The 72089-nt window shown below is 40.3% G+C and overlaps 2 protein-coding genes and 3 non-coding genes across 5 annotated transcripts; 3 read left to right on the top strand and 2 right to left on the bottom strand.

Annotated features, from left to right (window-relative positions):
* Positions 1–13731: 13731 nt before the first annotated feature.
* Positions 13732–16539, top strand: LOC110915051. The gene is made up of 5 exons (XM_022159678.2): positions 13732–14364; positions 14786–14852; positions 14949–15272; positions 15332–15517; positions 15894–16539. Exons 1-5 carry the CDS (start codon positions 13967–13969, stop codon positions 16431–16433), a joined length of 1515 nt encoding a protein of 504 aa, XP_022015370.1. The 5' UTR covers positions 13732–13966; the 3' UTR covers positions 16434–16539.
* An 11941-nt stretch (positions 16540–28480) lies between these two features.
* On the top strand, positions 28481–28587 carry LOC118488499. The gene has a single exon (XR_004885038.1). It is a non-coding gene; the product is annotated as a small nucleolar RNA R71 (small nucleolar RNA).
* A 9749-nt stretch (positions 28588–38336) lies between these two features.
* LOC110917021 (plasma membrane ATPase 1) lies at positions 38337–44037 on the top strand. Its single transcript, XM_022161640.2, has 17 exons — positions 38337–38464; positions 38566–38647; positions 39336–39455; positions 39553–39651; positions 39784–39921; positions 40237–40371; positions 40455–40961; positions 41040–41159; positions 41291–41828; positions 41903–42141; positions 42228–42260; positions 42330–42411; positions 42482–42642; positions 42759–42956; positions 43037–43219; positions 43301–43479; positions 43779–44037. The coding sequence occupies exons 2-17, from the start codon at positions 38582–38584 to the stop codon at positions 43870–43872; spliced, it is 2892 nt and encodes a 963-aa protein (XP_022017332.1). The 5' UTR covers positions 38337–38464; positions 38566–38581; the 3' UTR covers positions 43873–44037.
* Positions 44038–44137: 100 nt separating this feature from the next.
* TRNAE-CUC lies at positions 44138–44210 on the bottom strand. Its single transcript has one exon. It is a non-coding gene; the product is annotated as a tRNA-Glu (tRNA).
* Positions 44211–54961: 10751 nt separating this feature from the next.
* Positions 54962–55068, bottom strand: LOC118488596. The gene has a single exon (XR_004885140.1). It is a non-coding gene; the product is annotated as a small nucleolar RNA R71 (small nucleolar RNA).
* Between the last annotated feature and the right edge of the window lie 17021 nt (positions 55069–72089).

Genomic DNA, 72089 nt, shown 5'->3' with positions numbered 1-72089 from the left:
CGCCTTAGAAAAGACAAAACTCCATAAGACAGCCCTCCGACACGGGGCCGTGTCCGGTCACCACGACCCCGTGTTCGCTCAGAAGATTTTCTGCTGATTCTGTCAGAATACGGACAAAATGTGTCAGGATTTTTTTTTTTTTTGCACACGGGGCCGTGTCCGGCGGACACGGGGCCGTGTTCAGTGTGTTGTCGTTTTCTTTAAATGCAGCCTGAATCCTGCTCATTTTTGACCACTCCACAAAGCAGAGATCCCTGGAATCTTCACATATACCATCCTAGGTAAGTACCAAAAGAAGGTTCCTAAGGACCATCTTGTCTTTTCCACTTTTGTTCATTTCCTCTTCTTCCAAAAATTTTTCAAACCCTACCTCCATGGAAGCTTGGAAACCCATGATTCCAACCTTCTATGCAAGGTTTGTAGGAATTTTCGCTATGGATTCTTGTCTAAAGTTAGTTCTATAACTTTGTTTTTAAATTATCTAAGCTCATAACACGACGAAAGTATATAGAGATAATTTAAAAACCTAGAACCATTAGACAAAAATTCCTGCAGACAGTTGAACACGGGGCCGTGCTCACTGAGCACGGGGCCGTGTTCGAGGTACTGTTTTGCAAAAATTTAGTTATCCTCGGCTTATTTCGCAGAAAATGGCCAGCCGAAACAGCGGAGCATCTTCAAGGAATAACCGAAATGGAAGGAGATCGTCCACCGCAGAGGATTCCCTAGTAAACTACGTTTACGCTTTAAGGGAAGCCGTGGACGAATTGACAAGTGTAGAAGAAGCTTTAGTGGACCGCGTTAATCATCTGACGATAGGTTTGGAGGGCTGCCTGCAAGAAGTGAACCTTCTGCACCAAAGGTTAAACCTTCTTGCTTCCCCGCCTTTGGTTCCGGTGATTACACACAGGGCGTGGAATGTGGTACCCGAGGTTATCATCCCAGCAGAATGGCACGCCCTGCACCAAGTACCGCAACCAAGGGTAGTGCAAGGAATCCCGGTAAGCGCTCCTCCTCAAGATACCGACGAGAATGAGGCTACCTTCTACCTCCCAAGGGAGATAGAAGAATGGCTTTGAGTGAGAACCTAGGAGCCATGGGCTGAAGAATGTTTCTACATCGGGAAGCTATTCCCGAAATTTTCATAAATAAGTAGAACCTTTATGATAACCTTATGTACCCCTTAGTTAATTAACTATATTTATGTAATCTCTATGATTAGCAATGTTATGATGGTTTTTATGATTTATGGACTCATGGTGGTAATGGATGAAAAAGGGAATGAGAAAAAAATGGAACCATGCAGAAGAACAGAACAAACCGACAAAAATCTCCATAACAGAAGGCTCCACACGGGCCGTGCCCAACCAACACGGCCCCGTGCTGAGCCCCCTGCAGGAAATCACCCAGTTTAGGTAACTGGACACGGGCCGTGTTCAGCGAACACGCCCCCGTGTCCAGGCTTCTGTTTCACTTCTATAATTTTTTGTTACTGGCACTTGACCACGGGGCCGTGCCCGGTCAACACGGGGCCGTGTCCAGAGTGCCAGTAACACAAATCTTTGTTTTTAAACACACTTTTACATATTCTAATCAACCAAAAACTCTATTTTTGGACACATTGAGGACAATGTGTAATTTAAGTGTGGGGGGATGCTAAAACCTTGGAATTTTGCAAAATCCTAAAACAAGCCTTACACAAAACTCTATTGGAACCGCTAAACACCCCAAATTTTTTCAAAAACTTTTTCATTTTTTTTATTTACTTGTCTTAGTTTAAGTTGGGAATAACAAGTTATAAAAGGGTTATATTTTTACAAACTTACAACCGATAGCGTCGTGATAAAAAGAACTAACATAAGAAAATTATGAAACGGTATAACAAGTCTAGCTAAAATTCGATTATATATGCTTGGTCACATTAAAAACCCATTCCCACAAAAAAGTGAGTTTTGAGCCTTTATTGAGCATAAAAATACACATATTTAGATTAAATGCTCATTTTTCGTTTCTTGTGTGAATAGCCGCTCGGTCTTTACAAATCTAGAACTTGCCATGACGATACATTCCCGGTCCTTACCAACTTAAACCCAAGTAAGTAAATGATGGAGGCATTAGGACTAACTATTTTTCTTTCAAAACCATTATTTTTCATTTTTTTTACCTACCCAAACTCCCCCTAGAAAACCCCTTTGAGCCTAAACCTTTCATTTCATTACCCCCAAAACAATTTTTTTTTTTTACCCACCAAAAACCTTTTTCATTTTTTTCACCTTTATTTTAGTAACAAACTCGGTTTTTCATATACATACCCTTTACGTGACAAAAAAAAAAAAAATGATGAAGTCAAAAACAAACATAAGCTACAAAAAGCTTGTTTGGAGAAATACTTCAAAAATAAATGTCACCAAAAATAAGGTATTTCACGAAAACCGACACTTGTTACGATTTTCGCCCTTTTTACTAACCACTAACCAACCACCCACCTTTAAACCCAAGCCTTCACCCCAAAAGACCTCTTGATATTTACAAAGGTAAAAAGTTAAAAAGGAGGAGGATTGATCGCTTGGCAAGCATATGGAGAATGTAAATCCGTGCCGCTCTCGAGCGATTCACTTAAATATACACCTTCGGCCGAGTGATTGAGTGATCTCCCGTGAGGTATGTGAACTTGTATATAAATGGAATTTTAATAAGGCATGCTATGCCCAAATAAGTGGTTTATCTTATGAAAAGTTCAAAATAAACCATGACGAATAAGATTGTAAATAAAATAAAAATAGAACCTATACAAACCTTGGATTCCCGACACTCTAGGACAAGTTAAAAAAACTTCTCTTCTACCTATTCCATTTGGGAGTGTAAGCCACATTAAAAGAGTTTTGCTTGAGGACAAGCAAAAGTTCAAGTGTGGGGGTATTTGATGTGTGTAAAATGCAACATATAAAACACATCAATTAAGGCATAAAACTAACCCTTTTTAAGTACTAATGTTGGAAAAAGAGTGTTTTTGTCTTCCTTTTGTATTTTCAGGATGAAATGAGCTCAAAATCACAAAAGAAGCAAAAAGACCACTAATTCTACCATAAATACAAGAAAAGGAACAAAAGTAAACGGCCCGGACCCTCAACGGCATCTCCCAAGACAAAGAGAAGAGAACAGAAGTCTGAACACGCCCCGTGTCCAGCGAACACGGGGGCGTGCCCAGGAAGCAGCAGAAAAGACAAACCAGTAGAAGCTTCCATTGCTCACCACGGGGCCGTGCCCAGCGGACACGGGGGCGTGTTGAAAGTACAGCAGGCGCATTAATTGTAATTCGCAATTACAATTAATGAAGAGAGAGAATGTCAGACGGGCACGGGGCCGTGTCCAGCGGACACGGGGCCGTGTCCAGCGGACACGGGGCCGTGTCCAGCGTTCTGTTCAGCCTATAAATAGAGGAGCTTGGTTTCATTCTCTCTCATCCCTTGGCACACCACCTCTCTCACACTTCATCCACCACCCATCACCACCATAACACCATCATCCACCACCATCATCCATTGTCCATCATAGAGTGTGTGAGTCGTCTCGGGATCCAAGATTGATCGTAAGAGTTCTTGACAATCAAGGCCATGTTTGCCTAAGTCTCTTACATCACTTGGTGAAGACAAGTGTTTAGTATAATACTTTTTATTTTTAATCTTTTGCACTTTTTATTTGGTTTTGTATTAATGACTTTAATAACTAGTTACTTATGTTGAAGGTGATCTTTCCTTATCGTTTGTCCGTGGTGTCTTGGCATTATTTTACTGTCTATATAAAATAAAAGATTTTCACCATTCATATCTCCACGGTCTATATGGAGGTATGTTGGCTACCTGGTCGGGGGTTAAGGGAACGGTTTGGTAAAGGTCTTGCCCTTGTTCAGCGTTTAGAGGTCCTGCTTGGGACCTGGGTCAAATTTAGTAGGATCTCCTTCAATGCCCATAGGTATTGGATGGCGGGGATCCAAACTCTTTGACCCCCTCATAAGCTAACTACTATTAATACTATAACCCGGCTATTTAGGACTGTATCCCTGCTGACTCAGACTACTTAGCCGAGGGTAACGTCACCGCCAAAAGCGGGGCCTACCATAATTTGCATTAATAACTTAATTCATTATCTTTCAATAATCCGACCCTTTAGGATTGTATCCTTGCTGACTCAAACTACTGGGTTGAGGGTAACGTCGCCTTCAAAAGAGGGGCCTACTACAATAACTAAGATAATCTCTTAAACAAGTGCAAAAGTGCGAAAATAATCAAAGGTTATACTAATACACGAGTCGGATCCAAGTGATTCATCTTGTCTATCTGTTTTTATTTTATTTTCTTTTTCAGCATTTAGTTAGTTTTTATTTTTCTTAGTTTAAAACATTTTTCTAACTTTTTGATTTGATTAGACGTTGAGGATAAACCGGTATTAAAAGCTCTTGTGTCCTTGGACGACCTCGGTATCTTACCAACACTATACTACGTCCACGATGGGTGCACTTGCCCATATGTGTGCTTAGTGTTAGTAAATATCGTGTTTTATAAATTTAAAACTTGGCTAAAAGTGTAAAAAGGGCTTAAATAAACATCTAAAAACATATATACACTAACACGCATCAATTCCCTTAAATTATTTAACCACTTCTTTGAAAGTGAAGTGCCGGTGGGCAATAATTAAATGTCCTCCGTGACTAAAGACAGTGGCAGCTTATGACTCCCTGTTAATTAATGGTAGAGAACTATGATTCGACCTAAAACACCTAGATACTGTAAAATCTTGGTTGTTAAATATCCTAATTGTCCTTGTGACTAGGCCTTATGTGCTAATAATAAGAGTATTATAGGATGATAACAACATCCTAATGTTTTAATAAATTAACCTAAAATGGCAATTTAAAACCTTGGTTAATAAAACATAAAATACTATAAAGAGCCTTTAAGTGAAAATCTTGTCTATTAATTATATGTAGCGTTGAAGCTACATGACCAGATCAGAGGAAGCCAATAGCCATTCGGTTGAGAACCGTGATGATGCAAAGTTCCTAGTGACTAGTGCCGAGTTGAAAGCAATTGTGAATGAAGCGGTTGAGAAAGCCTTAGCGCGACAGTACAGTGAGTACAGTGAAACCCACAGTAGAACTCTGTCTGCACCACATGCGAAACCAAAGAATCATTCTGAGATTCGCAACAAGCCGCCACCTACTCCTCCCAAACCTAAGAAAGATGAGGATCGTCATTCCTCAAATGAAAACAGTGTTCACCCCAAGAAGCTTGTGGTTGATGAAGCCCCACGTGCTAAGGGTTGCACGTATAAGTATTTTGTGTCATGTAAACCTCGAGAGTTTACAGGGGAGAAAGGGGCAGTTGACTGTATGACATGGCTTGATGAGATTGAGACAGTGGTAGACATCAGTGGATGTGCTGAGAGGGATATGGTTAAGTTTGCATCCCAGTCTTTCAAAGGTGAGGCTCTAGCCTGGTGGGGAGCATTGATCCAGGCTTCTGGAAAAGCTACCCTGTACAGTATGTCTTGGGAGCAGTTTGTTGCTCTTATCAAGGAAAACTACTGCCCTCAGCATGAGGTTGAGCGTATTGAATCCGATTTCCTATCCTTGGTTATGAAGAACCTTGATTGCCAAGCATACCTCACCAGTTTCAACACCCTATCCAGATTGGTTCCTTATCTGGTAACCCCTGAACCAAAAAGGATCACGCGTTTTATTGGGGTTGGCCCCAGAGATCAAGGCCAGTGTGAAGGCCTCGCGACCTGTTACATTCCGATCTATCACCGACTTATCTCTGTCTCTCACTCTCACTCAGGATGCAGCGAGACAGAGAGCTCTAAGAAGTTCAGAATCTGACAAGAGAAAACGTGAAGATGATAATTCACGTCGATCAAACAAGAAGCATAGGGGAAACCATGACGGTAAGAAAGGCTCTGAGACCAGAAGGAACGAGCATCGGTCGGGCGATAAGCCCAAGTGCAAGACCTGTCAAAAGCACCATTTTGGGAGGTGCAGGTTTGAACAGAAATCCCAGTCTAAGATGTGTGGGATATGCAAGTCTTCTGAACACCGGACTCTTGAATGCAAGAAGTTAAAAGATGCAACTTGTTTCAGTTGCAATGAGAAAGGGCACATCAAGACCAACTGCCCAAAGAATGCCAAGAAGGCGGAAGAAGGAAAGAAGACCAATGCCAGGGTCTTTCAAATGAATGTTCAAGAGGCCATCCAGAACGATAACGTCATAACTGGTACGTTTCTCATTAATGACGTTTTCGCAAGAGTATTGTTTGATTCTGGGGCAGATAAGTCTTTTGTGGATAGTAAATTCTGTGAGCTGTTAGGATTGCCTGTTAAAGCCCTTAGTGCTAAGTATGAGGTAGAGTTAGCAGATGGTACCTTAGAAACAGTCTCGACTATGTTAGATGGATGTGCTATATCCATTAGGAACCACTCTTTTCCTCTATCCCTATTACCCTTCAAATTAGCCGGTTTCGATGTAGTATTGGGTATGGATTGGTTATCGCATAACCAAGCCCAGATCGTATGCAGTAGAAGGCAAGTAATAATCAAGACTCCATCTGGTGAGTCTCTCACCATTCAAGGAGATACGCGTCATGGATTGCCTAAGCAGATGTCTATGCTCAAGGCGTCCCAATGTTTGAAGAATGGTTGTGTTATCTATATGGCACAGGTAACCATTGATGAGCAAAAGCCCAAGATTGAAGATATCCCCGTTATATCCGAATACCCTGAAGTCTTTCCAGAAGAACTGCCTGGTTTGCCACCAGACAGGCAAGTGGAATTCAAAATTGATATCGTTCCTGGAGCTGCACCTATTGCTAGAGCGCCTTATAGGCTAGCACCAACGGAGATGAAGGAATTGAGAACGCAGCTAGATGATTTGCTAGCCAAAGGTTTCATTAGACCTAGCTCGTCTCCTTGGGGAGCACCGATTTTCTTCGTCAAGAAGAAAGATGGTTCGATGCGTCTATGTATCGATTACCGAGAGCTCAACAAAGTTACCATTAAGAATAGGTATCCTCTACCCAGGATCGACGATCTATTCGATCAACTTCAAGGGGCAAGCTACTTCTCCAAGATCGACCTGAGATCGGGATATCATCAGTTGAAGGTTAAGGAAGAAGACGTGCACAAGACTGCGTTTAGGACTCGTTATGGCCACTACGAGTTCCTAGTAATGCCGTTCGGACTCACAAACGCACCTGCCGCATTCATGGATCTCATGAATCGCGTTTGCAAGCCTCATTTGGATAAATTTGTTATCGTCTTCATCGATGACATTCTCATTTATTCCAAGAGTAAAGCTGATCACGAGAAACACCTCCGCAGTATTCTGAAGCTGCTTCATCAAGAAAGGCTATATGCAAAGTTTTCCAAATGTGAGTTTTGGTTGAGAGAAGTCCAATTTCTTGGACATGTGGTCAGTGAGCGTGGTATTCAAGTGGATCCCGCTAAAGTTGAAGCTGTCATGAATTGGCAGGAGCCAAAGACGCCTACGGAAATCCGCAGTTTCCTAGGTTTAGCTGGATACTACAGGAGATTCATCGAAAATTTCTCAAGAATTGCAGCACCTCTAACTTTGCTGACTCGCAAGAATAGCAAGTTCAATTCGGGACCTAAGCAGCAAGAGTCATTCGATACTTTGAAGCAGAAATTAAGTAACGCTCCCGTGTTGACGTTACCTGATGGGATTGATGAATTTGTAGTATATTGTGATGCATCACACACCGGGATGGGTTGTGTGTTGATGCAGAAAGGCAAGGTCATTGCCTACGCTTCGTGACAATTGAAAGTGCACGAGAAGAATTACACCACTCATGATTTGGAATTGGGTGCCATTGTATTTGCACTAAAATTGTGGAGGCACTATTTGTATGGCACTAAATGTGTGATCTATTCTGATCACAAAAGCCTTCAGCACCTGTTCAACCAGAAAGAATTAAACATGAGGCAGCGACGTTGGATGGAAACTCTAAATGACTATGATTGTGAAATAAGATACCATCCTGGCAAGGCCAATGTAGTCGCAGATGCCCTAAGCAGGAAGGAAAGGATAAAGCCAATCAGAATCAATGCCAAAAGCATTGAGGTCAGGAATAGTCTGCATGAAAGGTTGTTAGCTGCACAGAAGGAAGCAGTGCTAGAAGCTAACTACCCTAATGAGAAGCTAGGAGTGACTGAAGAACAGTTATCCTATGGCAAAGACGGAATCCTGAGGTTGAATGGAAGAATATGGGTTCCTATTTTTGGAGGTCTTCGTGACGTCATCCTAAAGGAAGCCCACAGTTCCAAATATTCCGTCCATCCTGGAGCGGACAAGATGTATCAGGATGTAAAGGCAAATTACTGGTGGATAGGCTTGAAAAAGTCTATAGCCACCCATGTGGCTAAATGTCTGACGTGCGCTCAAGTTAAAGCTGAGCATCAGAAACCGTCAGGTTTGCTGCAACAGCCTGAGATTCCCACCTGGAAATGGGAAATGGTAACAATGGATTTCATTACCAAGTTGCCTAAAACACCGAAGGGAAATGACACTATTTGGGTGATAGTTGATCGACTGACTAAGTCAGCTCATTCCTACCCATTAGAGAAACTTTCAGTTCTGACATGCTAGCCCAACTGTATATGGATAAGATAGTATCCCTGCATGGCGTACCAGTATCCATCATCTCTGATAGGGATACCAGATATACATCACACTTCTGGAAAAGTTTCCAAAGGTCTCTAGGTACGCAACTGAATTTTAGTACAGCCTATCATCCTCAGACGGATGGACAAAGTGAGCGTACTATTCAAACCCTGGAGGACATGCTTCGAGCATGCGTGATTGACTTAGGCGGAAGTTGGGATAGACACCTGCCTCTGATCGAGTTCTCATACAATAATAGCTACCACACCAGCATTAAGGCTGCGCCTTTTGAGGCACTATATGGTAGGAAGTGCAGAACACCCATTTGTTGGGCAGAGGTAGGAGACGTTCAAGTATCAGGACCTGAATTAGTCCTGGAGACGACTGACAAAGTTACTCAAATTACTGAGCACCTAAAAGCTGCCCGTGATAGGCAAAGAAGCTATGCCGATGGTAAGCGAAAGTCCCTCAAGTTTGAGGTTGGCGATAAGGTTTTGCTCAAGGTATCACCTTGGAAAGGGGTAATGAGATTTGGCAAGAAAGGTAAGTTAAGCCCAAGATACATTGGACCATTCGAGATCATCGAATGTGTAGGATCAGTGGCTTATAAGTTGAACTTACCAGAAGAGCTTAATGGTATTCACAATGTGTTCCACATCCGCAATTTGAAGAAGTGTCTGGCTGATGAATCGCTAGTCATACCGCATACAGATGTGCATATTGATGAAAGCATGAAGTTTATAGAAAAACCTGTGTCGATTGAGGACCGACAGGTAAAGAAGCTTCGAAGGAAGCACGTACCCATTGTCAAGGTTAGATGGGAGGGCCGCAGAGGTCCTGATTATACGTGGGAGTTAGAATCCACGATGAAGGAGAAATACCCTCAATTGTTTCAGTAAATCTCGAGGTCGAGATTTCTTTTAAGGGGGTGAGGATGTAACACCTCGAAAATTCCTGTCCAATTGAATAAAGACACGTGTCCTCCGTGACAGACATGTCAGAAAAACCGGATTTAATAAAGAGATATGTGGTAGGATTTCTAATAAAAAGGGGCGTCATGTTATTTAAAATACCTCTGAACAACCCAAGGGCGACACGTTATTAAATCACCTCTGAGCGACCCAAATTTTATAAATCCCAAGATCCTTAAATCAATTGATGGTCATCTCATTCGATAACCGGTTGCTCTTGAATAAATAAAGTTTTATCTTTATTAAGGGCCATGGAATTATAGGTTGTTACTACTCCTAAATTTAATAAAATTCTTATGAATAAGAATTGTTATAAGCTTGGCCAATTTCTATAAAATTCCAAAACTCATTTCTTTGAACCTCCGTCAAAATACAAGTCCTTTATTGAGTTGATATGAATGGGAACATGTAAGAAGAAGTAAGACATGCAATGGCTGGCCTTGAAGGTCCTACATCTGAAAAGAGGCAGCATGTTTCGGGTTTTTGTGGTTGCATGGTCAAGACTTAAAAGTTTGCAAACTTTTGTCTTCTGGCCATCGCTTACGGACCGCAAGGCCCTTGGCTTACGGTCCGTAAGCAGGGTACCTGGGAATGTTCCGCATGGATCGGTTACGGACCGCAAAGCCTTAAGCTTACGGTCCGTAAGGTGGGCACCTGAACCATGTTTCAGTAAAGTCTGTTACGGACCGCAAATCTTGTAGCATACGGTCCGCAAGAGGTCCTTACGGACCGTAAGGCCTCAAGCTTACGGTCCGTAAGACCATCGCTGGCAGTATGTTTTGGACAGCTGCCTGTCCAGCCCTTTAACCGACTTAAAACGTAAATTTCCGATTCTATGGGCTTCCTAGGCAGTATTTAGACCCTTAGGGACATCTGGGATGATCTTGTAACTACCCTAGACTTGCTTGTCAAGATCTTGGAGCTTCTAGTTCATCCCCATCCGTCGCCCACTTAACCCTCGATCTTTGTTTCATATCCATAAGCTTCATTTTTCCGGCTTCCAAAATAAAATTCCGACATTCCGCTCTTTCCTCTAGCTCGTGAGGTAAGAGATTTCTTACCTCCGCCTCCAACTCCAAAAAATCTAGCCGATCCATTTTTGCCCCATACATGCCGTCTTGCTCTGCTTTATGACTAGAAACCCATTCTTTAACCCGGAATTTAACCCATTTTAGTTTTGTCGCCAAAGCCAGATCTGCCGGGCCGCTAAAGCGGAACCAAGCACACAATTGACCCACATAATCTAAACAACCCGGAATTTCCAACCAAGAATTAAAAATTCTAGTTGGTTTTGGTCCAAAATCCATAGGTACAGTAGAAAGAAAAATAGGACAATGATCCGACACTACATTTGATAGTGCGATCACCGAAGCCGATGGCCAGACATTCATAAAACCCCGACACACCAAAAACCTGTCCAACTTACTAAGTTTGGTCCCATTATCTGAGTGATACGTAAACTAACGCCCTCCCATATTATATTCCACCAAATCAGCTCTGTCGATATACTGATTAAAATGGTTTGCATTCAAGGCAACAAACTCCGAGTTCATCCTTTCCGACGGAAATCGCACATCGTTGAAATCCCCCATGAATACCCAAAAACCCAACAAAGCACTTTTTACCGCCAACAATTCAGCCCATAAACTCCTCCTATCGATTGGGTCATTTTGCGCGTATACGTTTACGGCATTTATTTTTTCCCCCGTCATACCCAAATTACCAGTTACAACTAAAAAATGTCTGTGTTTGATTACCCCAGTTTTATTGAAAACCCCAGGGTCCCAAATCGACAATAAACCCCCTGAACGACCCACCGCCTCCACAAATTCAAACTCCAACCGAGATCTGCCCCAGAACTGCTTAACAAAAAAACTGACATTACCTGACAACTTGGTTTCTTGAATGGCCAGAAAGTGAGCCCCTTGTGCCGTCTTTAGACCCCGAATCCATTCCGTTTTTCTGGAGTCCTTGACCCCCCTTAGGTTAACTACGAGACAATTCATGGATTCACCTTTGGGCCGCGTTCACCATTGATTAAATTGCTAACCTGCTCCTTGAAACTATTGACTTGGAAACCCACACTCTCCCCTGCCCTGACAGTTGCTTCAGCTTCCTTATCCAAATTCGACACAACCTGCACCACATTAGGGCCTACAGCTCCATCATCACAACCCTTCGGATCCCCGTAAGCGTTTGACTCCGACCGGTGCCTATCCGCAGGCGTATCTTCGACCATAGTGTCCCTCGATTGTTGCAACACCAGATCGTCTGCTCCCGGGGACCCGTCATCTTCTATTCTCATAGACCCCATCTCCCCTGAACAAGTCGCCGGATTATTCAGATTGAAATGAGGATGAGATGTGTTTGCCATATTAAAGTTTGAAAAACCAGCCCAATCCTTCTCATGGCCTTCCTGATTGGGGCTTCTAACTTGTCTAGGCCTTTTACGTGACCTGGTTGTAGTCTCAAAGCCCACTTCAGGATTTAGCCCAATTTTGAAGCCCAAATCCCCACCCAACTCTGTTGTACCCTAGCCGCAAAAGGCTCGCCATTTGCATCATTTACTTTTCTTGGAGTCTGCTCCGCATGAGCATTAGACCTCGGATCCGGAGACACCTGTTTCTCTTCCCCAAGCTCCCCATGCACATGCATGGACTCTTCAGTTTCCGCCAAGTTACGAACCGTCACCGGATTTTTTTGACCTCCGGCCACCGTCTCCACCAACTCCTCGTCCCGAATCTCCCTGTCTTCCCTCTCATCCACCATATTGAACACCGATTCCTCCGATCTCGCCTTAGATTCTGTGTTTAAGCCTGTGAGATCCTGCCAATTGAAACCATAACCATCCTGATCCACTTCCATGGCCCAAGCTAGATACGACTCCCCTTCCCACCGAATTTCCACATCTTCATTTATCCTAGATTTTGATTCCGTTACCACTCCACAGATGGCACCGGAATTATCCGGACATTCCCACGAAAAATTTGCGCCCATCACTACCCTCCCATACTGTTCAGCAATCTTGTTGAAAAGGTCATTATCCCTAAGCTGGATCGGCACCCCGAGAATTTTGATCCAAGCCAACCGCTCGGAAACAACCTGTTCACCTTCCCACAGGGCAGCGGACGATAACACATCACTCCACAACTCTTCCCGTCGTCTGATAAATTCCAATGCAATTCTCTTTTCTTTAAACACAATTAGGACTTTCACACCTCCAAGATAGCTAAACGGGCTTTCTTTATATCCACCTTCATCTAGCATGTTTCGTATTTTCCCGACCGCCCTCACATCCACCGCATCCCCTACCACTGCACGCATGATACAGTGGTTGGGATATAGAGCCGCTTTTCCGGAAAAATCCACAATCTTTCTAGTCTTGGCCGTATCTCCTTTCGTCCCTGTGAGGGCATCAATGTACGATATCCCATTTTTTACTGGTACATATCGTAGCACCGGCTTCTTTTGTGGTTGCACCTGGGCATCCACATTTCTTGTTTGGCCGTTTCTAAACTCACCCACATTCTGCTCGAATTTTTGGTGAAATTTATCATATTTTGCCAAACATACATTAACCTTAGCTTCATAAATTTTCACTGAGTTCATGCCCCAAAGCGTTGCTTCCACGTCCGTTACACCTTCGTATCTAACAAACCCGAAAAAGTTTCCCCTCGAATCTTTTTTCTTGGCCACGTATGCATCTTTCACCACTCCATGGGGCTGAAAAGCCTTCCGTAACAACGAGTTCGAGATTCCTCCTGGCAAGTTCGTCACGTAGAAAGTCGTCTGTGGCTTCCGATTGTTAAAGTTGAAACCCTTATTCCGGTAGGGGACATCTGTCCACTCTCTGCCTCCGCCTCTATAACCCATCTTAGTGAGCATACACCTTGGTGGGGTGACTTGTAAGTTGTATTTATTAATGACCAACCTAGGTGTTTTAAAAGTTTCGTCTTTAACAATAGACCACCACCTCATTCATAAAAAAAAAAAAAAAAAAAAAAAAAAAAAAAAAAAAAATTGACGTTAATAAGTGACAGATGAATGCCTATAAACATGGAATAACAAACATTAAAAGGAAGTTGAGACTAATTTGGCCATATGTATTTTTTTATTTTCCTCTAAATCAATACGCCTTTACTATCTTGGTCAATCTTGGAGGCTCCGCGAATAAAAAAAGCTAATCTGACAAAAGAAAGTAGGCAATTGTCCAAAAAAAGCACCAAGTAACAACAAATTTGCCACTTGAAATATTTTTTCACACCCCTTTTCTGCTTCCTAGTTTGCACGGCATCAATTTCTGGATCAGATCTGCCGGTATCGATGGACAGTACACCTGGAGAAGCAAATTCAGAGGCCGATTTGAACAAAACAGAGTTGGAGGAGGAGGAGAAGGTGAAATACAAAGGAGTACGGAAGCGCAAGTCAGGAAAGTTCGCGGCGGAGATCGGAGATCCGAAAAAACGCGGTAACGTTTGGCTGGGGACCTTTCTTTCTCCAATTGAAGCTGCAAAAGCTTATGATAAAGCTGCTTTTAAAATGCGTGGGCCCAAAGCCAACCTTAATTTTCCACTTGACTTTGGGATTTCACCGGAGGACTCAACTAAAACTGAGACTGCCACCGTCGGCCGGAAAAGAACCAAAGATGTTAGCCAGGCGGAGCCGGAGGCAAAAGATAACGGAGACGATAATTGTCCCGTCAAGTTACATGACGGTTCAGGGTATGTTGTTTAACAGTCAACGTTTCGTGTGTTTTTTTTATATTCTTTTCTTTTTTTAGAAAGACTGCACTGCACTAACAAAATTAAAATAAAAAAAAAAAAGTATTAAAACTGGCACCGGCCAATTATAATCCACGCTAAAAGTTTGAACGATATCAATCTTGACTTTACAGTTAAATGTAACTCGCAGAACATTATAGATTTACACTTAATTTAAACTTATGATTACGCTTAATTACTTGTAATTGTGCATAAATAAATTAATGTTGGTTATGCTTAGCGGTATTATCAGCAAATTATTCGTTTTTGTTAGATTTCAGCTAGTTGGTCTTTAGTAAAAGCAACAATTACATTCTTGCCCTGCAATAATTAACTTCCGTTTAAATTGTCCTTATATGTACTCTGGTCGTTGCCAATGTAGACCATCATCCCCCGGTGGTGGCTCGATGTCTCCGCAGTCGCCCTCTCCTATCCGCCAGTCAGCGCCGGTAACTACTCTCCTGAACAATTTGTGTGCTTTGAATCAACCTATTTGCCTACCTTTTGACGATTGTGTTCATAAATATTAAATATCTTGCTGCCAGATCGTGTTAAGTACTGACGATGGTAAGAGAGATTATTTCAAGTGGACGGATGAGTATCTGGTGGCCATGTGTGATATCTTAAACAAGCACCTTACCATCAACGGCAGAAATTCTCCGTTTAAATGGGCTGATCTTCAGCTGGAGTTTGAAAAAGTTAGTCACCATAAGTTTAAGAGTTTTACAGCTTTAAGAAGCAAGTATGATGCAATGCGAGCAAGGTATAATCTTTGGAAGTCGTTGAAGAATGGTGAAACCGGTCTGCGTTGGAATGAAAGTACAGGGAAGCTGGATTGCTCGGATGATTGGTGGGAAAAGAAAATTAAGGTAATATTGTTTCACTCAGTTTTTAAATTAGTTTGAAATGTAACCGACTCGATGTGCAGGAAAATCCGGAATTTAAATTAGTTCGGAAAAAACAACCGTCTAGAGAGTTGCAGGAGGCATGGGATCAGTTATTTGAGGAGGCAGCTGCCGATGGAGTAGATTATGTGGCACCAATTGTAGACCTGAACCAGGCACATCATGTCGATAGTGTGGCACCCTCTGTAGACCCAAATAAGTTGAATCAGGTACTAGGGATGTGCATGACTCATTTTGGTCGATTTGGGCTCAAACCCAAGTTTCAGTTTTTTCGGTTATAGCAAACCGCTTGGTTTCTCTTTTTCGGTTTTTCAACTGGGTTCGGTTCGTTTTTGGTTTTACATTTGGGCTTGAAATGTTTGTGCCCCAAAATAATTAATTTGGGCCTTAAATTTTTGTGCTGATCCAACATAATCCAATAACAATTTAGGTGCGGTTCAGTTTTAGAGTTAGGTTTGGCTTTGGAGAGAGGCATAACCAAAACCGAATCGTAATTTTCGGATTTTAAAGAAACAAAACCAAAATGTTGGTTATTAGTTTGGGTCGGTTATGTTTGGTTAATCGGTTTATTCTCACCCCTATCAGGTACATCATATGACTCTTGAGGATGATGACGAGGAGGATCGCGTAGTTGATTCTTCAGAACACGCCCTAAAGTCTTCTCAATTTGGAAACATGGAAACTGAAGAGGCCACCTCCTTTTCAAATTTTGCAAACGCGGTGAGACGAGAAGAGGGTGTAGCACCAAACCAAGGTGACGGATGTACACCGTCTCAAAAGATTGTCAAGACGAGTACTAAACCTAAACCTACTCCAATAAAGTGTAAAACGACAGAGTCAGAGAGAGCTACAATGTTTAAGGAGTATATGACCCGACAAAATGCTACTCAACAGCGTGCTTTGAAAATACTGAAGACTTGTGAAGTTAGTGATTTTAGTATTAGCTCGTCGATAGGAGTGATTAACCGTATGGTTGAAGACGGATTAATGACATCATGTAGTGAGTTGTGGTGCTTTGCAGTGAATTTGTTTGAAGATGATGTGAAAAGAGAATTGTTTATGAGTCTGCCGAATGATGTTGGTAGGCTGGCTTGGCTGCAGTATAAGCATAATCTAGCCAACTAAACTAAAGTTTCTTCTTTCTATGTAGCTGATATAACGTTATGTCTTTAGTATGGATACTTAACTTTTTTTTTTCTTCTGAATTTAATCTCCTGCTACTTTAACCTTCTTTTCAAGTACTATCTATACATACATTAAGGGTAAGTCTAGCAAAATAAGCCCATCCATTCTATTTTGTGTTGATATTGGCATTTTAAATTTTAAGATGGGCCAAACAAAATTAGTCACTAGGTTAGAATAGGTTGTGAAGTGCTAGATTAAAAAAAAAAAAAAAAAAGTGAGTAGATCAGAATGGGTATGAGATAAAACCCAAATGGGTCAGGATGGATTAAAATCACTTAATTAAATAGTAGGATGAGTTTTAAGATAGGCCTATGATAAGGATTGACTCATTATCCGATCCATATCCAAATAATTTCCAGATCGATCCATATTAAAAAAATATAATAAAAACCACAAAAAATAAAAAAACCAAAAAATTCTGAAAAATAAACAAAATTCTAAAAAATAAAAAAATCAACAAATTCTAAAAAATCAAAAAAATTGTAAAAAATAAAAAAAAATCTAATATTCTAAAAATTCAAAAAATCAAAAAATTCAAACAAATTCTAAAATATAAAAAAATCAAAGAAATCTAAAAAAAAGTCAAAAAAATTCTAACAAATAAAAAAAATTCTAAAAATTCAAAATAATTCAAAACAATTCTAAAATTAAAAAAAAACACATGTGTTAGCTTTTGAGTTTAGTTTAGCTTTTACGGTTAGGTTTTTTGAAGGTTTAGGATTAGGATTAGGTTTTTGGGTGTGGGGGAGGGGGATTTAGGTTTGGGGGGGGGGGGGGGGGGGGAGTTTAGGCTTTGGGAGGGGGGGGGGGGGGTTAGGTTTTTGGCGGGTGTCGGTAGGGGGTGAGTTAGGTGGTTTAAGTTTTTCCGTATCATTGCATATGTGTAGTACAATTTTTTTGGAATTTTTTTATATATAAAAAGTAGCGAAAATTTAAAAAAAATGTAAAAAAAAATAAAAATTTTGGTAAGTTTTTAGGCTTTTTTAGTTAGTTTTTTGGTTTTCACATTTAAAGTAGTTTTTCATGATCCATCCCCTAATATATACATACATATATATATATATATAGGGTAGGGTTCATGCGAGAGAACCACCTTTATTGCGAGAACCAATGTGAACACAAAAAAATACCTAAAAAAATCTAAAAAACACAATTTTTTTAATATTTTTTTTTTAAAATGCTATATTTCGTTACAAAAAAAAAAACTTTTTTTTTCCGAGTAACAGTTATGGATGCACATGTGCATATGTATCATTTCTTGGATAAATTCCGTAATATATTACCAGTAGTAGACAAATGCACTTTCATTTACATTACCATACGCAATACACTACTTTTTTATATTACCAATATTAAAAACGCAAATGTGTATCATTATGTATAACCATAATATAACGTGTTTTGGTACAAAAAGTTTGTGATTTTAAATGATGCAGTAGGCCCCTATATATGTTTTCTAGTTAGTTATATCTAGTGATTGATAGTTTGATTATATTTATCACTTTATGATGTAATATGTTGTTTGGATTGTATAAAAGGGTGTCGATGTACATGTAATAAAGTGAAATATTGGTAATGGTATTGTATTATGGATGGTAGGAGGTAATGATATTGTATTACGCATGGTAGGAGGTAATGGTAGTGTATTATGGATGGTATGATAAACGAAATGGAAAGTGTATTCAAAGTGGTGTACCAAAATACGTTATAACATGTTCATACATATAGATGCACATATGCATTTATAGTTAATGTTATAACAAGTTCATACATATAGATGTACATGTGCATTTCTAATATTGTTAATGTAAAAAGTAGTGTGTTATGAATGGTAGTGTAAATGAAAGTGAAATTGCCTAATAGTAGTAATGTATTACGGAATTTGTCAAAGAAATGACACATATGCACATGTGCATGGATAATTGTTACTTGAAAAGATTTTTTTGGTTTTTTTTAGTGACGGAATATAGCGATTTAAAAAAAATATTAATTTTTTAAGTGGTTTTTTATTTGTAGGGTATTTTTTGGTTGTGTTCACACTGGTTCTCGTGGTTCTCGCAATAAAAGGTGGTTCCTAACGGATTCTTCTCCTATATATATATATATATATATATATAATGATTGGGTTTGGTTTCCTTTACTTTGGTTACATCACGTGGTTGGTAATTGATGATAAAACATTCGGAAACTGATAATCATAATGGTTTACATAATATGTTTTTGTGATCGTAATGGTTAACCTAATACGACATTTGAATTTGGAGGGAAAAATATGTAAAGCACATGGATAGATTATGAGAAGAGTTAATTACTGTTTTCGTCCCTGTGGTTTGTCAAAAATCACTATTTCAGTCCATTAGTTTAAAAATTGTGATTTTAGTCCCTGTGGTTTCACTTTCATAACCATTTCAGTCCACCTTCGTTGACCCCATCCATTTATTCTGTTAAGTACACGTGAATTGACCATAATGCCCTTATTAATAAAAAACAAAAAGATGTCTAAATGAGTTAATTACTGTTTTCGTCCCTGTGGTTTGTCAAAAATCACTATTTCAGTCCATTAGTTTAAAAATCACCATTTCAGTCCCCGTGTTTCACTTTCGTAACCATTTCAGTCCAGTCTCATAACACCGTCTATTTTACCTTTACGTTTTTAACGAAATACCTAAATTACCCTTGTGTTAATTATATATGGACTTATATGATTTTATTATTGGATTTATATGATTTTATTAGTGTATGACATATGGACTTAAATTGGATTGTAGGGTTCGACCCACCATGGCTTTAGTAGAAGTAGAAGTCTGGCACTATTTTTACATATATGGTTCCAAAATTTTAATTTTGAATTTTAGAATGAGAAAATGTCCAGGTAAGCATTATTTTTCAAAGTTATTATGTTAATTGATGTTGCTAGGAAGATATTAATTGGGGTAGGGTAATGGGTCACCGGAAATTAAGAGTGTGGGGTTGTGATGCCGGAGAAGATAACCAGAAACTTTTGTCGGAAATGAGAGCAGGGAGGGAGTGGGGTGGGGTAGGGTAGCGTGGGGTTGTGTTTTAACAAGTGGGTCCTAGAATACAATCTTTTAAATTTCCATGGTTTTTTTATTTAATTAACACAAGGGTAATTTAGGTATTTCATGAAAAACTTAACGGTAAAATCGACAGTGTTAGGAGACTGGACTGAAATGGTTACGAAAGTGAAACCATAGGGACTGAAATAGTGATTTTTGACAAACCACAAGGACGAAAACAATAATTAACTCATTTAGATATCTTTTTGTTTTTTATTAATAAGGGCATTATGGTCAATTCATGTGTACTTAATAGAATAAATGGATGGGGTTAACGGAGGTGGACAGAAATTGTTACGAAGGTGAAACCACAGGGACTGAAATCGCAATTTTAAAACTAATGGATTGAAATAGTGATTTTGACAAACCACAGGGACGAAAATAGTAATTAGCTCTTATGAAAATAAGTATAAACTATAGGGATGCCTATCGAAATAACAAAAGGGCAAATAGTATTTTTGCTGCATATCGGAAACTTCGTTAGTTTGAGGGACTCAAAATGTAGCGAAATGCAAACCACAAGGATTCAAGCGTCCAAAGTTGTGACACTCTGGGTTTTCCCGAGTCAATATCTTGTAATAACATTGTGTGTATATACGTTATTAAATGAAAGTTGCGTGTTATCTTGATGTTCTATGTGATCCTTGCACTAGGTATGTATATGTAGTATATATATAGGTATGTATGTATGTAGTGGGCCGAGACCGCGAAACCCGACTCGAGACCACCCGGTCTCGAGTGAACAGTGAACGGTTGGGCCGTTTGGGCCGCACCTCCTTGAGCCCGTGAATTGGGTTATAAAACCCTCACATAAGCCACACCTTCCTATTCTTTGGACACTCAAACCCCCAAACATTCCCTCACTCTCACACACACTCTCCTTCTCCCTTTCCTCTCATCTTTCTCTCACTAAAACCCTAAGATACCATCACCGTCCTCCTTCTCACCTATTGGACTCAACCGGCAGCAATAGGACTCTCGGAAATCAGCTCATCATCACCATTCGGAAGCTAGTTCATTGATCCTCCATACCCTCAATATCCAGCCGGTATGTGTTTTGTAGTTGTTTAGTCTTTAAGGTGATTTTAGGGTACAACATGATACTACTTGAATGAATGTGTAGCATAATAGGTGTTGTTGTTGTGGATGTTTAAATGATGCAGGATGAGTAAACTGTGAATATGCAACTTGTTGATGAACAATGTGTTTCTTACTAGAAAGTATACGGAAATATTTCTTTGATGATGTTTTGCAAGATTGCTTTAATATCTACTTTAGGTGTTATGATTCTTGTCCATAAAATGCAAGGTTATGAAGGATGAACATATGATGGATATGTGTTGAATGTGTTTGAATGATGATATGAACATTTGAATATGCTGTGTTTGATCCGTTTGAATTGAGAATTGGACAAGAAAACATGTTTGTGCATTTCGGTTGGATAGTACACAATTTCATGAACATGCAATTTCATTGGATAGTACATCAGAGGTTCTAGAAGGATTTCATGTGCACGCAACCGTGTTTGCGAGTCGAGACCTTCGGTTGCGACTCGAGACCAAAACGTGACAACTCGAGACAGACTTCAAGGACTCGAGACCGGCAAGGTCTCGAGTTGAGACTTCATGATCCCGACTCGAGACTGGACTCGAGACCCCTGAGGTTGCGACTCATGCCAACACCACTCGAGACTAGACGATCATAACTCGAGATCTCCTGGTTGCGACTCGAGACCGCGTGTTCTCGAGTCGAGACCACCTTGTCTCGACTGGGCTGCCTACCTTGGTTATTGGGCCACAATGTGTTATGTTTGGACTATGTGTTAACTATTACTGTTTAACCGTGTAATTATTAGAGCAGGCCCAATAACTTAAATGATAACTGCATGCATTCTATGTGTTAGATACATGTAGGATATTCGTGATTACTTGTACCCCCAAACCTGACCTATACTGGTAACCATGTTAGGACGTGGTGACCAGCAAGCTTGACCAAGTAAGCTAATCTGCCGAGCAACCCAAGGTGAGTTCACAACTTAAAGCATGCATTCCCGGTGGATTGGGAAACGGAACTAAAAACAACACTATCCCATTGTGAGGGATACAAACTTGCTTTTCTTCCCTTGTTACTGGGAACAAACTTACTTTTCTCCCCTTGTGTGGGACTCTTAGTTAATTACTGTTTATACGGAATGCAACGGGCAACACTAAATGAAACTCTATCACTTAAGTCCCTACTACTTAATACCGATTAGTCGCCAGGGCCAGGCGAACGGGTTATTAGTTGATAGCGCTATTTAGGTCTTACCAGCCTCACACCGTGCCCGTGTATAGGATCGGGAGTGAACTAATAGACTCTGGCAAATCCGTCAATATGATAGAACATTGACAAACGGGGCACTTTACGGAAACGTACGGTCACATGAAGTATTCGGTATTGGAAAAACAGTTTAGTCACTTACTTATGGGGTAGCTCCCCATGGCATGTATAAACGGATAAATTAACTAGTGAAACAAGTTTTTTTGGTAATTAAAAACTGGACAACTCGTGAACTCGCCAACATTTTTGTTGATACCCTACTGCATGCTTTGCAGGTACCCAGTGACTCAGGAGCTTGCTACTTGGGGATGTGTAGTGGTCGTCTAACCCATGTGTTGGGTTCTAAATAACTTGAACCATGAACTTTGCTTTAAACTGTTTTGCCTATGCTACCGCTACTATGTTACTATTTGAACTTAAAACTTTTGAACTTGATTATGATATTTTCTAACCCTGTGGTTGGTGAATACTACTTTTGCTATTAATTAAATTGCTCATTATAATTGGTGGCTGGATCCTGGTCAGTCACGCCCTCAAGCGGATGATACTCCGCATGTGGGTTTTGGGGGTGTGACAGATTGGTATCAGAGTCATTGGTTATAGTGAACTTGGTTTTAAAAAGGGAATCTTTTTGAGAAAAACCAAACTATAACCCGTGACTCGTGACGACACTACACTCCAAGTGCAGGACTCAACCCCTTTAGACTTTATAGCTCGAACTAGTGTTTACTTGCTTGATTACTTTAAGCTTTTTGTTCGGCTATACGTACTAGTGTGCCTAGTTAGATAGATACACCTCCCTCTTCTACCTCATTCTCGCTGTATTACGACATCACACTCATACTATGTTTTCTGGTTATGAAGACAATGAGTGGACGCGGAAGAGGAAACGTTAACATGACTCAGGCTCAGTTCACTAACCTGATCAACACAGTGGTTGCAGCTTTCGCAGCTCACCCTGGAGGTAAACTCGTTATCTTAGGATGTTTAGATCCTACCGCCGCATCGTCTTTTCACCCCTAAACCTATTTCGCTTCACTTCTCACAACAGGTCAGCATGCGCCTGTGCAACCACGTGTTTTTACTTTCAAGACCTTCATGGATTGCAAGCCTCTCCCTTTCAATGGCACTGAGGGTGCCATAGGTCTTCTGCACTGGATCAAGAAGTTCGAAGCTATATTCGCTGTCTGAGAGTGTCCCCCAGCTAATTGGGTGAAGTTTGCTACTGGTACGCTTGAAGGAAACGTGCTTTCCTGGTGGAAGGCACAAATTCAGATGCTTGGTTTGGAAACTGCTAATGCTACTGCGTGGGAAGATTTCAAGGATATGATCAAAGAAGAGTACTGTCATAGGGATGACATCCACAAACTCGAGAACGAGTACTTTGAGCTTAAGATGGTTGGGTCAGAGATTGAGACCTACACCAAACTGTCCAACGACTATGCTGCTCTTTGCCCAAACATGTCTCGACCTATGTACTGATGTGCGTGTAGTGTAATATATTTTTGATGTATATTTAAGCCCTTTTTACACTTTTAGCCAAGTTTTAAATTTATAAAACACGATATTTACTAACACTAAACACACATGTGGGAAGTGCACCCACCGTGGACGTAGTATAGTGTTGGTAAGATACCGAGATCGTCCAAGGACACAAGAGCTTTTAGTACCAGTTTATCCTCAACGTCTAATCAAATCAAAAAGGTTAGAAAAGGTTTTTAAACTAGAAAAATAAAAACTAACTAAATGCTGAAAAATAAAAACAAAATAAAAACAGATAGACAAGATGAATCACTTGGATCCGACTCGTGTATTAGTATAACCTTTGATTATTTTCGCACTTTTGCACTTGTTTAAGAGATTATCTTAGTTATTGTAGTAGGCCCCTCTTTTGGAGGCGACGTTACCCTCAACCCAGTAGTTTGAGTCAGCAAGGATACAATCCTAAAGGGTTGGATTATTGGAAGAAAATGAATTAAGTTATTAATGCAAATTATGGTAGGCCCCGCTTTTGGCGGTGACGTTACCCTCGGCTAAGTAGTCTGAGTCAGCAGGGATACAGTCCTAAATAGCCGGGTTATAGTATTAATAGTAGTTAACTTATGAAGGGGTCAAAGAGTTTGGATCCCCGCCATCCAATACCTATGGGCATTGAAGGAGATCCTACTAAATTTGACCCAGGTCCCTTGCAGGACCTCTAAACGCTGAACAAGGGCAAGACCCTTACCAAACCGTTCCCTTAACTCCCGACCAGGTAGCCAACATACCTCCATATAGACCGTGGAGATATGAATGGTGAAAATCTTTTATTTTATATAGACAGTAAAATAATGCCAAGACACCACGGACAAACGATAAGGAAAGATCACCTTCAACATAAGTAACTAGTTATTAAAGTCATTAATACAAAACCAAATAAAAAGTGCAAAAGATTAAAAATAAAAAGTATTATACTAAACACTTGTCTTCACCAAGTGATGTAAGAGACTTAGGCAAACATGACCTTGATTGTCAAGAACTCTTACTATCAATCTTGGATCCCGAGACGACTCACACACTCTACGATGGACAATGGATGATGGTGGTGGATGATGGTGTTATGGTGGTGGTGGTGGGTGGTGGATGAAGTGTGAGAGAGGTGGTGTGCCAAGGGATGAGTTGAAGTGAAACCAAGCACTCCTATTTATAGGCTGAACAGAAGGCTGGGCAGGGCCCCGTGTCCGCTGGACACGCCCCCGTGCCCGTCTGACACTCTCTCTCTTCATTAATTGTAATTCGCAATTACAATTAATGCGCCTGCTGTACTTTCGCCACGCCCCCGTGCTCACTGGACACGGCCCCGTGGTGGGCAATAGAAGCTTCTACAGGTTTGTCTTTTCTGCTGCTTCTTGGGCACGGCCCCGTGCTGGCTGAGCACGGGGCGTGTTCAGTCTTCTGTTTTCTCTTCTTTGCTTGGGAGGATGCCGTTGAGGGTTCGGGCAATCTACTTTTGTTCCTTTTCTTGTATTTATGCTAGAATTAGCTGTCTTTTTGCTTCTTTTGTGTATTTGAGCTCATTTCATCCTGAAAATACAAAAGGAAGACAAAAACACTCTTTTTCCAACATTAGTACTTAAAAAGGGTTAGTTTTATGCCTTATTTGATGTAATTTATATGTTGCATTTTACACACATCAAATACCCCCACACTTGAACTTTTGCTTGTCCTCAAGCAAAACTCTTTAAATGTGACTTACACTCCCAAATGGAATGGGTAGAAGAGAATGTTTTTGGCTTGTCATAGAGTGTCGGGAATCCAAGATTTTTTTTTTTGGGTTTTATTTTTATTTATTTACAATCCTATTCATTATGATTTATTTAGAACGTTTCATAAGATAAATTACTTATTAGGGCATAGCATGTCTTTTTAAAATTTCATTTATATACAAGTTCACATACCTCACGGGGGATCACTCAACACTCGGCCGAAGGTGTATTTTTAGTGAATCACTCGAGAGCGGCATGGAACTTATTCCTGCCATAAGCTTGCCAAGCAATCAATCCTCCTCCTTTTTAACTTTATACCTTTGTAGATATCAAGAGGACTTTTTGGGTGAAGGGTTAGGCTTGGGCTAAAGGTGGGTGGTTAGGTTAGTGGTTAGTAAAAGGGCGAAAAGCGTAAAAAGCGTCGGTTTTCGTAAAACACTTTGTTTTTGGTGACTTTTTTCTTTGAAGTATTTCTCCAAACAAGCTTTTGTTTGCATTGCTTTGTTTGTTTTTTCAACTTCATCAAATTTTTTTTTTGTCACACGAAAAAGAACGAGTTTACGAAAAACCGAGCTTGTTACTAAAATAAAGGGTGAAAAATAAAAAGGGTTTTTGGTGGGTGAAAAAGGGTAAAGAAATGAAAGGTTTAGGCTCAAAGGGGTTAACTAGGGGGATTTTGGGTAGGTGGTAAAAAAAATGAAAAATAATGGTGTGGAAAGAAAAATGGTTAGTCCTAATGCCTCCATCATTTACTTACTTGGGTTTAAGTTGGTAAAGACCGGGAATGAATCGTCGTGGCAAGTTCTAGAGTTGTAAGAACCAAGCGGCTATTCACACAAGAAACGAAAAATGAGCATTTAGTCTAAGGATGTAAATTTGTATGCTCAATAAAGGCTCAAAACTCACTTTTGTGGGAAAGGGGTTTTTTTTTTTTTTTTTTTTAATGTGATCAAGTATATATAATCAAATTTTAATTAGACTTGTCATGCCATTTCATAATTTTCTTATGTTGGTTCTTGTTATCACGACGCTCTCGGTTGTAAAATTTGTAAAAATATAACCTTATTAATCTTAGGATTCCTAACTTAAACTTTAGACAAGTACAAAAAAAATGAAAATTTTTGGGGTGTTTAGCGTTCCAATAGAGTTTTGTGTAAGGCTTGTTGTTAGGATTTGCAAAAATTCAAGGTTTTAGCTCCCCCCCACACTTAAATTACACATTGTCCTCAATGTGTCCCAAAAATAAATTTTTAGGTTGTTTGGATGTGTAATGTGGTGTTTAAAAAGCAAAGATTTATGTTACTGGCAGTCTGGACACGGCCCCGTGGGGACCGGACACGGCCCCGTGTTCAGGTGCCAGTAACAGAAATTAAAGAAATGAGACAGAAGCCTGGACACGGGGGCGTGTCTGGTGAACACGGCCCGTGTCCAGTTACCTGAACTGGGCGTTTTTCTGCAGGTGGTTCAGCATGGGGCCGTGTTGGTTGAGCACGGCCTGTGTTGAGCCTTCTGTAATGGAGATTTGTGTCGGGTTGCCTCGTTCTTGTGCATGGGGCCATTTTTCTCGTTCCCTTTTTCATCCTTTACCACTGCGAGTGTGTTTTATTCCTGCAAATTAAAACTAAAAGATTAAACTAAACTAAGGATAGTTCCGCGGAATGCCTCCGTGGTGCGCCACGTTTATAAGGGTCCTTGGCTAGACCCAAGATGAGGTTATATATTTTCTGAGTGGGATGCTTGGCGTCCCATGTTACACCGTTGGAGAGCAGCATCCAAACTTGAATCAATAACCTTCATGTAGTTGACCGGGTCGTCGTCTTCTATTCTCTTCCCAACTCCGAATTTTACTTCATCATCCCCGTACCTCAAGGTGAGTGTTCCGTCATTCATATCTACCACCGCTTGTGCGGTGGCAAGGAATGGTCTCCCTAGTATGAGGGGGACCTCGGTGTCTTCCTCCATATCGAGTATGACAAAGTCGGCTGGATAGACGAATTTGCTTACCTTTACCAAGACATTTTGGATGACACCTTGCGGGAATTTGACGGATCGGTCAGCAAGTTGTATGCTCATTTTTGTAGGACTCGTTGTTCCTAGGCCGAGCCTTTTAAACATTGATGAGGGCATGAGGTTAATGCTAGCCCTAAGGTCGGCTAGTGCATTACGAACGGGGGACTCCCCGATTGAGCAGGGAATCGTGAAGCTTCCGGGATCGATTTTCTTTTGGGGAAGTTTATTAAGTACGAGGGCAGAGCATTCTTCGCCTAAGTTAACTAATTGCAAAGTTTCAATTTTCTTTTTATGAGTGAGGAAGTCCCTCATGAATTTAGAGTACTTGGGCATTTGGGTTAGGACATCAATAAAAGGAATATTGACATGCAATTGTTTTAATAGACTTTCGAACTTTGCAAATTGCTCATTGGTCTTTTGACGAATTAACCTACCGGGGTACGGGACTCGAGGAGCCTTGGTAGGTTCTGGTGACGGAGGGGAGTTCTTCTCCTGCAGAGGCAGGGGTAGCGTTTCTTCTGTCGGTGGTGGCGCTTCTGCAGGCCCTACGGTGCGGTTTCGTAGCGTGATGAGATGAACTTGCGCTTTTGGGTTTGTTTCGGTATTGCTAGGTAATGTGCCTTGTGGTCTCTCGGCAAAATTTTGAGCTATTTGATTTAATTGTTTTTCTATGTTTTGAATACTAGCTTGTTGATTTCTAAAATTTGATTCTAATTGTAGAAATCTTTCCGAGTTTTTCTTTTCAGTGTCTGAGATGAGGCGAGATACAGTATCTTCAAGCCTTTCTCGTCCACTTTGTTGTTGAGTGAAATTTTGTGACTCATTTCTTGGTTGTTGAAAGTTTGTTCGTTGGGTTTGTTGGTTACTACTATTGCCGGGTTCTCTCCAACCAAGGTTTGGGTGGTTTCGCCATCCTTGGTTGTAGGTGCCCGTTGGATGACCCGACGGCCTAGGTCTATTATCAATGTAGCTTACCGATTCTTGTTGATCGTCCGTTTCTTTCATACAACTCCAATTTTCATGTGGCCCACCACACCCTTCACAAGCCATAACCGAGACTGTTTTTGTCATTTCTAATTTTTTTATTTTTGAAGAAAGGGCCTCGATTTGGGCTTGTAAAGAAGTGCTTTCATCAACCTTATGGGCGCCCGGGGCAATGGATTTATTGCCTCGGGGGGTGTGCCATTGAAAATTGGTTTGAGCAATTTCCTCAATTTGGTTATATATTTCATGCGGGCGGCGATTACCTAAAAGTCCCCCGGAGCTAAAATCAAGCGTCTGCCTTGTGTGTGGCAACAGTCCATTATAGAAAGTGGATACTTGTTGCCATATCGCAAGGCCATGATGTGGACACTTGCGTAATAGTTCCTTGAACCTTTCCCAAGTTTCATATAAGGATTCCCCGTCCTCTTGTGAATATGTATTAATTTCAGTCATTAATTTAGCCGTTTTAGCGGGAGGGAAATACTTATATAGAAATTTTTGGGCTAGTTCATCCCAGGTGTTTACCGATCCAGCTGGGAGGGCGTTGAGCCAAGCTTTCGCTCGGTCTTTTAGTGAGAAAGGAAACATTCGGAGGCGGATGGCGTCATTTGATGCTCCATTGATCCGAAAGGTATCACATATTTCTAAGAAATTAGTAATATGTAGATGGGGATCCTCGTCCGCAAGCCCATGAAAGGTTGCGGAGTTTTGGAGCATTTGTATCAAATGCGGCCGAAGTTCGAAGTTATTAGCTTCAACATTCGGAGCATTGATAGCGGCGCCTAGGTTACCTACAGTGGGTCGTAGATAATCCATGAGGGTACGTTGGTCCGCCATTGGAGGTGGATCACCCGAAACTTTCTCTTGGTTTTTAGCTTTTAATCTTTTTCTGAGAAAGCGTTCGGGTTCTTCTAGAGGTTCTTTTATGTCCTTATTAGAACTGGAGCTCATACACTAGGTAGGATTGGCGTCTGGTTCCAAGTCTTGCAATAAAAACAGAAAAGAATGCTGGTCAGAAGGTTCACCACGGCCCCGTGTTCAGCGAACACGGCCCGTGGTCGGAGTTACAGTGATTGTTTTCCAGATCCCAGTTACTAGAAAGTTGGACACGACCCCGTGTTGCACCGACACGGCCCCGTGGTCAGCCTTCTGTAACTTGGAAAACTAAAAACTGCCAGTAACGATGCTGGGCACGGCCCGTGTCCGACCAGGCACGGCCCGTGCTGAGCTCTGCAGAAGCTGAAAAACTAAGAAAATCCTAAAAAATTAAAAAGAAAAATAAAAATATGATTAGGCCGTTGATTCCTAACTTTCTTAAAATCCTTGTGTCCCCGGCAATGGCGCCAAAAACTTGATGTGCGTGTAGTGTAATATATTTTTGATGTATATTTAAGCCCTTTTTACACTTTTAGCCAAGTTTTAAATTTATAAAACACGATATTTACTAACACTAAACACACATGTGGGCAAGTGCACCCATCGTGGACGTAGTATAGTGTTGGTAAGATACAAGGTCGTCGAAGGACACAAGAGCTTTTAGTACCGGTTTATCCTCAACGTCTAATCAAATCAAAAAGGTTAGAAAAAGTTTTTAAACTAGAAAAATAAAAACTAACTAAATGCTGAAAAATAAAAATAAAATAAAAACAGATAGACAAGATGAATCACTTGGATCCGACTCGTGTATTAGTATAACCTTTGATTATTTTCGCACTTTTGCACTTGTTTAAGAGATTATCTTAGTTATTGTAGTAGGCCCCTCTTTTGGAGGCGATGTTACCCTCAACCCAGTAGTTTGAGTCAGCAAGGATACAATCCTAAAGGGTTGGATTATTGGAAGATAATGAATTAAGTTATTAATGCAAATTATGGTAGGTCCCGCTTTTGGCGGTGACGTTACCCTCGGCTAAGTAGTCTGAGTCAGCAGGGATACAGTCCTAAATAGCCGGGTTATAGTATTAATAGTAGTTAACTTATGAGGGGGTCAAAGAGTTTGGATCCCCGCCATCCAATACCTATGGGCATTGAAGGAGATCCTACTAAATTTGACCCAGGTCCCTTGCAGGACCTCTAAACGCTGAACAAGGGCAAGACCCTTACCAAACCGTTCCCTTAACCCCCGACCAGGTAGCCAACATACCTCCATATAGACCGTGGAGATATGAATGGTGAAAATCTTTTATTTTATATAGACAGTAAAATAATGCCAAGACACCACGGACAAACGATAAGGAAAGATCACCTTCAACATAAGTAACTAGTTATTAAAGTCATTAATACAAAACCAAATAAAAAGTGCAAAAGATTAAAAATAAAAAGTATTATACTAAACACTTGTCTTCACCAAGTGATGTAAGAGACTTAGGCAAACATGGCCTTGATTGTCAAGAACTCTTACTATCAATCTTGGATCCCGAGACGACTCACACACTCTACGATGGACAATGGATGATGGTGGTGGATGATGGTGTTATGGTGGTGGTGGGTGGTGGATGAAGTGTGAGAGAGGTGGTGTGCCAAGGGATGAGTTGAAGTGAAACCAAGCACTCCTATTTATAGGCTGAACAGAAGGCTGGGCAGGGCCCCGTGTCCGCTGGACACGCCCCCGTGCCCGTCTGACACTCTCTCTCTTCATTAATTGTAATTCGCAATTACAATTAATGCGCCTGCTGTACTTTCGCCACGCCCCCGTGCTCACTGGACACGGCCCCGTGGTGGGCAATAGAAGCTTCTACAGGTTTGTCTTTTCTGCTGCTTCTTGGGCACGGCCCCGTGCTGGCTGAGCACGGGGCGTGTTCAGTCTTCTGTTTTCTCTTCTTTGCTTGGGAGGATGCCGTTGAGGGTTTGGGCAATCTACTTTTGTTCCTTTTCTTGTATTTATGCTAGAATTAGCTGTCTTTTGCTTCTTTTATGTATTTGAGCTCATTTCATCCTGAAAATACAAAAGGAAGACAAAAACACTATTTTTCCAACATTAGTACTTAAAAAGGGTTAGTTTTATGCCTTATTTGATGTAATTATATGTTGCATTTTACACACATCAGTACCGAAGGATCGAATTGTACATCAAGGGTTTGGCCCCAGAAATTCGAAGCCATGTGACCTCAGCCAACCTTAACACCATCCAGCCAGTCGTTCGTCTTGCTCACAAACTCACTGATCAGGCTGTGGAGCAGGGCAAGTTACCCAAAAGGATCGGTGCTACTAATGGAACTTCTGGTGAAACTTTTGGTGATAACAAACGCAAGTGGGAAGGAAACCAAGGCAAGGATGCTAACCCCACTCAGGCCCCGACTCAGCAAAGGAAAACTGAAAACAACAAAGGCCCGCAGCAACAGGGTGGCTATCGAGGGAACCACCCCAAGTGTAACAAGTGTAACCGACATCACAGCGGGCCATGTGGCAAAAGTCAGTGTCAGCGATGCAACAAGATGGGGCATGAAGCCAAAGATTGTAGGAGTCAGTTCCCGGCTAGGCAGAATCAGCAACAACCTCAACAACAAAAGCAGCATGGAAATAATCGTGGGTGCTACAAATGTGGAGCAATGGGGCACCTGCGAAGGGATTGCCCTGAACTAAACCAGAATCGCAACAACAACCAGGGAGCTGGGAACAACGATCAAAACAACAACAATGCTGGGAATGGTGCAAGAGGAAGAGCTTTTGTGATTGGAGCTGGAGAAGCAAGGAATGACCCCAACGTTGTGGCGGGTAAGTTCCTACTCGATGATCGTTATGTTTCTGTATTGTTTGATTCCGGAGCCGATGCTAGTTATGTATCCCTACGTATTAGTAAGAAACTTAAGCACCCGCCTGCGTTATTAAGTTCTAAGCATATCGTCGAGTTAGCTAATGGTAGAAACATCGAGGCCTCACATGTGATCCACGACTGCAAGCTAGTATTGTTTGGTCAGACGTTTAGTATCGATCTTTTCCCTGTCAATCTTGGAAGCTTCGATGTCGTCATTGGTATGGATTGGTTATCCAAACATCGCGCTGAAATCCTCTGTCAAGAGAAAATGGTTCGCATCCCCCGCCGTTCTGGCAAACCCCTCATCGTTCAAGGTGACAAAGGCGGAGAAGTCACAGGCATCATCTCATTCTTAAAAGCCAGAAGTGTTTACGAAAGGGGCACGCCGCCATCTTAGCACTTGTCACCGACACACAGGAGAAGGAAAAGAGGATTGAAGATTTTCCAGTGGTACGCGACTACCCCGAGGTATTTCCTGAAGAACTACCTGGACTCCCTCCCCATCGTCAGGTTGAATTCCAAATCGAGTTAGCTCCCGGAGCCGCACCTATAGCTCGTGCGCCTTATCGACTAGCCCCCGCAGAACTAAAGGAACTTTCTACGCAACTACAAGAACTATTGGATAAAGGATTTATCCGCCCTAGTTCGTCACTCTGGGGAGCACCAGTACTCTTTGTTAAGAAGAAGGATGGCACATTCCGAATGTGCATCAACTACCGTGAGCTAAACAAAGTTACCATCAAGAATCGCTACCCCCTCCCGCGCATCGACGATCTGTTCGATCAGTTGCAAGGATCGAGCTACTACTCTAAGATTGACCTGCGATCAGGTTATCATCAGCTGAGAGTCCGTGATGAAGACATCTCCAAAACTGCCTTCAGAACTCGTTATGGTCATTACGAATTCCTTGTCATGCCCTTTGGAATGACCAACGCGCCTGCGGTGTTCATGGATCTCATGAACCGAGTGTGCAAGCCTTACCTCGACAAATTCGTAATTGTGTTTATCGATGATCTACTCGAAAAGTCAAGAAGAGCATGAACAGCACTTACGCCTTATTCTCGAACTCCTTCGCAATGAGCAACTATACGCCAAGTTCTCGAAATGTGACTTCTGGCTTCGAGAAGTCCATTTTCTTGGACACGTGGTCAATAAGGACGGAATTCACGTCGACCCAGCTAAGAATGACTCTATAAAGAATTGGCCTACACCTAAAACTCCGACCGAAGTTCGTCAATTCTTGGGATTGGCAGGATACTATCGCAGATTCATCAAGGGATTCTCAAAGATTGCTCAACCTCTCACGACACTCACCCAGAAGGGTATTGCTTACAAGTGGAATCAAGCTCAGGAATCGGCTTTTCAGAAGCTAAAGGATAACCTCTGTAGTGCTCCTATTCTCTCGTTACCTGAAGGTACCGACGACTTCGTAGTTTATTGCGATGCGTCTATTCATGGGCTCGGTTGCGTGTTGATGCAACGCGAAAAGGTTATTGCCTACGCTTCTCGACAACTTAAGACTCACGAAAGGAACTACACTACGCACGACTTGGAACTGGGAGCAGTGGTTTTTGCTCTTAAGATATGGAGACATTACCTGTACGGTACCAAGTGCACTATTTACACCGATCACAGGAGTCTCAAGCATATCTTCAAGCAAAAGGAATTAAACATGCAACAACGTCGGTGGGTCGAACTCTTGAATGATTACGAATGCGCAATCAAGTACCATCCGGGCAAGGCTAATGTCGTGGCAGACGCCCTCAGCCGAAAGGACACTACCCCCAAACGCGTGCGAGCGTTACAGCTTACCATCCAGTCTAACCTCCCTACTCAGATTCGAAATGCTTAGATTGAAACATTGAAACCGGGGAACATCAGGGCTGAATCCCTGCGAGGATCGAGACAGCGGCTAGAACGAAAAGAAGACGACGCTTACTATGTGACAGGGCGCATTTGGGTGCCACTCTATGGAGACCTACGTGAGCTCGTGATGGACGAAGCCCATAAGTCCCGTTACTCAGTACATCCGGGTTCGGATAAGATGTACCACAACTTAAGGACTACGTATTAGTGGCCTGGCATGAAAGCCCACATAGCAACATATGTCAGCAAATGTTTGACTTGCGCAAGAGTCAAGACTGAGTATCAGAAACCAGCAGGCCTACTCCAGCAACCAGAAATCCCAAAATGGAAATGGGAGCAAATTTCCATGGATTTCGTTACTGGCCTACCTAGATCCCAACGCGGGAATGACACTATTTGGGTGATAGTTGACCGATTGACCAAGTCTGCACACTTTTTGGCTATTAAGGAAACAGATAAGTTTTCCACCTTGGCAGACGTGTACTTAAAGGAAGTGGTTTCGGGGCACGGGGTGCCAACCTCCATTATTTCCGATCGAGACGCACGTTTTACTTCGGAGTTGTGGCAAGCTATGCACAAATCCTTTGGCTCACGTTTAGACATGAGCACCGCCTATCACCCACAAACGGATGGGCAGTCCGAACGCACCATCTAAACCCTGGAAGACATGCTTAAGGCATGTGTGATCGATTTTGGCAAGAATTGGGAGAAGCACCTACCGCTAGTAGAATTCTCGTATAATAACAGCTACCACACTAGCATTCAGGCAGCACCTTTTGAGGCATTGTACGGTCGTAAATGCCGATCACCTCTTTGTTGGGCGGAAGTCGGTGACAGCCAGATCACAGGCCCAGAACTGGTGGTAGACACAACGGAAAAGATTGCCCAGATCAGACAACGCATGGCGGCAGCTCGTGACCGTCAGAAAAGTTACGCAGATAAGCGTAGGAAACCACTAGAATTCCAGGTCGATGACCGGGTTCTACTTAAAGTCTCACCCTAGAAGGGTGTGGTTCGCTTTGGTAACGGGGCAAACTTAATCCGCGGTATGTCGGACCATTCGAAATTACCGAGAAAATCGGTAAGGTGGCTTATAGATTGAATCTGCCTGAAGAAATGAGTGCGGTGCACAACGTATTTCACGTATCTAATCTGAAGAAGTGTCTGTCAGATGAAACGCTCGTAATTCCTTTCAAGGAACTCACTATTGATGAACAGCTACACTTTACTGAGGAATCGATTGAGATCACGGATCGAGAGATCAACACCCTCAAACGTAGCCAGATACCTCTCATGTTAGTTCGTTGGAACTCGCGACGTGGCCAGAGTTTACCTGGGAGCGGGAAGACCAGATGAAGCACAAGTATCCCCAGTTGTTCCCAAATGAAACCCCCAGCACTGAAGCTACAACCGAATTTCGGGACGAAATTCCAAACTAACGGGGGGATGATGTGACACCCCGTTGAAACGTTCTCGCTAGCTTGACAGTGGCTGCCTCAACTTTCGGGATGAAAGTTCTTAAAACTTGGGGATAATGTGACACTCTGGGTTTTCCCGAGTCAATATCTTGTAATAACATTGTGTGTATATACGTTATTAAATGAAAGTTGCGTGTTATCTTGATGTTCTATGTGATCCTTGAACTAGGTATGTATATGTAGTATATATATAGGTATGTATGTATATAGTGGGCCGAGACCGCGAAACCCGACTTGAGACCACCCGGTCTCGAGTGAACAGTGAACGGTTGGGCCGTTTGGGCCACACCTCCTTGAGCCCGTGAATTGGGTTATAAAACCGTCACATAAGCCACACCTTCCTATTCTTTGAACACTTAAACCCCCAAACATTCCCTCACTCTCACACACACTCTCCTTCTCCCTCTCCTCTCATCTTTCTCTCACTAAAACCCTAAGATACCATCACCGTCCTCCTTCTCACCTATCGGACTCAACCGGCAGCAATAGGACTCTCGGAAATCAGCTCATCATCACCATTCGGAAGCTAGTTCATTGATACTCCATACCCTCAATATCCAGCCGGTATGTGTTCTGTAGTTGTTTAGTCTTTAAGGTGATTTTAGGGTACAACATGATACTACTTGAATGAATGTGTAGCATAATAGGTGTTGTTGTTGTGAATGTTTAAATGATGCAGGATGAGTAAACTGTGAATATGCAACTTGTTGATGAACAATGTGTTTCTTACTAGAAAGTATAGGGAAATATTTCTTTGATGATGTTTTGCAAGATTGCTTTAATATCTACTTTATGTGTTATGATTCTTGTCCATAAAATGCAAGGTTATGAAGGATGAACATATGATGGATATGTGTTGAATGTGTTTGAATGATGATATGAACATTTGAATATGCTGTGTTTGATCCGTTTGAATTGAGAATTGGACAAGAAAACATGTTTGTGCATTTCGGTTGGATAGTACACAATTTCATGAACATGCAATTTCATTGGATAGTACATCAGAGGTTCTAGAAGGATTTCATGTGCACGCAACCGTGTTTGCGAGTCGAGACCTTCGATTGCGACTCGAGACAAAAACGTGACAATTCGAGACAGACTTCAAGGACTCGAGACCGGCAAGGTCTCGAGTTGAGACTTCATGATCCCGACTCGAGACTGGACTCGAGACCCCTGAGGTTGCGACTCATGCCAGCATCACTCGAGACCAGACGATCATAACTCGAGATCTCCTGGTTGCGACTCGAGACCGCGTGTTCTCGAGTCGAGACCACCTTGTCTCGACTGGGCTGCCTACCTTGGTTATTGGGCCACAATGTGTTATGTTTGGACTATGTGTTAACTGTTACTGTTTAACCGTGTAATTATTAGAGCAGGCCCAATAACTTAAATGATAACTGCATACATTCTATGTGTTAGATACATGTAGGATATTCGTGATTACTTGTACCCCCAAACCTGACCTATACTGGTAACCATGTTAGGACGTGGTGACCAGCAAGCTTGACCAAGTAAGCTAATCTGCCGAGCAACCCAAGGTGAGTTCACAACTTAAAGCATGCATTCCCGGTGGATTGGGAAACGGAACTAAAAACAACACTATCCCATTGTGAGGGATACAAACTTGCTTTTCTTCCCTTATTACTGGGAACAAACTTACTTTCCTCCCCTTGTGTGGGACTCTTAGTTAATTACTGTTTATACGGAATGCAACGGGCAACACTAAACGAAACTCTATCACTTAAGTCCCTACTACTTAATACCGATTAGTCGTCGGGGCCAGGCGAACGGGTTATTAGTTGATAGCGCTATTTAGGTCTTACCAGCCTCACACCGTGCCCGTGTATGGGATCGGGAGTGAACTAATAGACTCTGGCAAATCCGTCAATGATGATAGAACATTGACAAACGGGGCACTTTACGGAAACGTACGGTCACATGAAGTATTCGGTATTGGAAAAACAGTTTAGTCGCTTACTTATGGGGTAGCTCCCCATGGCATGTATAAACGGATAAATTAACTAGTGAAACAAGTTTTTTTGGTAATTAAAAACTGGACAACTCGTGAACTGCCAACATTTTTGTTAATACCCTACTGCATGCTTTGCAGGTACCCAGTGACTCAGGAGCTTGCTACTTGGGGATGTGTAGTGGTCGTCTAACCCATGTGTTGGGTTCTAAATAACTTGAACCATGAACTTTGCTTTAAACTGTTTTGCCTATGCTTCCGCTACTATGTTACTATTTGAACTTAAAACTTTTGAATTTGATTATGATATTTGCTAACCCTGTGGTTGATGAATACTACTTTTGCTATTAATTAAATTGCTCAGTATAATTGGTGGCTGGATCCTGGTCAGTCACGCCCTCAAGCGGATGATACTCCGCATGTGGGTTTTGAGGGTCTGACAAAAGTTTTGAATTAGAGTTGCAAATTGATTCGGACAACATACCACATGAACGCCAATTGAAGTTTACTCTTTATATTATTTAAAAAGATCCTACTAATACTCTTTATAGTATTTAAAAAGTTCCAACCAAACTTTGCATCGAACGTGGGTAGGGCTGACAATAGGCCACTTGTATAAGTTACGGTTTTACATGTTTACTAAAAATATATATTACAGGAATTTTTGCTTTTCTAAAATTAAAGAATCTATCATTTTTTTATTCTTAGTATATAAAACATACAAATATGCTATAGATATAAGATATAAAATAATTAAGAGTTTTATTAATATTTATTACCTGTGTTATTAGAATGAATGCAAATTAGCAATGTCGTAGACAATGTTGTACTTGATAAAAATAATGCAGCTTTTTTTAATAAAAAAAAATTATGCAAATTAGCAATGTGGTGGACAATGTTGTACTTTTGATACCTCTGAAATTATTTAATCAGAGATTAGTGTGCCACGGTGGCAAGTGGCGCCAAAAAGTCGTTTGCAAACTCTAGTTTGAAACACGAAGGAAAATCTTGTTCCTTCTCTAGTTATAGCTGGAGGCGGATCCTTCAAAATCTTGTTTTGAACTTCTTCCTAGAAACCAATAGAAATCCACAATTTCATCAATTTCTCTACTTTGGATTCTCTCTCTCTCTACTGTCTCATCGTGTTCTCCAATCGTGGTGATCGATACAATGTCTCTATCTCTCTTGCTATATATAATTCCCAATTCTCAGATTGTTACCCCCCTCCTCACTTCATTCTTCTTCTCCTACTGGCTTATGATATAGGTGCAGGTGCACACACTGTTTGATCTTCTGTCTCAATCTTTTGAATAGTTGGATGTGTTTATTCAATTCAAATAAAGTGATTTTGATTTTCACTTTCTGATTGACAGTTTTGTAAAGCCAAAAATGGTATCCATGGAGGAAGATAAGGCAGTTGCTCTCGAGGCAATTAATAAAGAAGCTGTTGATCTGGTACATTTTTTTTTTGTTTCTAATGAAACTTAGTAGTTAGTTGAGTTTAGGAACTTACAATTCTATTGCATGGGTGACCTTTCATTAGAGGACACTAGATTATTACAAGAAAAAGAAACAAACAAAATTGTTTTAGCTTTTTGAACAATGGTTGTGCTTTATTTTTTTTTTTTTTTATTTTTTTTTAAATTTGTACTTCTTACATACAACTGTGTATTTTATGTACAGAAAAAAAAAACCATCAAACTAATTTCTTATGTTTTTAGTAGGTTATATAATAAACGAAATTTGTTCATATTCTTTGTTTGAATTTCAAGAGAGACAAAAAACGTTGTATTTTTATCGGTTACTTGTATTTCAAAAATTTTTAGATTGAAAAATGAATGATGATTCATTTTGTTCCGATTGTTCTTGCAATATTTGGTGTTCTGTATAGATCCCTTACCAAACTGGGTTTTGGAGAACTTTCATTTATAAATTGAAAAACAAAGAAACTTTTATATATTTTTGCATGGCCATGGGGGTTAATTTATGTATGCTAAATTCAAAAGTTTCTTAAAATATCATCCTTGATCGTATGATATCATCAGAAACTTCTATCAATAGAACTATTGATTATCTTTAAGCTAAATCCGATCATCAATCGGTAAATTTAGTTTGTTTTGACAAAGATAGCTTCTTTTTGCAGGAAAATATTCCGATGGAAGAAGTTTTCGAGAATTTAAGATGCACGAAAGAAGGACTGAACTCTGATGAGGTTGAAAAGCGTTTGAATATGTTTGGCTACAATAAGTTGGAAGAGAAGAAGGTTTGGTTGTAATTTGGATTGCATATGAATAGTTTGTTTTATTTATCGTTGGCTTTTTATATTTTAAGCATATAATAATCAATCATGAAACTTGCAGGAAAGTAAAATTCTGAAGTTTTTGGGTTTTATGTGGAATCCTCTGTCTTGGGTAATGGAAGCAGCAGCAATCATGGCAATTGCTATGGCTCGAGGAGGGGTTAGTCCATTTTTGTATCTTATTTGAAATTTATATATATGTATATATAGATGTTGATTATATGATTGTATATAAAACTATATGTTATTTTCTTTTTTTTCTGATTCTTGCACTTGGAATTATTGCTTCCAGGGTGAACCTGCTGACTATCACGATTTTGGTGGCATAGTGGTACTTCTGCTTATCAATTCAACCATAAGTTTTGTAGAAGAGAATAACGCTGGAAACGCAGCTGCAGCCCTCATGGCTCGTTTGGCTCCAAAAGCTAAGGTGCACCTTAATTAATGTGAACGTAAAAATAAGAAAAACGCAGATAAACATGATTAGTTACTGTATTTTTATAATATGTGTAACGGCTCTGGTCAGGTTGGCTTGACCATTAAACACCTTTTTTGTCTCTATAAAAAGAGTCACAGTTGCTTGTGTTTTTTTGAATACGAAACACGGTCATTACAGTAATATTATAAATATCTAAGTAAAACAAGTTAGATGGTTGTGTATATGATGTATATAGATTTTAGATAATTTAAACTCATTTGAACCGTTTCTATTTTCGTTAAATAATGTCATTTTGATATAAAATAGGTTTTACGCAATGGGAAATGGAATGAAGAGGATGCATCAATACTTGTACCTGGAGACATCATAAGTATTAAGCTAGGTGACATTATTCCTGCTGATGCACGTCTGCTTGAAGGAGATCCTTTAAAGATTGATCAAGTAAGAAGTTTAAGTTAATTATTATTTATTTTTTTATTTTAAACAAGAATCATATAGTTATTGACTTTTGATACGTTTTGCAGTCAGCTCTTACAGGTGAATCTCTCCCAGTAACGAAGAATCCAGGTGACGGGGTGTACTCAGGGTCCACGTGTAAACAAGGTGAAATTGAGGCAGTTGTTATTGCGACAGGGGTCCATACGTTCTTTGGGAAAGCAGCTCATCTTGTGGACAACACTACACACATAGGTCACTTTCAACAGGTTTTGACTGCGATTGGGAACTTCTGCATATGCTCAATTGCGATAGGCATGGTTATTGAAATAATTGTGATATATGCTCTTCAAAAGAGGCATTATCGTGAAGGAGTCGATAACCTTCTCGTGATACTCATTGGTGGGATCCCAATTGCAATGCCAACTGTTTTATCTGTTACAATGGCCATTGGCTCCCATAAACTAGCTCAACAGGGAGCTATAACAAAGAGAATGACCGCCATTGAAGAAATGGCTGGAATGGATGTATTGTGTAGTGATAAAACTGGAACTTTAACTCTCAACAAACTTACTGTTGACAAAAATTTGATTGAGGTGATGTAATTTTTTTTTTCTATTGGTTTTGGAAAAAAAAAAAAGGATTATTTTTTCTTAAATTCATGAATTATGCAGGTTTTTGCAAGTGGTGTTGATAAGGACACGGTTGTGTTAATGGCTGCTAGAGCATCAAGGTTGGAAAACCAAGATGCCATTGATGCTTGTATAGTATCAATGCTGGCTGATCCTAAGGAGGTATTCATATTATCTCTTTTTTATTGGAATGATTTTTTTTTTTTTTTAAGTTTTTAACATTATAATTAATTATATATATGGAATGAATTAAGCAAAACTTAAATAATATTTATTATTGTGAATGTTGCAAGGCGCGATCCGGAATTACAGAAGTGCACTTCCTTCCATTTAATCCAACTGATAAGAGGACAGCTTTGACATACATTGACGGTGCTGGCAAGATGCATAGAGTTAGCAAAGGTGCACCAGAACAGATTTTGAATCTGTCAAAAAACAAATCGGAGATTGAAAAGAGGGTACACGCAATCATTGATAATTTCGCTGAACGTGGACTTCGATCTCTTGGAGTGGCTCGCCAGGAAGTACCAGCTAACAGTAAAGATAGCCCTGGTGGTCCGTGGGAATTTGTGGGGCTTCTTCCTCTATTCGATCCACCTCGCCATGACAGTGCTGAGACAATTAGAAGAGCTTTAGATCTTGGAGTTAGTGTTAAGATGATCACCGGTGACCAACTGGCCATTGCTAAGGAGACTGGGAGACGACTAGGAATGGGTGTTAACATGTATCCTTCATCATCCTTACTTGGCGATCATAAGGATCAACTACTTAGAGCTTTACCTGTTGATGAACTTATTGAAAAAGCCGATGGTTTTGCTGGTGTTTTTCCAGGTAACCATTCAACTCATATTGGTATTTCCACCTTTAGATGTTCATGGTAAACGCTTGAATCCTATTACATACAGAGCACAAGTATGAAATTGTGAAGATTCTTCAAAGTAAAAAGCACATTTGTGGAATGACGGGTGATGGTGTAAACGATGCACCTGCATTAAAGATAGCCGACATTGGAATTGCAGTGGATGATGCCACAGATGCAGCTCGAAGCGCGTCTGACATAGTTCTAACTGAGCCGGGGCTCAGTGTCATCATCAGCGCGGTGTTAACAAGCCGAGCCATCTTCCAGAGAATGAAAAACTATACAGTAAAATCCTCAACTATTATGCTGTTTTATTTTTTTTTTTACATGGATTCAAATTTTTAAACATTCCCTCCTTTTTCATTCTCCAGATCTATGCCGTTTCAATCACCATACGTATTGTGGTAAGTTAACTTAATCTTTACTTGCTAAATCAGCATTGTTTGTAATCTTTAAATTTTGTTCTGTTGCAGTTAGGGTTCATGTTGCTGACTTCTTTTTACGAATTTAATTTCCCTCCAATTCTTGTTCTTGTCATAGCCATTCTGAATGACGGTATGGTTGATCGAAATGATACAAATATGTATTTTCAAAAATCTGTTTTTAATCAACAATATGTATCCAGGTACGATCATGACTATTTCCAAAGATAGAGTGAAACCATCTCCCAGCCCAGACAGCTGGAAGCTCAGTGAAATTTTTGCAACTGGAATAGTCATAGGCACCTACCTTGCTCTAATGACTGTCTTATTCTTTCATTTGGCTAGTCAAACCAATTTTTTTGCGGTACAAAAAAATTATCGTTTCATGTTTAATGGATTATGTAATGTAATAAATAATAACTCTTAACCGCTGTTACATGCAGACATTTCTAACTTTCTTTCACTCTGTTATCCTTTCAGCATACCTTCCATGTGGAAAGTTTACATAAGCATAAAGGCCTCGCAGATGATGTTTGGAAAGCGAAGCTAGCATCAGCTGTATACCTCCAAGTCAGCACAATTAGCCAGGCGTTAATATTTGTCACACGCTCCAGGGGTTGGTCTTTCACGGAAAGACCAGGTCTTCTGTTGCTTGCTGCATTCATTCTAGCTCAACTCGTAAGCATCTTATTTTCTTGGTTGGTTTCCCTTTGATATAGTTGTTGTTTTATTGTAATGTGGATGTAATATCTTTGCAGTTTGCCACTGTGATGTCAGCATATTTGAGCTGGAGTTTTGCTAAGGTCCATGCGATTGGTTGGGGTTGGACTGGAGTTATATGGTTGTATAACATCTTAAGCTACATGTTGCTTGACCCTATCAAATTCGCCGTTAGATATGCGCTTAGTGGGAGAGCATGGGGCCATGTTATTAACCGTAAAGTGAGTAAAACTTTCATTTACTTTCGTGTCAAGTAAAATAAGACTCAGAAAATGAAAACCATAGATTATTGAATTTTGCAGACGGCATTCAGCACCCAAAAGGACTTTGGTAGGGAAGCCCGCGAGGCAGCATGGGCAAAAGAGCAAAGAACACTTCATGGTCTTGATACTTCTGAAGCAAAGCCTTTTGCTGAAAACTACACCTTCAGAGACATCAACATGATGGCGGAAGAAGCAAAACGTCGTGCAGAGATTGCAAGGTCTATATTTTCCTTCTTTCCTACACCGCTAACCATTTATTTAAAAGTTATTAATAAAACAAGACTACAAAAAATGATGAAACATGATTTAATAAATAAATATTTTAGTAAATAAACTCGCGAGACCCCACCACCAATGCCTTGCTCACTCAAGAGTGGAAGCAGGAAATCCAAACACTTTGGGTAGTTTTTGGACCCTTTATTTTTCAACTTATTATTTTTGTTTAGAAATAAATGTGCCCGGTTAAAAAGAAAACCCGAGTACATGATCTCTCACATCATCCGTTGTTGCCCTACAGATTAAGGGAACTTCATACCCTGAAGGGAAAGGTAGAGTCTTTTGCGAAGCTAAGAGGATTAGACATCGATGTGAACCCACACTACACTGTGTGATCGATGCCGTGGACATAGACACGTTTTAATGTAATTCTTCTACTCGAATTTGATCGTGCAAATCTCACTTGAATGCACAAAATCACCAATAAAAGCAGCTTCCTTGTTCTGTTTCATAAATCTATTGTCAAACTATCGTTCTTAAGATTGTTTTTTCATGTATCATTTATCAATGCAGGTTCCGTGAGTAATGATTCCACAATTTGCTTATACTAAAAATATAAAAATAAAGAAGTTTCCCATTACAAAAGGTTAAATAAAAACATTCCGTTGCCGGGACTTGAACCCGGGTCTCTCGGGTGAGAGCCGAGTATCCTAACCAACTAGACTACAACGGATTGCTATGTGTTTTGCCCGTATATAATTTAGAAACGAATATAACAAGAAAATTAGCTTTGTAATATAATACGTCACTGAACAACGTAAAAGTTTAACAAAAACACAAGTTAAAGGGTAAACTTTTCTTCAATGACGGAAAAAATTGGCAAACAAAAAAGTGTGTTTTCCTTGTACAAAATTCAAAAAAACATGGATGATAAAAAAAAATTTCCATCAAATTTTGTTAAGAGGCAAAATCAGAAAGAGATTGCCGGTGATCGTCAGTCCAACTGGTCGGAGATGGGAAGGTTTACCCATTTTATGGGGTTTCTGCCCGGGTTGGTCTGTGTTCGACTCCGAGCCGTTGGGTTGTCAGAAAGTGAGCAATATGTCATAGTATAGGGGCTAAATGTGTAATATGGTGTTCTATATAAACACCCTTCTGATGTAACCTTAATCTAAGTTTTTTTCAATACAATTCAAACCCCCATTACAAAGGTTAGTCTCTGTACCATTCAACATGGTATTAGAGCAGAGTTTCTGATATGTGAACACTTTGTCCATCATCTACAATCTATCTCTACAAAGCCAAAGTCAAACCAAGAAAAAAAACCAAAAACAAAAGCCAAAATCAACTCCAAAAATCCGTTCAAAACTACAAGAATCCAATCTATCTCCATCGTCGCCGCTACAATCTGTGCAAACCCTAGTCGTCGTCGTTGCCCAAACTACAATCCAATCCAAACCCTAGCCGTTTTCTTCCTTAATCTGGGCGGACTTGTTCATCAGTGGAAATCTGATTTGCAGGTCTTCGTGTGTGTTGATTGATTTCAAAGTAGCAGAAAAGGAAGTATTTGTTGATATTGTGTTCATGATTATTATTGAGATCTTCATCGAAGAGTAATAGAACGATGGGTATCGATATGCAGTTGGTGTTTTGAAGCAATTAATTGCAGTTGTTTTGATTGAAGCCGAATAGGTTCAATACAGTTGGTGTTCTTTTTTTTATTGATTTTTCGGTGGAACCCTAGCCGCCATTTAATCCGACAGAATTACTGGAGTTCTGGGTCGTTTCAATCTGGCGGATTTAATCAAGAAGCGAGCGGATTTGTTCTGGGTTACCTTAAATCTTGAACACGAGTTCAAGTTGCCCGGCGTATTTAATAAATACGCCGGTAAGATAACTTCGCACTAGCGTTGTTATTCCAAGTTTCTTTTGTTATAGGTTGTCGGCGTATTTGGGCGACCTTAAGATAATTTATCTACGGTTCCCAGCGTATTTGATATATCTCCGGCGACTTAAATCTTGAACGCGAGTTCAAGTGTCCAGCGTAATTATTAAATACGTTGGTCAGTTGTTTGTCCGTAACCATATGTGAATGGGTATTTAACTAAAATTATTTAAAACTATATTTAAAACATAATAGACTCCAAATATGAAAAATAAATATTATCTTGTTCCGCAAACAACCTAAACATGTTATCTACATCAGATATGTCACAAAATCACTTAATCAACTTTCCAATTGCAAGACAGCTAGTTACCTGGTCTGGATTTCTAACATTATGATTCTTCAGAAAGTTAACGCGATAGTCACACGTTAACCACCTAAAATCATTCATTAGCGAGCTATTGATATTTATTCATGCGAATCTTTAAAGATAGGTTATTTACCTGGTCTGGATTCCTAACCTCACTTATCAAAGAAAGCAATACTGATGGTCACAATACAGGCACGAAGATAAGCATTATCATACAATAAACTATTTCATCTTACAAGTCTTGAACACAAATCTCCCAAGTTAGCAATTTCAACCAAAACTACTAAACAAAGATCATAAACCACTTCAAGAAAATGTAACAACACCATATAATTCGTTAGAACCCTTACGTGCAAGAAAGCATCCTCAATCAAAATAAGATTTATCTTGTATAAAACCAATACCCTGGTCCAGTTTCATGGTGTAAACGAGTTTACAAACAAGTGATTAATCAAGGAATTGTTAACAATCTTCACTAACCACAGATTCATTATCCAAGACAATCAAACATAATCAAGAATCCAACATCAATCAAACATTCATCATATAATCATGAAGATTCAAACATGAAAAAGTACTAAAGATACATACAAATAAGATTACAACCTAAAGATCATTCATAAAACAAGTTCATTACTACTATTACACAATACTACATAAACATAAACTAACATCAACTCAATACTTGAATAATGATCAGAATACATGTTTAAGAACAAGGAATCGAACCATAAACAAGCAAGGAATTGATGGGTGGGATTGATTAAGCTTCCACTCGATCTTGAGGCTTTAAATTGGTCTGATCAGGAGAGCTTGGAACCTAGAAATCACCCAGAAACTTGGAGAAAAGCCCAACACTCTAACCAGTAGCGAATGCTGCTATTTATAGGCAATTTTCAGTTTGGCACGATCGTGCACATCTAGTTTTTGGGTGACGTCAGCTTTCATATGGGTCAGACAAGTGGACTAGTGGACAACTTGGTTTCGGTCATCAGATCGGCACGGTCGTGCATCTGGCCACATGGTGGTGCGGTGTCGTTAGAATTGTACCAGAATGTCATCAGAATTTATGGTCCAGGTAGTGCACGGTCGTGCACTGACTCGCACAGTCATGCGTTCCGAGTAAACAGCAGCACCGCCTCTTGCACTAGCAGTGCTTCCGGGGTTGGAGACCATGCACGGACGTGCAGTGGACCGCACGGTCGTGCGTGATCTGGCAGTTCACCAGAATCTTTCCAATTTCACCAGAAATGTCGTTAAATCGCCCTGTTTTCACCAGATTTGTCTTTTGCACATTGTTTAAGACCTGAAAATAGAAAAGTACCTAATTTGGTACCTAAACATCCTAGTTTCGGCCAAAAATGCTTAAAACGGAAGTAAATTGTGGGATAAAAACATGTATAATTTATCGTATATCAGAAGATAATCAAGCAAGACCATTCTGATAGAGTCTAATGATAAATCTGGTATTTATAATCAGAATCTGGTAAGTCTGATCATCAGAATTTCTGATCATCAAGTTCATCACAATTCTGATAAGCTGGTCACCAGAAATTCTGGTAGACCAACTTGTCTTAAGAGATAAGGCCTGACACAATCCAAAAAGTAGCAAGTTGGTAATAACTGATTCAATGAATATGCCAAAAAGTCACTTTGTGTAGAGCAAATGATGAATAAACAAATGTTTATTCAGATCTAGACTCTCTATAAATAGAGATGTCAACCCATGAGGTTAAATGAGTTGAGCTAAGCATTCAATACACACACCACAAACTCCATTACCCTTCACACATAATTCTTTAAGCATTCATTTTGTAATATCCAATAACTTTGTTTCACAAAGTCATTAATACACTTGAAAAATTCTGTAAGTTGTTTCTTGAAAGTTTGATTTCTAGTTCCACACAATATTTTCCTATTTGTTGAAATCACTTACCGTAACGCCCTGCGTTTCGATACCCTTATCATTTTAAGCAAGTCTTATCATACTTCCTATCTAATTAGGCTTATGTACTCGAGACTACCGATCATGATGAGAAATGAGACTGTTTGAAGAGACTGTTTGAATCTTAATTGTGTTAAACTATTACTCTATGTGATGCTTCTTATATGTGAACGATATGATTCTTGACTCTTGTGACGCTTCTATATGTGAACGGTGTATTTATCCTAGATACTTGACACTTGTTATGCTTTGATACTGGATGAACGAGAAACTAATTTAGACACGAATTCGAAACACGATGTCACTCTTGTTATATATGCTATTCGAACATCTCGGTGTAATAATACTATAATAATGATGACTCACAATAATAGGCAACGCAACACTTAATCGCTCGCAAAACGAACCAAAGTTGGAAAACTAACAAACGCAAACCGGCTATCCGAATAGACATCCGATCGGATGACCATCCGCCCGGATGACCATCCGACCGGATGACCATCCGACCGGATGGCCATTCGACCGGACGCCATCTGACACTTGCCACTTGCACCGACTTAACCCATCTAATCGAGCCCATTCGACTTAGCCTGTCACTGTCAACTATAAATAGCCGACCTGAACCTCCATTTTCACCTTTCACTCGGACCTTTCGCTCTCAAGCTTCCAGACGTAATCCAAGGCTATTTTGTAAGCTTTTTACCTCAAAACTCCTCTAATCATCATCTCTAATCACTTCTACTCCAGCTTCTTCATCAAAATCACATGAACACTTCAACTTTTTCTTAAAAACCAACTGATTTGGACCTCTTGAAGGTGGTTTCCACTCGGTTGCTTATTGATGTGTGTAAAATGCAACATATAAATTACATCAAATGAGGCATAAAACTAACCCTTTTTTAGTACTAATGTTGGAAAAAGTGTGCTTTTGTCTTCCTTTTGTATTTTCAGGGTTAAATGAGCTTAAACGGACAAAAGGAACAAATATACATCCAAAACCAACATAAATACAAAGAAAAGGAAGAAACGTGGCATGCCCGACTCCTCGACAGCATCTCCCAAAGCAAAAACAAGAAGAAAGCTGAGCATCGGGCTGTGCCCAGCTGAGCATGGGGCTGTGCCCAGCTGAGCATGGGGCTGTGCCTAGCTGAGCATGGGGCTGTGCCCAGCTGAGCATGGGGCTGTGCCCAGCTCAACACGGGGCATGTCCAGCTCAACACGGGGTGTGCCCAGTGAACACGGGGTCATGGTTAGCCTTGGCACAAAAGACAAACCTGTAGAAGCTTCTACTGCCCACCACGGGGTCGTGCCCAGCGGACACGGGGGTGTGGTCAACTTCCTACAGGCGCATTTATTGGAATTGCGAATTGCAATTAATGAGAGAGAGATTCGGATGGACACGGGGCCATGCCCAGCGGACACGGGGCCGTGCCCGAGCTTCTGTTCAGCCTATAAATAGGAGTGTTTGGAGCTCTTGCAACTCATCCCTTGGCACACCACCTCTCTCGCACTTCACCCACCACCCACCACCACCATAACACCATCATCCACTGTAACGCCCTGCTTCTACGTACTTTCCATAATTAGAAAGCTCGCCTTGTAATGTTATTTTTGGAAATCTTGTATTATTATAGTCGTCTTCTCGTTGTAAAATCCGAGACTTGGATCATAAATAAAATTCGTATTTCTTTAAATTCACCATCTACATATTCATACATGTTCATACGTTCGAATTCATTGTACATCGAATCCTTATTTGTAATTCATACTTATACGATACTTATTCACGATGCATGTCCATGCTTGTCCTTAAATTGTTGATACCTAAAAACCCCTAATAATATGCTTATTTATACAACGGTTAATCATCTAATATGTGACATATACTTGTCACTTACAAACATGTTACATACTTGTACATTACACTTTTTACCTAGTTAAATCATGTTTTATTTCATATTTCACCTTGTTACAAGTTAGGGGAAACATTGTTGCATATTATTACACAACTTAACTAACAAAATTACTCATTATAATGTTTTAAAAAATAAAAAAAATAAAGAGATATGGCAGCCCCAATTCAGCAAAATTCAGCCCCATATAGTTGGGTTTTGTGGGCTAGTTTCAAGGTGTAACCCCTTCTAAACACTTCCAAAGCCCAACCCATTGAAACCCTAATCCTTCCCCCTATAAATAATACTTATAACCAGCCTCTCTACCACTTTTGTAACACTAAAAACTCTCAAAACATCCTCCAAACCGTAGCTGAAAGCAAAGGTTCGAGCAGATTGACACCCCTTCACGAAAATGAGCATAACTCACTCATTTCTTAACGAAATCACTTGATTATTTTTCCTACTTACTTGGATAATCATGGGGTTCGATTCCTAGACTTCTCCTTGGAGAAATCAGACCTGGAAATGCCCCGAAATCATCCATAAACTTTCTGTTTGTTTTTATGTTCATCAAAAACTTGTTTATACCTATGTAACTTGTGTTCAACACATCTCATACCTATGTCCTAATGCTTACAACTTATCCCATGGTTGGTTAAGCTTAAAAACAAGGTTGTGACATTTAAAATCAGAGGATTAAACCTCATAAACTTGGTGTTTTGTCTAGGGTTTCAACCCACAAATCATGTCAAACATAGCCTTTGATACATGAGTGATTAGGAAACAACTTGGGTTGTCCTACATACAATCCTCACGTGATTTGATGATTTCTCTATAGTTAGGTTGTTCATGTTATTGTGCAAATCCTAGTTCGTGACCCTCCTTGGTTGTTGTTACACCAAGTGAAGTGGTGAACATTCAAGGGGTTCCTAAATGGAAGCATGTCCTTCCTACCCCATACATGACATCTATGATAACACGAGGTGCCTAAATGAAGATTCTAATCTTCTACCTCCTACTTGAATTATTGGACTAAATAATATGTAGTACTTAACCTAGATATATATATACACTCATTCGAACCTTTGATGTTGAACTCATGTTTATATGTTAAAGTAGTAGAACATCACCTAAGACCTAAACCTTGTTGTGATTCTTATGGGTGTTCAACTCATGAAAACATTATCATAACCCTTGTGGTTACCAAGTGTCATACAAGTGTTAAGTGTTGAAGATGATTATTTTCACATGCTATTCACATATCTTACTTTTTATGTTGTTTTGAATACCGAATCTCGACTCTAAGCATACTTGAACTTTAACCCTACACATTCAATCTTCCAACCTCATCAACTCGTCAATAATTGGATAATTGGAAAGCATATGCAAACTTTGTGAGTATACTCGTATTTCCCCTTTTTACTTTTACCACTTTTGGGGTGTAACATGTTTATCTATCAACAAACTTACACATGAATATTTTGCTTAAACAAATGAACATTCCTATAACACGCTTGTATACGTGATGGCTTGATGCTTTAAACTTGGATTTATCTTATGTGTTGAATTTATCATTAACTTCGTACGAGCCAAACCGTGACATATGTAGCGCTATAGGATTAACGACCCGCCCCTTTATCTCGGTTATGTCATGAGCATATTGCGTTTCCTTGGTTTGATATGTTAGACACATACCATATTTAAAGGCTTATCTTGAATCACATGCTTGCTATGAGGAATTGTTCAAAACTTATCTTTTGCTATGTACGTATCAAACTTGTATACTCGCCTTTGCTTTTGCATTGAACTTTATTTTAACATGTTACAGGTGGATGTTGACGATGCATGGAATCTAGTAGGATGCTTAGATACCCACTTAGAAAGAATTGTATTCGTATTGTATCATTTTATTATTCATGTTGTTGTACTTTGTTTCAAAACCTTGTACTTGATTCTTTAGAAATGAAATGAAATGATTATTTAAATAGTTGTCACAATTATTAGCGTTATGATGTCTCGAGCATCTTCACACTTCGTCTCATCCCGATGTTTCCGCCATTGGTTGGGGTGTGACATCCACCACCATCATCCATTGTCCATCATAGAGTGTGTGAGTCGTCTCGGGATCCAAGATTGATCGTAAGAGTTCTTGACAATCAAAGGCCATGTTTGCCTAAGTCTCTTACATCACTTGGTGAAGACAAGTGTCTAGTGTAATACTTTTTATTTTTTAATCTTTTGCACTTTTTAGTTGGTTTTGTATTAATGACTTTAATTACTAGTTTCTTATGTTGAAGGTGATTCTTCCTTATCGTTTGTCTGTGGTGTCTTGGCATTATTTTACTGTCTATATAAAATAAAAGATTTTCACCATTCATATCTCCACGGTCTATATGGAGGTATGTTGGCTACCTGGTCGGGGGTTAAGGGAACGGTTTGGTAAGAGTCTTGCCATTGTTCAGTGTATAGATCCTGCAAAGGACCTGAGTCAAATTTAGTAGGACCTCCTTCGATACCCAAAGGTATTGGATGGCGGGGGTCCAAACTCTTTGATCCCCTCATAAGTTAAACTACTATTAAAACTTTAACCCAGCTACTTAGGACTGTATCCCTGCTGACTCAGACTACTTAGCCAAGGGTAACGTCGCCTTCAAAAGAGGGGCCTACCACATTATGCATTAATAACTTAATTAATTATCTTTCAATAATCCGACCTCTTAGGATTGTATCCTTGCTGACTCAAACTACTGGGTTGAGGGTAACGTCGCCTTCAAAAGAGGGGCCTGCTACAATAACTAAGATAATCTCTTAAATAAGTGCAAAAGTGCATGATGTGTGCAAAATGCAACATATAAATTACATCAAATGAGGCATAAAACTAACCCTTTATAAGTACTAATGTTAGAAAAAGTGTGTTTTTGTCTTCCTTTTGTATTTTCAGGATTAAATGAGCTCAAAGAAGCAAAAAGGCAGCTAAATCTAACATAAATACAAGAAAAGGAACAAAAGTGGATTGCCCGACCCCTCGACAGCATCCTCCCAAGCAAAACAGAGAAGGCAGAAGAACTGAACACGCCCCGTGCTCAGCGAGCACGGGGCCGTGCCCAAGATGCAGCAGAAAAGACAAACCTATAGAAGCTTCTATTGCTCACCACGAGGGCGTGCCCAGTGAACACGGGGGCGTGCCCAAAGTACTGCAGGCGCATTAATTGTAATTGCGAATTACAATTAATGAGGAGAGATAGTGTCAGACGGGCACGGGGCCGTGCCCAGGCCTCTGTTCAGCCTATAAATAGGAGTGCTTGGCTTCATTGCAACTCATCCCTTGGCACACCACCTCTTTCACACTTCATCCACCACCCACCACCATCACAACACCATCATCCACCACCATCATCCATTGTCCATCGTAGAGTGTGTGAGTCGTCTCGGGATCCAAGATTGATCGTAAGAGTTCTTGACAATCAGGGCCATGTTTGCCTAAGTCTCTTACATCACTTGGTGAAGACAAGTGTTTAGTATAATACTTTTTATTTTTAATCTTTTGCACTTTTTATTGGTTTTGTATTAATGACTTTAATAACTAGTTGCTTATGTTGAAGGTGACTTTTCCTTATCGTTTGTCCGTGGTGTCTTGGCATTATTTTACTGTCTATATAAAATAAAAGATTTTCACCATTCATATCTCCATGGTCTATATGGAGGTATGTTGGCTACCTGGTCGGGGGTTAAGGGAACGGTTTGGTAAAGGTCTTGCCCTTGTTCAGCGTTTAGAGGTCCTGCAAGGGACCTGGGTCAAATTTAGTAGGACCTCCTTCAATACCCAAAGGTATTGGATGGCGGGGGTCCAAACTCTTTGATCCCCTCATAAGTTAACTACTATTAATACTATAACCCGGCTATTTAGGACTGTATCCCTGCTGTCTCAGACTACTTAGTCGAGGGTAACGTCACCTCCAAAAGAGGGGCCTACCATAATTTTCATTAATAACTTAATTCATTATCTTTCAATAATACGACCCTTTAGGATTGTATCCTTGCTGACTCAAACTACTGGGTTGAGGGTAACGTCGCCTTCAAAAGAGGGGCCTACTACAATAACTAAGATAATCTCTTAAACAAGTGCAAAAGTGCGAAAATAATCAAAGGTTATACTAATACACGAGTCGGATCCAAGTGATTCATCTTGTCTATCTGTTTTTATTTTTATTTTATTTTTCAGCATTTAGTTAGTTTTATTTTCTTAGTTTAAAAATCTTTTCTAACATTTTGATTTGATTAGACGTTGAGGATAAACCGGTACTAAAAGCTCTTGTGTCCTTGGACGACCTCGGTATCTTACCAACACTATACTACGCCCACGATGGGTGCACTTGCCCATATGTGTGTTTAGTGTTAGTAAATATCGTGTTTTATAAATTTAAAACTTGGCTAAAAAGTGTAAAAAGGGCTTAAAAATATATACCAAATAAATATTACACTACACGCACATCAAGTTTTTGGCGCCGTTGCCAGGGACACAAGGATTTTAAGAAAGTTAGGAATCAACGGCCTAATCATTTTTTTATTTTCTTTTTAATTTTTTTTAGGATTCTCTTAGTTTTTCAGCTTCTGTAGAGCTCAGCACGGGCCGCGCCTGGTCGGACACGTGCCGTGCCCAGCATTGTTACTGGCAGTTTTTAGTTTTCCAAGTTACAGAAGGCTGACCACGGGGCCGTGTCGGTGCAACACGGGGTCGTGTCCAACTTTCCAGTAACTGGGATCTGGATAACAATCACTGTAACTCCGACCACGGGCCGTGTTCATTGAGCACGGGGCCGTGGTGAACCTTCTGACCAGCATTCTTTTCTGTTTTTTGTTACAGGACTTGGAACCAGACGCCAACCCTACGTAGTGTATGAGCTCCTGTTCTAATAAGGACATAAAAGAACCTCTACAAGAACCCGAACGCTTTCTCAGAAAAAGACTAAAAGCCAAAAACCAAGAGAAAGTTTCGGGGACCCCACCTCCAATGGCGGACCAACGTACCCTCATGGATTATCTACGACCCACCGTAGGTAACCTCGGCGCCGCTATCAATGCACCGAATGTTGAAGCCAATAACTTCGAACTTCGTCCGCATTTGATACAGACGCTTCAGAACTCCGCAACCTTCCATGAGCTTGCGGACGAGGATCCCCATCTACATATTACTAATTTCTTAGAAATATGTGATACTTTTCGGATCAATGGAGCATCGAATGACGCCATCCGCCTCCGGATGTTTCCTTTTTCACTAAAAGATCGAGCAAAAGCTTGGCTTAACGCCTTCCCAGCTGGATCGATAAACACCTGGGATGAACTAGCCCAAAAATTTCTATATAAGTATTTCCCTCCCGCTAAAACGGCTAAATTAATGACTGAAATTAATACATACTCACAAGAGGATGGGGAATCCTTATATGAAACTTGGGAAAGGTTCAAGGAGCTATTGCGAAAGTGTCCGCATCACGGCCTTGCGATATGGCAACAAGTGTCCACTTTCTATAATGGACTGTTGCCACACACAAGGCAAACACTGGACTCTAGCTCCGGGGGACTTTTAGGTAATCGTCGCCCACATGAAATATATAATCAAATTGAGGAAATTGCTCAAACCAATTTTCAGTGGCACACTCCCCGAGGCAATAAGTCCGTTGCCCCGGGCGCCCATAAGGTTGATGAAAGCACTTCTTTACAAGCCCAAATCGAGGCCCTATCTTCAAAAATAAAAAAAATTGGAAATGACAAAAACGGTCTCGGTTATGGCTTGTGAAGGGTGTGGTGGGCCACATGAAAATTGGAGTTGTATGAAAGAAACAGACGATCAACAAGAATCAGTAAACTACATTGATAATAGACCTAGGCCGTCGGGTCCTCCAACGGGCCCCTACAACCAAGGATGGCGAAATCACCCTAACCTTGGTTGGAGAGAACCCGGCAATGGTAGTAACCAACAAAACGTAAACCAACGAACAAACTTTCAACAACCAAGATATGAGTCACAAAATTTCCCTCAACAACAAAGTGGACGAGAAAGGCTTGAAGATACTATATCTCGCCTCATCTCTGACACTGAAATGAAAAACTCGGATAGATTTCTACAATTAGAATCAAATTTTAGAACTCAACAAGCTAGTATTCAAAACATCGAAAAACAAATCAGTCAACTAGCACAAAATTTCTCTGAGAGACCACAAGGTGCGTTACCCAGCAATACCGAAACAAACCCAAAGGCGCAAGTCCATCTCATAACACTACGGAACCGCACCATTGGTCCTACGGAAAGCCCGCCGCTCACCGAGGAGACCGTAACACCACCCTTACAAGAGAAAGGTTCCCCTCCTTCATCAGAACCCCCCAAGGCTCCTCGAGTTCCGTACCCCGGTAGGTTAATCCGACAAAAGACCGAAGAGCAATTCACAAAATTCGAAAGTTTACTAAAACAATTGCATATCAATATTCCTTTCATTGATGTCCTAACCCAAATGCCTAAATACTCTAAGTTCATGAGGGACTTCCTCACTCATAAAAGGAAAATTGAAACATTGCAATTAGTTAACTTAGGCAAAGAATGCTCTGCTCTCGTACTCAACAAACTCCCGCAAAAGAAAATCGATCCCGGAAGCTTCACAATTCCTTGCTCAATCGGTGACTCCCCCGTTCGTAATGCACTAGCCGACCTTGGGGCTAGCATTAACCTCATGCCCTCATCAATGTTCAAGAGACTCGGCCTAGGAAAAACGAGTCCTACAAAAATGAGTATACAGCTTGTTGATCAATCCGTCAAATTCCCGCAAGGTATCATTGAAAATATCCTAGTCAAGGTCGATAAGTTCGTCTACCCGTCCGACTTTGTCATACTTGATATGGAAGAGGACATCAAAGTCCCCCTCATATTAGGGAGACCATTTCTCGCCACCGCACAAGCAGTGGTAGATATGAATGACGGAACACTCACTTTAAAATACGGGGATGATGAAGTAAAGTTCGGGGTTGGGAAGAGAATAGAGGACGATAACCCGGTCAATTACATGAAGGTTATTGATTTGAGTTTGGATGATGCTCTCCGACGGTGCAACATGGGATGCAAAATATCCCGCTCAGAAAACATATAACCTTACCTTGGGTCTAGCCAAGGACCCTTTTAAACGGGGCGCACCACGAAGGCAATCCGCAGAACTATCCTTAGTTTAAGTTTAATCTTTTAGTTTAATTTGCAGGAATAAAACACACTTATGGTGGTCAAGGATGACAAGGGAAACGAGAAACATAAACCCATGCACAAAAACAAGGCACCCGACAACAATTTCTCCCTTACAGTCAGTTCAGCACGGGCCGTGCCCAGCCAACACGGCCCCGTGCTGAACACCCTGCAGACAAATGCCCAGTACAGGTAACTGCACACGGGCTGTGTTCACTGAACACGCCCCCGTGTCCAGCCTTCTGTTTCTTTTCTTTGATTTTCGTTACTGGTACCTGAACACGGGGCCGTGCCCGGTCCCCACGGGGCCGTGTCCAGACTGCCAGTAACATAAATTTCTGCTTTTAAGACCACACATTCAATCAACCTAAAATTTTATTTTTGGGACACATTGAGGACAATGTGTAATTTGAGTGTGGGGGGGATGCTTAAAACCTTGAATTTCGCAAGTCCTAATAACAAGCCTTACACAAAACTCTATTGGAACCGCTAATCACCCAAATTTTTTTTTTTAAATTTTCATTTTTCTTTACTTGTCTAAGTTTAAGTTGGGAATTCTAAGACTAACAAGGTTATATTTTTATAAGTTTACAACCGATAGCGTCGTGATAAAAAGAACCAACATAAGAAAATTATGAAACGGCATGACAAGCTTAGTTAAAATTCGATTATATATACTCGATCACATAAAAACCCATTCCCACAAAAGTGAGTTTTGAGCCTTTATTGAGCATACAAATATACATCTTTACACTAAATGCTCATTTTTCGTTTCTTGTGTGAATAGCCGCTTGGTTCTTACGACTCTAGAACTTGCCACGACAATTCATTCCCGGTCCTTACCAACTTAAACCCAAGTAAGTAAATGATGGAGGCATTAGGACTAACCCTTTTTCTTTCAACACCACTATTTTTATTTTTTTTTCACCTACCAAAAAACTCCCCCTAGTTAGCCCCTTTGAGCCTAAGCCTTTCATTTCTTAACCCAAAATCCTTTTTACCCACCAAAAACCCTTTTTATTTTTACCCTTTATTTTAGTAAGCCCGGTTTTCGTGTGACTAAAAAAAAAATTTTTGAAGTTAGAAATAAACAAACAAAGCTCCTCAATCAAAAGCTTATTTGAAGAAATACTTCATTTAAAATAAAAAGTCACAAAAACAAAATGTTTTACGAAAACCGACGCTTTTTACGACTTTCGCCCTTTTCTACTAACCACTAACCCAACCACCCACCTTTAGCCCAAGCCTAACCCTTCACCCAAAAAGTCCTCTTGATATTTACAAAGGTATAAAGTTAAAAAGGAGGAGGATTGATTGCTTGGCAAGCTTATGGTAGGAATAAGTTCCACGCCGCTCTCGAGTGATTCACTAAAAATACACCTTCGGCCGAGTGTGAGTGATTTCTCCCGTGAGGTATGTGAACTTGTATATAAATGGAATTTTAGAAAGGTATGTTATGCCTTAATAAATAATTTACCTTATGAAAAGTTTTTAATAAATCCTGACGAATAGGATTGTAAATAAGTAAAAATAAAACCTAAACAATCTTGGAAAATCCCGACACTCTATGACAAACCCAAAACCTTCTCTTCTACCCATTCCATTTGGGAGTGCAAGCCACATTAAAGAGTTTTGCTTGAGCAAAAGCAAAAATTCAAGTGTGGGGGTATTTGATGTGTGCAAAATGCAACATATAAATTACATCAAATGAGGTATAAAACTAACCCTTTTTAAATACTAATGTTAGAAAAAGTGTGTTTTTGTCTTTCTTTTGTATTTTCAGGATTAAATGAGCTCAAATTAACAAAAGAAGCAAAAAGGCAGCTAAATCTAACATAAATACAAGAAAAGGAACAAAAGTGGATTGCCCGACCCCTCGACAGCATCCTCCCAAGCAAAACAGAGAAGGCAGAAGAACTGAACACGCCCCGTGCTCAGCGAGCACGGGGCCGTGCCCAAGAAGCAGCAGAAAAGACAAACCTATAGAAGCTTCTATTGCTCACCACGGGGGCGTGCCCAGTGAACACGGGGGCGTGCCCAAAGTACTGCAGGCGCATTAATTGTAATTGCGAATTACAATTAATGAGGAGAGATAGTGTCAGACGGGCAGGGGCCGTGCCCAGCGGACACGGGGCCGTGCCCAGGCCTCTGTTCAGCCTATAAATAGGAGTGCTTGGCTTCATTGCAACTCATCCCTTGGCACACCACCTCTCTCACACTTCATCCACCACCCAACACCATCACAACACCATCATCCACCACCACCATCCATTGTCCATCATAGAGTGTGTGAGTCGTCTCGGGATCCAAGATTGATCGTAAGAGTTCTTGACAATCAAGGTCATGTTTGCCTAAGTCTCTTACATCATTTGGTGAAGACAAGTGTTTAGTATAATACTTTTTATTTTTAATCTTTTGCACTTTTTATTTGGTTTTGTATTAATGACTTTAATAACTAGTTGCTTATGTTGAAGGTGACTTTTCCTTATCGTTTGTCCGTGGTGTCTTGGCATTATTTTACTGTCTAGATAAAATAAAAGATTTTCACCATTCATATCTCCAAGGTCTATATGGAGGTATGTTGGCTACCTGGTCGGGGGTTAAGGGAACGGTTTGGTAAAGGTCTTGCCCTTGTTCAGCGTTTAGAGGTCCTGCAAGGGACCTGGGTCAAATTTAGTAGGACCTCCTTCAATACCCAAATGTATTGGATGGCGGGGGTCCAAACTCTTTGATCCCCTCATAAGTTAACTACTATTAATACTATAACCCGGCTATTTAGGACTGTATTCCTGCTGACTCAGACTACTTAGTCGAGGGTAACGTCACCTCCAAAAGAGGGGCCTACCATAATTTGCATTAATAACTTAATTCATTATCTTTCAATAATCCGACCCTTTAGGATTGTATCCTTGCTGACTCAAACTACTGGGTTGAGGGTAACGTCGCCTTCAAAAGAGGGGCCTACTACAATAACTAAGATAATCTCTTAAACAAGTGCAAAAGTGCAAAAATAATCAAAGGTTATACTAATACACGAGTCGGATCCAAATGATTCATCTTGTCTACATGTTTTTATTTTTATTTTATTTTTCAGCATTTAGTTAGTTTTATTTTCTTAGTCTAAAAATCTTTTCTAACATTTTGATTTGATTAGACGTTGAGGATAAACCGGTACTAAAAGCTCTTGTGTCCTTGGACGACCTCGGTATCTTACCAACACTATACTACGCCCACGATGGGTGCACTTGCCCATATGTGTGTTTAGTGTTAGTAAATATCGTGTTTTATAAATTTAAAACTTGGCTAAAAAGTGTAAAAATGGCTTAAAAATATATACCAAAAAAATATTACACTACACGCACATCAGTGCGAAAATAATCAAAGGTTACACTACACACGAGTCGGATCCAAGTGATTCATCTTGTCTATCTGTTTTTATTTTTATTTTATTTTTCAGCATTTTAGTTAATTTTATTTTCATAGTTTAAAAAAAAAACCTTTTTCTAACTTTTTGATTTGATTAGTCGTTGAGGATAAACCGGTACTAAAAGCTCTTGTGTCCTTGGACGACCTCGGTATCTTACCAACACTATACTACGTCCACGAGGGTGCACTTGCCCATATGTGTGTTTAGTGTTAGTAAATATCGTGTTTTATAAATTTAAAACTTGGCTAAAAAGTGTAAGAGGGCTTAAAATATATACCTAATATATATAACACTTCACACGCATCACTTATGCAAACTGTTGTGAAGCACCATTTAACCAAGATTGGTTCCGGATCTAAAGGATTTTCACAATTTTTATACAAGATCTAAAGGATTCTCACGTTTTATACCAGAACTAAAGGATTTTCACAATTTTTATACAAGATCTAAAGGATTCTCATGTTTTATACCAGATCTAGAGGATTTTCACATGTTTTCGGCTCGGATCTGATAAACTTTTACGTTTTATAACTGATTTCTGAACTTTTCTTCAGTTTTTATACAAAACATTGGTGAAATCGGGCTCAATCAGACTCTCGACTTGTTCCTTAGTCAAGAGTCGGTTTGAAAACTGGTTTCCACCTAAGAGATGGATCGATTAACGGGTCAAACATGAATTTGCACCATGAACAGCTCATCTGTCCGAAGGGGTGGTACCCAACCGACCGAATGAACTGGTTTTGGTATGTTTTCATTGTTTGACACGTCGTCATGCCATCTCCGTTAACTCAAAACTTTTACTTAGAAAATTTTATGAAACTTCAAGCACTGACCATCTGCCCAAATGGCCATCCGATCGGATGACCATCCGTCCAGATATTCTACCCATGATAACAATTGTTGTTTGCTTTTGTAGGACACTATGATCAAAACATCGAAAACTTTAACAGTTCACAGACACCCACACACTGTTCGAATGGTCATTCGCTCGGATGACCATCCGTTCAGATGGAACCCATCCGTTTCGAATGGCCATCCGCCCGGATGACGATTCGTCCGGATGACCATCCGCTCGGATAGTCTGTCAGACACTTTAACTCGATTTGCACTATTCAACACTCTGTTCCCGACCGGGTCAGCACTTAGAGGACTTATGCTCTGTTCCCGCACGCAAGCTGATCCAGCACTCCCTTCGATCCAACTAGGCAGTGTTTAGACTCTAAGTACCCACTGTAAGTATACTCGATCCCCTTTTGTTTTAAACACTTTGGGATGCAACATGTATTCTATATAAACACACGACACTTGAAACTTGTTTGTAAACATGCTCTATCCACTATTATACATGAAAACATGATACTTGTGAGACCTATACGCTATGTGAACATTGAATCTTATGTTTAACCAACCTTGACAATTATAGCGCTACAGGATTAACGCACCGCCCTTGAGTCTTGGGGTATTGTTGAGTCAAACATGTTAACCTCCCGCTACTCTTTTGAGACAGGCAAAATTAACGCGTTGGAAACTTAGGTTAACATATTGATTACGTGAGCTTAGCATGTTGAAACTTGTAATATGTTATTCATGTTGGATATGAGAAAGTCACATTTTAAACTATATGTATGTTATGTATTAAACTTGTATACTCGCCAACATTTTTGTTGATTATTTTTAATACATGTTGTAGGTTGATAGGCGAAGGAAAACAGGAAATCAAGCTATGATGAACTTAGAAACTCATCATTAGAAAAACAATATTTTGAACATGTTGAATTTTTGGGGTGTTTGATACAATTTTTGACTGTGTTTGGTTTGTTTGACAATTTAGTTATCATTATGAATTTTGATTTATCTATATTGAAACAAGTAGCGTTATGATGCTTTGAGCGATTTGTTCGTCCCTCCCTGATGTTTCTGCCGTCGGTTGGGGTGTGACAGATTGGTATCAGGGCCATAACTATAGGGAATTAGGAAAAGTAGGAATGCTTTTGCCTAGTCTATAGTTTAGGAACATTCTCACCATGTGTTCTTTAAAAACTACTTACATTCTCCCTTGACTACTTCTATCTATTCTCTTGGTCTCTTAATATACATGTCTTTCCTAAGGCTAACACAATACACACTTAGATGCTTTGGAGACACTCTTGTAGCATAATCGAAATGGCTCATCAAAACATGGGTGATTCCCGCCTTTGATGACGACTTTCATTTAGCTATACTTGTATTTTGCACGAAATTTACCCTCAAGTTAGGAGTGATATCCAAACCTTGAAGGAAATTTCCATCTCATATTCTAGTGGTCTTATCTTTCGATAAGTACCAACAATATTAGGGCACGATGTTACCAAGTTAGAGGTGAAACTCGCATCTTGATAACTAGTCCCACTCTTTGATTTTCAATCTCGCCAAAGTTTCGAATTTTCCCAATTGATTAAGGACGTGTAGTAACTCGAAGGAAAAATACCGTTAGTCGTTTATCAACTTTATTCGTGATAAAAAGTTTGAACAACAACTTTGTTCGTGATAAAAAGTTTGGCACACCTGCTCCCTCGAAATCAGCTAACCAGATCACCCAGCAATCAAGTGGCAGCAAGAATAAGAAACGAAAGTCTCAAAACTCTAGATGCAATGCGATTGTACCTGCTGCAAACTCAAACCCTGCTCCCCCTGAGAACACCAAGAAGTCATACACTGGGATTCATCCCAAGTGCGACACTTGTCATTATCTTCACCCTGCCAACTCGGCTTGTCGCCATTGCATTACATGTAACTGTTATGGGCATAACACCTCTTACTGTCGTATTACCCCTGCACCGCAAGCTCAACCAACTCCCCAGAACCCCAAGCTAGCTAACAACGTTCGAGCCTGCTACAAGTGTGGTGATACCTCTCATCTCCATCCTCAATGCCCTTAGTTGAATCAAGAGCAGCTGCAGCAGCAAGCCCCGCAAGGACACACCTTCAACATCAACGCCAAGCAAGCTCAGAACAACAATGACGTCGTTAATGGTACGTTTCTCATTAATAATCTCTACGCTTTGATCCTATTTAATACTGGTGCAGACAAAAGCTTTGTGTCCGTAGAATTTGAGTCTTTGTTAAATTGTGCACGCTCTAAATTACTTAAGTCGTTCTCAATCAAGATTGCCGATGGTAAGTCTATTCTAGTCAACTCTATACTCCATGATTACCTCCTGACTCTTAACGATCACGTTTTCACTATTAACCTCATACCCATGCAACTGGGTAGCTTCGATATCATAGTAGGCATGGATTGGTTGCGTAAGAACCATGCTGAAATTGCTAGCCACGATAAGTACGTTCGTTTACCTCTTCCGTCTGGTGATACTTTACACGTCTATGGAGACCGACCCTCTAGAGGACTGAAACTGATGTCATGCACTCAAGCGAATAAATGCTTACGTAAACAATACTTTGCCTTTTTAACCCACATAGTGGAAGAAAAGGGCAAGGAAAAGGACGTAAGTGATGTTCCAGTAGTGTGTAATTTCCCTGATGTCTTTCCTGAAGATCTTCCTGGTCTTCCTCCGCCTCGATCTGTTGATTTTCGTATTGATCTCATACTTGGTTCGACTCCTCTTGCCAAGGCTCCTTACCGACTTGCACCCTCTGAGATGCAAGAGTTATCTAGTCAATTGCAAGAACTACTCGACAAGGGTTTTATACGTCCAAGTACCTCACCTTGGGGTACTGCTGTGCTATTCGTCAAGAAGAAAGATGGTTCGTTTCGCTTGTGCATCGACTGCCGTGAACTTAACAAACTCACCGTCAAGAATCGTTATCATCTCCCTCGCATCGATGATCTATTTGACCAACTACAACGCGCAAGTTGTTCCTCTAAAATTGACCTCCGATCTAGTTATCATCAGCTCCGTGTTCTCAAAGAAGATGTCCCCAACACCGCATTTCGCACTCGTTATGGACAATACGAGTTCGTGGTTATGCCTTTTGGCTTGACCAACGCACCCGCTGTGTTCATGGACCTTATGAATCGTGTTTGTAAACCTTACTTGGATCGTTTTGTGATAGTCTTTATTGATGACATTCTTATTTATTCGAAGACCCGAGCTGATCATGAACGCCATTTACGCCTCATGTTAGAACTTTTACGTGGTGAACACTTATAGGAATAGTTTCCTAAGTGCGAATTCTGGATTAAAGAAGTACAATTTCTCGGGCACGTTGTTAGCAAGCAAGGAATTCATGTTGACCCTTCCAAAATCGAAGTAGTGAAGAATTGGATCATGCCTAAATCTGCATCTGAGATTCGTTCCTTCTTGGGATTGGCGGGTTATTACCGCCGATTCATCTCAAACTTTTTGAAAATCGCTGTTCCAATCAGAAGGAGAAACCTTTTGCTTGGGGTCCTGAGCAAGGGGAATCTTTTCAAACCCTTAAGAATCTGCTCTGTAACGCTCCTGTACTTGCTCTCCCTGATGAGAATGATGATTTTGTGGTATATTGCAATGCCTCGAACCGTGGTCTTGGTTGAGTTCTTATGCAACGAGACAAGGTCATCGCTTATGCCTCCCGACAGCTCAAAATACATGAGAAAAACTATACTACCCACGATCTCGAGCTGGGCGCAGTTGTTTTTGCGTTAAATATTTTGCGACATTACCTATATGGTACTAAGTGTGTGGTTTTCACTGACCATAAAAGTCTGCAGCACATTTTTAACCAAAAGGAACTGAATATGCGTCAGCGACGATGGGTGGAGTTGCTTAATGACTACGACTGCGAGATTCGCTACCATCCTGACAAGGCGAATGTCGTGGCCGATGCTCTTAGTCGTAAGACTCATGTTAGTAGCATCCGCTGTTTTCAGATCACTAGCGATCTTCATGCTTGTATCCGTGAAGCTTAATACTCGTCAGCCAACGAAGGTAGTCTAATCGTTGAAATACGAGGTGCTTCTATTGACCAGCTTGAAACGAAATCTGATGGACTTCAATACTATCTCAATCGCATCTGGGTCCAGATCACGACAATCTTCGTGAGCTTATTATGAATGAGGCTCACAAATCCCGATACTCTATTCATCATGGCGCTGATAAGATGTACCATGACTTGCGTACGTCTTATTGGTGGCCTGGTATGAAAAAGGACATTACCGCGTACGTCTCGAAATGTCTCACTTGCTCGAAGGTCAAGGCCGAGCATCAACGTCCTTCAGGTCTTCTCGAACAACCCGAAATTCCTGTTTGGAAATGGGATAGCATTGCTATAGACTTCATAACCAAACTTCCTAGTACACCTGCTGGTCATGATAGTATATGGGTGATCGTTGACCGTTTGACCAAATCAGCCCACTTTCTTCCTATTCGTGAAGATTTCAAAGTGGAGAAACTTGCTCGAATCTACATTAATGAAATCATATGTCATCATGGTATACCTATTGATATAATCTCTGACCGCGATGGTCGTTTCACTTCACGTCTTTGGCAAACTTTTCAGCCCGCTATGGGTTCTCACTTGAATCTTAGTATAGCCTTTCATCCTCAAACGGATGGACAAACTGAACGTACTATTCAAACCCTAGAGGATATGCTCCGTTCTTGTGTCATCAACTTTGGTGGTAAGATGTACATTTACCATTGATCGAGTTCTCGTACAACAACAACTATCATTCCAGTATTCAGATGGCTCCTTTCGAAGCTTTATACAGTCGCAAGTGCCGATCTCCCATCAGTTGGCATGAGATTGGTGACAAGCAACTTACTGGCCCTGAGCTCATCCAAAAGACGACGGATAAGATTCTTCAAATCCACGACAGCTTGCTCAAGGCTAGAAGCAGGCAAAAGAGCTATGCTGACAAAAGGCGCAAGCCTCTGGAATTCAATGTTGGAGACCACGTTCTACTCAAAGTATCTCCTAGAAAGGAGTGATACATTTTGGTAAAAAAGGGAAAGCTTGCCCCTCGCTATGTGGGTCCTTTCAAGATACTCGAAAGGATTGGCAAGGTGTCTTACCGACTCAATTTAAATCAAGAGCTTAGCAACGTACATCCGATGTCCCGTGTCTTTAATCTCAGGAAGTGCTTAGCAGATGAGGAACTTCAAGTTCCCATCGAAGACTTGAAAATAAACGAGACTCTTCATTTTGTGGAAAAACCGGTCGAAATCATGGACCGAGGTACCAAGCGGCTAAGGCACAACAAGATTTCCATAGTCAAGGTTCGATGGGAAGGAAAGACTGGCGCTGAATTCCCTCCAGGAACTCGAGACTGAAATGAAAACCAAGTATCCAAAGCTCTTTGCGCAGTCTTCTTCTTAGATTTCAGGGACGAAATCTCCTAAAGGAGGGGAGACTGCAACGCCCTGCGTTTCGATACCCTTATCATTTTAAGCAGGTCTTATCGTACTTCCTATCCAATTAGGCTTATGTACTCGAGACTACCGATCATAATGAGAAATGAGACTGTTTGAATCTTAAGTGTGTTAAACTATTACTCTATGTGATGCTTCTTATATGTGAACGATATGATTCTTGACTCTTGTGATGTTTCTATATGTGAACGATGTATTTATCCTAGATACTTGACACTTGTTATGCTTTGATACTGGATGAACGAGAAACTAATTTAGACACGAATTCGAAACACGAAGTCACTCTTGTTATTTATGTTATTCGAACGTCTAGGTGTAATAATACTATAATAATGATGACTCACAATAATACGCAACACAACACTTAACCTCGCTCGCAAAACGAACCAAGGTCGGAAAACTAACAAACGCGAACCGGTTGTCCGAATGGACATCCGATCGGATGACCATCCGCCCGGATGGCCATCCGACCGGATGGCCATTCGACCGGACGCCATCCGACACTTGCCACTTGCACCGACTTAACCCATCCAATCGAGCCCATTCGACTGAGCCTGTCACTGTCAACTATGAATAGCCGACCTTAACCTCCATTTTCACCTTTCACTCAGACCTTTTGCTCTCAAGCTTCCAGACGCAATCCAAGGCTATTTTGTAAGCTTTTTACCTCAAAAATCCTCTAATCTTCATCTCTAATCACTTCTACTCCATCTTCTTCATCAAAATCACACGAACACTTCAACTTTTTCTCGAAAACCAACTGATTTGGACCTCTTGAAGGTGGTTTCTACTTGGTTGCTTATGCAAACTGTTGTGAAGCACCATTTAACCAAGAATGGTTCCAGATCTAAAGGATTTTCACAATTACTATACAAGATCTAAAGGATTCTCACGTTTTATACAAGAACTAAATGATTTTCACAATTTTTATACAAGATCTAAAGGATTCTCACGTTTTATACCAGATCTAGAGGATTTTCACATGTTTTCGGCTCAAATCTGATAAACTTTCACATTTTACAACTGATTTCTGAACTTTTCTTCAGTTTTTATACAAAACATTGGTGAAATCAAACTCAATCAGACTCTCGACTCGTTCCTTAGCCAAGAGTCGGTTTGAAAACTGATTTCCACCGAAGAGATTGACCGATTAACGGGTCAAACATGAAATTGCACCAGGAATAACTCATCTGTCCAAAGGGGTGGTACCCATCCGACCGAATGAACTAGTTTTGGTATGTTTCCGTTGTTTGACACGTCGTCACGCCGTCTCTGTTAACTCAAAACTTTTACTTATAAAATTTTACTAAACTTCAAGCACTGACCATCTGCCCAAATGGCCATCCGATCGGATGACCATCCATCCAGATGATCTACCCATGATAACAATTGTTGTTTGCTTTTGTAGGACACTATGATCAAAACATCGAAAACTTTAACAGTTCACAGACACCCACATACTGTTCGAATGGCCCTCCGTTCGAATGGTCATCCACTCGGATGACCATCCGTTCGGATGGAACCCATCCGTTCGAATGGCCATCCGCCCGGATGACCATCCGCTCGGATAGTCTGTCAGACTCGATTTTGCACTATTCAACACTCTGTTCCCGACTAGGTCAGCACTTAGAGGACTAATGCTCTATTCCCGCACGCAAGCTGATCTAGCGCTCCCTTCGATCCAACTAGGCAGTGTTTAGACTCTAAGCACCCACTGTGAGTATACTCGATCCCCTTTTGTTTTAAACACTTTAGGATGCAACATGTATTCTATATAAACACACGACACTTGAAACTTGTTTGTAAACATGCTCTATCCACTATTATACATGAAAACATGATACTTGTGAGACTTATACGCTATGTGAACGTTGAATCTTATGTTGTGACAACCCTCACTAAACCAGGTATCCGTACGATTTAATTAATAATTAATTGCTGCTTAATTACTGTGCTTACTTGAAATTACTGATGAACTGCTACTTGATTTCTGATACTTGTATATTCCTGCATCATACTTTACATACCGTCACTACATTATGTTACATGCTGAACCTTAGTGACGAACATGATGCACAAAAGCACAGTAGCACTATGAACGGATAACCTATTGAACATGCTGACAAAGCCAGCATCGGGCAGATACTGCCTCTAAGGCCTGTATGAGCCAGAAATATTTTACTACACCCATAGTGAGTGTAGGGATACAAGGGTTGTAGAACTGCGTCTCTAGGAATAAGTTACGATGACTGGATGTGCCTAAAACATACATTGAGCACAAAACACAACACTTTAATTAACATTTCAGCTTCTGGCTAGCTAATAAAGTGCCAAAACATGAGAAAAATATTACTAGACACTTTCCAAAGTGTCAGGAATAAGTTGTGTCACTAAAAATGGTATTTACGACACTTAAAAGCTTTGTTAAGCGCTTTAACGGATTACTATCCAACCGAACAACCGGACTATGCCCGGATCATGAAAATATTGCCATAAATATTATTGGTCTTTTTTTGAGCCAGTTAGGGTCCCTGAACACCCTAACACCCGCCATAAAACATAACACACCACTAACCGAGTTAAGTGCTTAACTAACCTACTTAACCTAACTTTACACTAACTAATACTTGAAATCTAACCAAACTACCCCCCCCCCTCTAACCGTCCCCAACTAGAGGGGACACACTTGTACAAAATTTGATTATTATAATCTAATGTTTTTAAAATCTAGAAGACATATGGTCTATTGGATAATTATCTCAAGCTTTGCCTATAAGATCTACACTAAACACACATAACTTTCACATTACACAACTCAACTTCAAACACTCCTCTCTCTCTCTCAAAGGCTTCGGCCGAACACCCCCTTGAACACACCACCATTTTCGAGTCTTGATCATTCCATTCCAAGGTTATACAAGCTTCAAGGATCACGTATTAGGAAGCTCGGAGCAAACGGAAGACGAAGGACCTCTCTATCTAGCTTTTATCCACCTCTTTTGCGCATAGATTCTTCCCTAGCCTCGAGCTAGAGGTATAATGCTTAAAACACTCTCTTGAACTAATCTAAGGTGGTTAATATGTGTTGTAACGGTTAAAACTCAAAATCTTATAAAATCATGCCTTAAAGTTTACTAAAAATGCAAGTATTGTTGGTTAAAAGCTCATAAGTTGTGTAAATGTTGTAGTATTGATTTTGTGTGATTATCTAGACCCGATCTATGTTGTGGTAGCTCGGATCATCATTTAACCCGGTTTGGTTAAGGTCATGGATCTTGACATAAGCTTGTTTTGAATGGTACAAGGGTTAAAAGGTGAAACTCTACCACACGCGAAACATGAACTTGTGTAAAAATGTTTTACTTGTAAAATAGTGTTTAAAACTAGCAGATCTACGTATCTGCAAGTGGTATTTTCAAAGGACCAAGCGTCAAAGAAAATCATGTTTTCTAAAAATAGATCTTACATTAACAAGTATGATCTTTATAACCCACAAGTGTGTAAAAACTTGTGAAATGAAAAGTTTCGACAAAATAACAATCTTTGTAAAAGATGACGGGAAGTTGTAAAGATGGATTTACTCTAAAAACGAGGTTTTTACGAGATCAAATTACTTTATATAAAGATCCACAAAATATAATGGGATTTACACTATAGTTTCGGAAAAACTACAAGTTCATGTACTTATGCGATTTACATACTTGTCGACTAGTTGATGTGTCGGAAATTGTTTGATTGAATAAAGAAGTTGTTGAAATTGATTTAGTAAAAGAAAATGATACGCTTGAAAGCGTGGCCACCTCCAGTTACAGAGGAAACTCTGGCGAAATTTTTCTAAAAACCTAACACTTAGAATTATTTACACTACAAGTGTTAGAATTATTTTTGACATGTTTTCAAAATATATTTCGCCACGACTTTATTTACAAATATTCGGAGGTGGATTTTCACAAAAACTAAACGTGATAAATAAATATATTTAGTAAATATATTTTCACCACATTGTTTATGATTATTTTGTGAAAAATACACAAATATTATTTTTAGAGTAAAAATAATATTTACGAACGTTAACAGATCCAAAATAATACGAACGCCTCTACGATAACTATATAAGTTACACCGGTAATTACTATTACCACTCGAATGATAAAACGTAACTTACGCATTTTACAGAAATATTTATGAACGTGTATTTTATCGACGTATTATTTTTGGGGAAAATTATGTGAAAAGAAAATATAATATTTTTGAGAAAAACATTTATATTTTGGAGTTAGAAATAAAAATATATTAAGTGAGACTTAATGATATAATTTGAACGCACATGTATTAAATCCCCCATCCTTGGGAAGGAGATTAACTACCAAGTATATACGAAAAGTAAACACGGAATAGTTGTCTAACTATTTCCCAAAAACTTAAACTATAAAGCTAAGGCACGGTTGTCCGTCTAATAGAATTAGCACATGTAGGTCGTTGCACAGCTGCCTGATTGGAGTACTTGGTAGAGACGCACCGACTGTGAGTTCATGTCCCCCTTTTCTCTTAACTGTTTTCAGTTTTCTAAACTGCGGGGGTGAAATACATGTTACAATGTTTATGATTACTTTATACATGGTATGGATAGCGTAAGGAGGGTTACTTTTTAGATCATGTGAATGGGTAGGCGGAAACTTGAGGTCATTAATTCTCAGGGTAGGACCGAGGGGCAGGAGCGATAGATCTATTTGGGTGTAGCGAGCCCAGTCCCAGGCCCAGCATAACGGACCTTGGGATGACTTTGTACCCGACGCATAAATCTGCTAGGTTTGAGCCTTCCTACTTGCATTTCACACATATCAATGGCCTTGCAAACCATTGGTGATCTCTTTTTCCTTATTTGCTATATACCAGGATTTTGATAACTACAAAGGTTTATTTACTCACTTACACATGAACTCGCTCAACATTATTGTTGATTTTTCAACTTACATGTATTTCAGAGAATTAAAAGATCTGGTACGGTATGGCACGTTTTCCCGCTGCACTAGTTTCCAAGATCATCCGGGGTTTAGGGAATGTGACTCTTTCCTGGACAAGTCACATTCCCTAAACTGTGTTTATGTTATGTTTAAGTTGTTTTGTTTGGGAAACAATGTTATGGTTATTAGAGTGTTGTTCCGATTAAACAATGATACTATGTTTGGTTTTAAAACTTAATGGATGATTCTTGCATGTTTTTAATTCATATAGCTTTGTTATGATTAAGCTATGGTATTAAGAAGTCACACCAAATTAACCACGCTTCCGCAAAGCCAGGGTGTGACATATGTTTAGCCAACCTTGACAATTATAGCGCTATAGGATTAACGCACCACCCTTGAGTCTTGGGGTATTGTCGAGTCAAACATGTTAACCTCCCGCTACTCTTTTGGAACATGCAAAATTAACGCGTTGGAAACTTAGGTTAACATATTGATTACGTGAGCTTAGCATGTTGAAACTTGTAATATGTTATTCACGTTGGATATGA

This window comes from Helianthus annuus, chromosome 16 (assembly GCF_002127325.2).
Source record: "Helianthus annuus cultivar XRQ/B chromosome 16, HanXRQr2.0-SUNRISE, whole genome shotgun sequence".
Lineage (NCBI taxonomy): Eukaryota > Viridiplantae > Streptophyta > Magnoliopsida > Asterales > Asteraceae > Helianthus > Helianthus annuus.
Note: the sequence above shows the minus strand (reverse complement) of the source record. Positions and strands in the feature narration are given on the sequence as shown.

Coding starts and splice junctions, on each gene's coding strand:
- LOC110917021 (XM_022161640.2), top strand. CDS start 38,582: ATGGTATCCATGGAGGAAGATAAGGCAGTTGCTCTCGAGGCAATTAAT. Junction 42,643..42,758: donor GTCAAACCAATTTTTTTGCG/GTACAAAAAAAT, acceptor TTATCCTTTCAG/CATACCTTCCATGTGGAAAG. Junction 43,480..43,778: donor CGTCGTGCAGAGATTGCAAG/GTCTATATTTTC, acceptor GTTGCCCTACAG/ATTAAGGGAACTTCATACCC.
- LOC110915051 (XM_022159678.2), top strand. CDS start 13,967: ATGGACAGTACACCTGGAGAAGCAAATTCAGAGGCCGATTTGAACAAA. Junction 14,853..14,948: donor CTATCCGCCAGTCAGCGCCG/GTAACTACTCTC, acceptor TCTTGCTGCCAG/ATCGTGTTAAGTACTGACGA. Junction 15,273..15,331: donor GGTGGGAAAAGAAAATTAAG/GTAATATTGTTT, acceptor CTCGATGTGCAG/GAAAATCCGGAATTTAAATT.